Genomic DNA, 60,948 nt, shown 5'->3' with positions numbered 1-60,948 from the left:
AGAGCCTTACTTTAATAGTCGAGAAAGCTAACATGGATTAGAATGTAAATTTTAACTCACTCTAATGAGTTGTGAACTCTATATATAATACCCACACTATGTTGTATTCATATCACCATGCATGATCGGAATTTGAATATCCTACATGAGTGAGTGATGTTCCAACTTGGAGATCAGTTCCACATCAAACGTACTATTAAACTATCAAAAGAGACATTTCATGACTTTTTTTTCTAAGATCGTTCATGTACACACTCACCACATTGACTTGCAGGACCAGGTTTAATACACAATTAAATTCTGAAATTCATTATATGCATAATAAATTTAATATATTTTATGATGTACGCAGCAAATTTATAATTATACTAAGATCAGGCAAATAATACACAAATATAACCTCCAATCAAATAAACTTATATTTTTTTTCTTAATTAAGTTTTTAGTCCTTAGTATAAGTTTGAGTATTTTCAATTGAGTCTTCATTAAAAAATTTCATTCTTTTTCTATTAGCTATCATTTTTATATTTTTCAAATGAGTTATTTTTGTTTGATTTTGTTTTTTTTATCAACAATAAAAAATAAATAAATATGAACTACTTTAGGGATGATCCAACCTTTTTACAAAACAACTCTATATAAAAGAAAGACCCCATAACTCACCAATTGTTTTGATTTTTGTTTTAGTATTTAATTTATAAAATGAAATGATGTCGATTTTTGTTTTTAGAACTTCATTTTTCTTCTTGTCAAAGTTCATGGTGTTTTGCTTAAGAATGCAAAATCAACCAGTCATGTTAACTCGATTAACACCGAAAATTCAATCCAAATAAAAATACTTTCAAATTTATGAGAGACTTCAAACTTAATTAAATTTTTTTTTTTATATAGAGAGACACGTAAGTAATGACAATGCAAAGTAAACACTCTTGTCACTAGAGTTAGAGTCAATTAAAAAAATGTTAAATAGAACAATTTTTTAATAGAAATTTAATTAAAAATATCCAAATTTATAAAAAAGTTAAAACTTAATTAAACCTTATTTTCTAAACACTTACCTTATTTATGATTAATATTTACTATTTTTCCTTCAAAATGCAGTTTATCTTTATCATTGTGAAATTTTAAGCATAATTTTGTTGAATTTTTTCTATGAATCAATTGACCCAAATACTTTAAATGAAAAAAAAAAACTTGAAAACTATTTATTACAAAAGTTCACAATTCCAAAATAACTATGTAAAATTTTAACAGAACTATCTATGTTTGAATTATTGTTTTTACGATATGGTTAGCATCTGCACTTATAAATCGATCTTGTTGGTTGAATTCTAGTAGAAAAAATTATTTTTATTTGCATGACTTAGAGAATATATATATATATATATATATTATATAATCATTAATGTTTGGGGAAGAGGTTACTGCTGCTGGTGAAGTTTATTATGGGGCTCTGTAAATCATCAAGACCTTTATTGTGAAATTTTAGTTAAGAAATTGGTTGAATTTTTAAATATGCATAGAAATCAAGTTTCTCTTTTGAAAAACATTAACACACCTGAAAGTTAGGTATTCACCGATCTCAGAAATCCTCCACTAACATTATATTGATTATATCAATGCTTAAAAAACCCAAGTAAAATAAAACCTCTAGTAATTTTTTTTTCTTTCAATATTGCATGTTTAATTTTATTTTATCTGGCCTTTTGATACTTGTTTTCTTCTAATGAAATCAATGATTTAAAACATAACAGATAACACTTCACAATCAATGCTTAAGAAAGGTTACCCACTCTATCATTGTGAAATTAATCAATACATATATATGATCCTGAATGGTTGACCTTACTGTGATGCATGTTTGTTGATGATAATTGAAGATCAGACGGTGTAGAAGGAAAGGATCATAGTATATCTAAGTTATTATAGTTCCTTCCTAATAATACAAGAAAAGTAGGACCACCCCACTAATAATAGCCACCAAGCAATGCACACCCGATTCTGGATCCCATAGAAGAAAGGATTTCATGTCCTTTTGTGTCGGTTTCTTCGTTCACCCATCTTTCCAACCATGAACAAGAAACCCTCAAGAAACCTCCTCACTCACCCCAAAACCAAACCTTCTTAATTAGCCCTAGCCACAACAACAACAAACCAACACCACCTCAAAACACCACCTTAACAACAACAAACACAATCCTAAATTCCTGTTTTTGTTCTTCTTTTTCTAAATCCGATCCAACGTGACCCGTGTTATGGGAAACTGCGTGTTCAAAGGGTTTCACCAGAACATGTCCGAAGACATGATGGTGAAGGTGGTGACCTCAAACGGCGGCATCATGGAACTCTTCTCTCCCATAACTGTGGAGTGCATAACCAACGAGTTTCCCGGCCACGGCATCTTCCGGAGCCGCCGCGACATCTTCGCCGAACCGCTACCCAAAACGGAAGAGCTCCACGGCGGCGAAGTCTACTACCTCCTCCCTCTCAACCCTTCTTCTTCCATAAAGACCATGACAAGACAATTATCCGACGTGGCCTTAACTCCATACCGAATGTCCACGTGCGACAAAAGCAACGGTAACAACAACAATGCGTACGCGGAACCAGAAGTGGTTCCCAGGTACAACAGTGGTGGAGTTTGGAAGGTGAAATTGGTGATAAGCCCAGAGAAGCTGTCGGAGATTTTGTCGCAAGAGTCGCGGACGGAGGCGTTGATAGAGAGCGTGAGGACGGTGGCGAAGTGCGGCAACGGCGTTCCGTCGTCGGTGGCGAACTCCGATCAGTGGAGTCTGGCTAGCAGTTGGAAAGGTTCTATGTCGGAGGAATAACAAGCTATGATTAATTATTTGATTTTTTTTTCCTTTTTGGGTTTTTTGTTAGTGTATAACAAGTTTGATTATTATCTTTTGTTTGTTTGTGAACGTGTTAAATATTTCATTTTAGGTGTCGTACGTGTGTATATATATGCATATGTGAAGTGAGATTTGTTTATTTATTTTGTTACATCGTTTTCAAATAATAGAAGATTAGAGAAATATATTTCACATCTTTTTTGTGTTAATATATTAAGGATATATGCTACTATATTGAAATGGAAAAATTAGTACAAGAAATGAAATGGCATAATTAGGAATATCTCTATTCTTTTTCATTAGAGAAGGAGACAAATGCTACTTAATCTTCATCATCGTGTATTTAAATTTGTATCACGAGGTTTCACAAATGTGACGTAATTTGGAAAGTTGTGAAATATTTATATATTGTTGTGTGATATGAGATGACATGATTAGATTGATGAATAGAAGATTAAAGATTCCCGACTGTTTGTAAAATTGGACTGATGAGGAATCTCGTCAAATGGTTGAATTGTCAAAAAAAGAATCGTAAAAGGTATCATTGTTCCTTCTTAAAGTTTATAAATCAAAACTTTTCATAATGGTTTAACGTTTAGATTTTCAAAAAGAACATTTCAGAATAAATTTTAAATCATAATAAGTCATACTTCGAGGTGTTATTGAATTAAAAATATGGGGAAAAATTAATTCCAGATTATAAAGTTTGAAATTCTCATTTTGTAGTATAGTTTTTGTACCATCATGGGTTTAGGCCAGATACATGGAGAAAGGGGGAGCATTACTCTATATAAAGGAAAAGAAAACAATTTACAAGATACAATCAACACAATGAGTACTTTGTTGGTTATTAATTCAGATTTTTTTATTATTAATTCAGATTTTATTACCCTTAAACTATTTTACCGTTAGTTTATAGCTTACAGTAATTGTAATTATTATATATATGATTGAGTAAATCAAAATGAATAAGATTAGTTTTGCAATTTTGTGCAATTACGTTCAATCAGTTGCTACAACCTTTTGCCTTCTCTTATTTCCTTCCATTAGTTCCTACAACTGGTATCAAGAGCTAGTCTGTTATCATGAACTCTACCAAATTATCAGTCCCTATCCTTAATGGAAAAAATTACAATCGGTGGTGTGTGCAAATGATAATTTTGTTTGATTATCATGAGTTATGGGATGTCGTTGAGAGTGGAGTGTCTGCATTAGGTGATAATGCAACTGAGGCGCAACGAGTAGCTTATCGTGATCAGAAGAAGAAGGACAATAAGACTTTGTATCTCATCCATCAAGGGATGAATGACGAGACGTTTGAGCAGATAGAAGGAGCAACAACTGCCAGTGAGGTTTGGATCATTTTGTCAACCAATTATAAAGGTGATGACAAGATCAAGAGGGTGCGTCTTCAAACCCTAAGACGCCAATATGAATTGCTGCAAATGGAAACCACTGAGACTATTGATGTCTATATAAATAAAGTTATTGCCTTGACAAATAAGATGAAGACCAATGGTGAAACACATTCAGAGCAGGCAAAGGTGGAGAAGATTTTGATATCTTTAACTCCCAGATTTGAACATGTTGTTGCCGCAATTGAAGAAGCCAATGACATTTCAAAAATGACAGTAAGGTTATTGTCTGGTTCTCTACGAGCGCATGAGCAGCGGATGAATGACAATAAGATTGAAAAACCAATTGAACAAGCTTTACAAGCACAAGTCTCAATTGGTGAACATGGTAGCTATTTCAGCAAAGGTCGTGGTGGCCAAAATCATGGAGGCGCTTGGCACGGGGAACGTGATCGCGCAGGACGATGAGGTATTTATGCAAATGAGTGCAGATCAAAAGGTGATAATCATGCTGCCAATTGTGCTAAAGAAGAAAGTAATCACGAACAATATGAAGAGGATCATGCAGTACTAATGGCAGCCACATCAAATGAAACTCCAAACAATCAAACTTGGTATTTGGATACATGTTGCACAAATCACATGTGTGGTAAGAAGGAGTTGTTTGCAGATTTGGATGACTCATTTCGCACAAAAGTAAAATTCGGTGATGACAGGTTCGTTCCGGTGACTGGAAAAGGGCGAATTCTTATCACATTGAAGAATGGTGATCACAGGTACATCTATGATGTTTTCTATGTACCTGATATGAAAAGTAATTTGTTGAGTATGGGGCAGCTGGCCGAGAAGGGTTATGTGATGCACATAGTTGAAAATAAATTATCAATTTTTGATAAAAAAGGTAGTTTGATTCTTAAATCTTTTTTATCAAAAAACCGCATGTTTCCAGTAGATATTCATATGGGTGATTTCAAGTGCTTGAATGCAATAGTGAATAATGAATCGTGGTTATGGCATTTACGCTTTGGACATTTAAATTTTTAGAGTTTGGAAAATCTTTCTAAAAGAAATTTAGTGAATGGTTTACCCCATATTCATCACCCTGATCAATTGCGTGAGGCTTGCATTTTTGGTAAGAATCACAGGATACCATTTGTTAAGGAGCCTTGGCGTGCAAAATTTCCTTTGGAGCTTGTTCATACAGATGTTTGTGGCCCGATGAACAACATATCATCAGTTGGAGGTAATAAGTATTTTTTAACCTTTATTGATGATTTTTCAAGGAAAACCTGGATTTATGTATTGAAAAGCAAGGATGAGGTATTTCACAGCTTTAAAATATTTAAAGCATTTGTTGAAAGAGAGAGTGACCAACAAATTAAGATGGTGCGTAGTGATGGAGGAGGTGAGTACACGTCTAATGAATTCAAGAGGCACTGTGAAGAACTTGGGTTGCAACATAACATAACTTGCCCCTACACACCTCAACACAACGGAGTTGCTGGGAGAAAGAATAGAACAATCATGGACATGGCGAGGAGCATGCTTAAAGCGAAAGGTATGCCAAATTATTTTTGGGCTGAGGCCGTAACATGTGCGGTATATTTGATAAACAGATCACCCACTCGGAGTGTTCCTAACACAACTTCGATTGAGGCATGGAGTGGATTCAAACCCAATGTGCAACACTTGAAGGTATTTGGGTCAATTACTTTTGCTCATGTTCCCAAGGCAGGAAGATCGAAATTGGATGATAAGGCAGTGAAGACCATTTTCATTGGATATAAGCATGGGGATACAAACTGTACAATCCAATGACAAAGAAGGTGATTATCAGTCGTGATGTTACATTTGCCGAAGATGAGGAATGGCAATGGAATGCAGCAGCTGAAATGGATTCGAAAAAATGATATATTTACGTTTTGAACGATGATGTGGAAGATGGAGTCACTCTTGAAGCACCTGCAGTTCAACCTGAAGTTGCAGTTCAACCTGAAGTTGTAATTCAACCCGAAGTTGCAACTCCAATTGCAACTATGATGGAGCGACCAAGAAGGCAGCAACGACAACCTGTACATCTTCAAGATTGCGAAGTAAATCTTGATGATGAAGTTGATGACAATGGAGATTTGGTTCATTTTGCTTTTCTTGCAGAATCAGAACTTGTGAGACTTGCCGATGCCATTCAACACCCCAAATGGCAAAAGGCTATGAATGAAGAATTGATGACGATTGAGAAAAACAATATCATGACTCAAATTGGGAAGGTTGTTCCAAATCAGAATTAAGGGAGGATGTTGGTTATTAATTTAGTTTTTTTTTATTAATTCAGCTTCCAGTAATTGTAATTATTATATATATGATTGAGTGAATCAAAATGAATAAGATTAGTTTTGCAATTTTGTGCAATTACGTTCAATCGGTTGCTACAACATTTTACCTTCTTTTATTTCGTTCCATTAGTTCCTACATACTTTTAATTAATTATTATATATGTTATGACAATTATAATTAAAGTTAGAACTAAGTGGAGAGGATTCGAGTTCCCTAAAGAATGTTTAAAGAAACTTTAACCATTACACTAATCAAGTTTTGTGGTCATATTATGATTTTTTTTTTAAAATAAAAACTTCCATGTTAGGTATCACTATGCAACTTAAGATCTCAGCTAGGCTGACACCTCAAGTTACAACAATCATTTACCATCACATGAAAAAAAAATATTATTGAACAAAAGAAAAAAAAGAAAGAAAATACAAAAATACGAGGGGACTAGACCAAAACTCATATGTTAACAAAAACGATACACATGTAGACTATACCTATTCATAAAGAATTCTAAGAATATACAAGGTGGAAGCCTATTAAGCCAAAGAAAAGGCTCTCTATGAAAAAATCCTAAATTAGCCAACTTATCAGCACACGCATTTCCTTCACGAAAAATATGAGTAACCGTAAACCTAATTTTCCCACATTAATTAAGACAAGCATTCCATCGATTACGAAGCATCCAAGGAACAGTTGTCCTAGCAGTAAACGCAGCACAAACCAAAGCAGAATCACATTCCAACCAGACATTAGTAAGACCCATCTTTTGAGCTTCCTCCATAGCATGTATAACCCCATAAAACTCAGCAACCAGAGCAGTCTGAACTTCAAGAAATGCAGAAAAAGCTCCAATAAATTCCCCCATACTCCCACGAAAAATACCTCCGCAAGTAGCAAGACCAGGATACCCCTAGCAGCCCCATCAGTGTTAATTTTAACCCAGCCTGGTGAAGGAAACTCCCATCTAACAGGAAGAGGACGTAAAACTTTACCAGTACGAGTGTTAATACCAAAAAACTTGAGCACATTGAAATCGAACATATCATTCTTCATTGAAGCTTTAGACGAATTACCCACTAGACAAGTTAAATCTTTAATAACCAAAATAGCCCTAGAAACCTCAATCTTATCCTGAAAACGAGCATAATTCCTCATACGCCATATCATCCAAATAGAAAAAGTTATCACAACTAGCTTAATCAATTTAACCAACGGACTACCATCACTCTTAATAAAAGAAAGAAGATCATCCTTATTAGAGAAATGATAAGTAGGAAAAATGTGTTGAACCCAACTCCAAATACGCAAAGCATTAGCACATTCAAAAAATAAATGTTGAATAGATTCCTCGTGCTTTTCACAAAGCGTACACATAGAACAAATATGTAAACCTTTATTTTGAATATGCTGATCTGTAGGAAGCCGCCCATGAAAAAATTTCCAAAGGACAAGAGTTTTGGAAGGCGGAATATATGAAGACCAAATAAATTTACCCCAACCACAGGAAACCCCTGGATCCAAGAAAAAAGTCCTAGCTAATTTAAGAGTGAGACGACCAGACTCATCTAGAATCCAATTAGGAATATCCTGTACTGCCCTAACCATGATATGACTAAAAAGATGAGGCATATGCTGTAAAGACAACGGAATATTCCAATCACCACCTGTCCAAAACTGAGAGACTGTATCCGAACCACTAGCACCATCAGATAATCCTACAATATTTGCTAAAGAAATAGTAGTACACCATTTATCATTCCATAAATTAATAAGAGAACCTGTACTAACAGTCCAAGAAGTATAATCAAGTATAGTAGAATAAAACTGCTTAATTTCAGGCCAAAGAGATGACGATCTATAAACCATTCGAAACTCGTATTTTGATTTAAGGACCCTGGCTTTCAAGAGCAAAGACCAAGGTTTGTTGCTATAAGCAAAGTTCCAGGCAAGCTTAAGAAGATATGCATTATTTTCATGGTGAAGGTTAATAATTTTCAAACCTCCATTCTAAAGGGGAGAACAAATCGTATCCCAATTAACAGTAGCTATACCTTTTTTCAAAATATCACCAGTCCAAATAAAATTTCGACACCACTGCTCAACTTGCTTAAGAAGAGAAACAGACCATTTATACAAATTAAAACTATAAGCTAGAAGACCCGTAATCACCGTATTGACCAACTGAACCCGACCCATCATGCTAAGAGATTTACCTTTCCAAGAAGCTAACTTCAATTTGACTTTATCAGCCAAAGGTTGAAGAAAACGACCCCTTGGAGCACCAACAAAGATAGACACTCCTAAATAAGTTAAAGGCAAACAACCATGACTACATGAAAGAATACGTTGAATTTTGGTGATAAACATTGTAGAATTATCCATGGTGAAAAAACTACTCTTAGAATTATTAACATATTGGCCAGAGAAATCACCATATGTTTTAAGAAAATTACTCAAATTTCTAAGAGACTTATTATCCGCTCTACAAAAAATAAAAATGTCATCCGCATATAAAATATGAGAGGGAGTGAGAAAACCTTGTGGACTAGCCATATGTTGAATCTTCTTATCTTTCACAAGCTTTGAGAGACTTCTACTAAGAACTTCCTCTGCAAGACAAAAAAGTATAGGAGACAAAGGATCATCTTGTCTAACACCTCTACTACAAGGAAAAAAAACCCACCAAACTACCATTTATTCTGATAGAAAGCATAGCTAAACGGAGAATAGTACTAATCCAACCGACAAACGAGAGGTGAAAACCAAAGCGTGACAAAACTAATAGTAAAAACTTCCAACTTAGAGTGTCAAAGGCTTTGTGAATATCAACTTTGTAAGCCACATTGCCTCCGTGAACCTTTTTAGAAAGCAAGTTAATAGCTTCAGAGGCAATACTAATACAATCTTGAATCTGTCTGTCCTGCACAAACCCATACTGATTAGGAGAAATAATTCTGGCAGCCACAAGAGCAAGCCGATCTGCCAAAATCTTGGAAATAATCTTAAATTTAAAATTAGCAACAACAATCGGCCTGTAATCTCTAATAGATTCAGCACCCAACTTGGCACGACTTCTGCCACGTCATAATTGTTCGCACAGACAAGCTTAATAATATTCAATTCAAGTTTGATTATTAATTTCCTCATTTTCTTTATCTATGTATTTATTCATTCATAACACTCTTAGAACATTCATTTTCTTTATCTATGTATTTATTCATTCAATTCAAACATGATCCATACACAATTATCCAATTTTTTGTTCCTTCAAACTAACACTCTTAGAAAATTATGTATCAAATTAATTTTGAACATTACATAACTTACTACCCAATATATAAACAATAAAATAAAATAAAATAAAAAAAATTATGACGTGGCAAAAGTCGTGTCAAGTTGGCACGACTTCAGTATTTGGCACGACTTCAATATGACAGGGAAGAAATCGTGCCAAGTTGGCACGACTTCAGTATGACAGGGCAGAAGTCGTGCCAAGTTGGCACGACTTTAGCATGACATGGTAGAAGTCGTGCCTAATTGGGACGACTTCTGCATATGAAGTCGTGCCGAATTGGCACGACTTGCCTAAATTTGTAATTTTTTAAACGGACCCTATTTTGGTAAAAAAAAAAAAAAACCCATCATGGTCAAAAAAAACCTTAAAAAAAATCTTGTAAACTTTAATCTCATTCTAAAACCATCTCATACTTATAAAGTTTGTTTGACAAAAATTATGAGGAGATAAAATAACATTCATTTTTTTTTTTGGAAAATAATACTTTAAACAAGAGAAATAATATTTTTAATATGAAACTATGTTAAATAATTTGTTTTTCTATAGGAAATCATGATTTTGTGATTTGGTCCAAATCATTGTTATGAGTTATGTCATTGATGTTTTGCTTTGTTTATTTTTTATTTTAAAATATTCAGAATTAATTTAGTTAATTAAATGTTATTTTGATAATAAGCATTCTATTTTACTTACTATGTCAATTGAAACAATTAAATAATTAAAGAAATTAAAAGAAAAGAAAACTTTAATTTGATGTCATGTTAATAAATTGGAAAATTATAATTTTAGTTTAATATATAAATTTTGTTACAAACGAGAAAATAAATATGGTCACACATTTTTAAATTAGGAGTAGGAGCGGGAATTCATTATTTTTATTAGAAAAAAGTTATTAAATAAAATTAATATAAAAAACACTAAATAAATAGGTACGACTAAATTAATATTATTTTAAAACACACAAAAAAATATTGTTATTTAAAATAGTTTCAATTATTAATAAATAATTTTTAATTTAATATTTAATTAGTTACCAAGATTTTAATTACAAATTATTTTAGATTCTAAAATTAAAATTGATAGTTAAAACCTTAATATTTAATTAATTATTTATTTAAAATTTAATTTATAAATTTTATTAATAATAAAAAATATTTTTAGTAAGTCTCTAAAATTTATTTCTATTTAATGATTTATGATAAAGGTAATACAAATAATTTTATTTTATATTAGTAAATATTAAAATGAAAATATTGATTAAATAACTTAATTAATATTATTAGTAACATTATTATTAATAATAATATCATAAATAAATAATTATAAAAACAATTTAATATATATATATATATATTTAATATTGTAATAATAATATGAAAAAAATATATAACTGTTATTTTTAATAAGATAAGTTATTTAGTTAATTTAAAATAAATAAAAATTATTCAATTATTTATTTTATTAAAATAATTAATTAAATAAGTTTTATGATTTTTTGGATATTTTTTATCATTTTGTAGGTAGTTTATTTATATAGGTAATTTAGCTTAGTTTTAAAAACGGTTACTCACAAATAAAATAGTAAGCATTTGTGTACACCAAATAGAAAATATTATTAATTATTATTAACGCTATTAAATATTTTAATTATCATTAATATCGATAATAACATTAATAATAATATTATTATAATAATAATAATTAATAAAATTAATAATATTATTAATATTATTAAAAATATAATAGTAAAAATATTAATAACATTAATAATATTATTAATAACACTATTAATAATATTATTAATTTTAATAACATTATTAATAATAATAATAATTAATGTTAACCATAACATTATTAATAACATTAATAATTAATGTAATTAATAATAATATCATAATAAAAATTACTAAAATATTAATTAATGTTATTAATAATAAGAATAACATAAATGATAAGTTCACAAAAAGTTTTTTAAGTGTAGTGAGAGATTATATATATATATATATATTAACTAAATTAGAAATCATTTTAGAAATTAAAAAAAAATTAAATTAGTTTTTATTATTGTTAAATGATTTTTAAATTCTTATTTAATTAGTTATAAAAAATTTTGGTACTAAATTTAGAATCTAAATAATTGGTAGTTAAAATCTTGGTAGCTAATTAAATACCAATTTAAAAATTATTTAACAATAATATAAACTAATTTTGTTAGTCTCTAAAATGGTCTCTAATTTAGTCACTATAACAACTAATTAATTTTGGTCTCTAGAATTGATTTTTGTTTCATAATTTTCTTGTATAGTACAATTGAGTAACTCTTTTAATTTTGGTATTTTTCTTCATTTATCTAATTTATATTTAAAGTCTAATAATAAATTAAATGGAAAAAATAAATATTGACTACTCATTGAAAGATATAAATGTCTTAAAAAGGAAAAGTTAAATTTATATAAATAATTCTTCTTCCCCATGTATCACCTTAAAAATTACAGTTAAAAACATTTAAAAGTTACAATTAAAAATTATAATATGACTTTGTACACTAGTTGAGTAAATTTAACAAATGTAATAATAGATTAACACATTTTTCATAATTACAACTCTCTCAGTATTATTATTATTATTTTAATATTTTTTATATTTTTTAATTCTATATATATATATATATATTTCTAAATTCATCATATTAAAATTTGTATAAACTCCATATGTTGTCAAAGTATAATTTTCCTTCTTTAACCAATTTCACTGGTAAATAAATTCTAATAAGAAAATGATGTTTTAACAACCATTCAAGTTCTATACAATTCTCAGTAATATATATGTTATTATATATATTATTTTAAAAATAATATATATAATAAAATGTAAATTTGAAATAAAATTATATAAAAAGTATTAAAATAATAGTATTGAAAATTGTAATGTGGTTGTATATGGATTGTGAATATATTATTACCCATTTCAATAATATATTTAAAAATTATTTAATTTTGATACATATAGTTTTGAAGTGTTTTGTAACTAGTGTGAATCAATATATAGAGGTTTTAATAAAAAAATATATTTTGATATTTTCACTACAAGAAAATTATGAAATAAAAATCAATTTTAGAGATCAAAATTAATTAGTTGTAAATTAGAGATCATTTTAGAAATTAAAAAAAATACTTTCTATTATTATTAAATGGTTTCTAGATTGGTATTTAATTAACTACCAAGGTTTTTTTACCAAATTTAGAAACAAAAAATTTTGTTAGTCTCTAAAATGATATATAATTTAGTTAGTATAGCAACTTATTAATTTCTAAAATTGGTTTATATTTCTAAAAGAAATTATGAAATTGGTTTAGAGATACAACTATTTAATAGATTTTTATTACTATAATAATAATAATAAAGTTTTTAAATTTATTTATATTTATTATTTTATTATTTAATAAGAAATGTTTTTTTTTCTTTATACTTCAACAGTAAAAAAACAGTCATTCAACATCATTTTTTAAAATAAAATATTATATTATAATAAATTAATAAGTTTTGATATGAAGTGAATGAAATGAAACTGGTGTCAAAGATATCAGTATTCTATTAATAAAGAGAATTGTAAAATAGTTGAAAAGTGAGATATGAACATGACTGAATAAGGAGTTGATGCGTTGGTTCAGTATTTGAATCCCTGTCTTGAGCAATTAGACCTTCGCATTCAAAATAACCTTCAATCATGGCTACCATAACTCGTGTTTTTCTCTGGTTTTCCAGCATCATTATCCTTAACCTCGTTCATACCTTGGCTCAATCTCGTAACTATATCATCCACATGGACGCATCAGCCATGCCAAAAGCCTTTTCCACCCAACACTCTTGGCATTTGTCCACTCTTTCTTCTGTGTTAGATAATGCACATACCTCCAATCATAATAATCTTAACATCGCCTCTTCTAAACTCATTTACACCTACACCAACGCCATGAATGGTTTTAGTGCAAATTTGTCCCCTAAGGAATTTGAAGCTCTCAAAATCTCCCCGGGTTACGTTTCCTCCACACCAGATCTGTTAGCCAAGATTGACACATCACACTCACCAAAATTCCTTGGACTCAATCGCAACACAGGAGCTTGGCCTGCTGCGAAATTTGGTGAAGATGTCATTGTTGGTGTAGTGGACACTGGAATTTGGCCAGAAAGTGAAAGCTTCAGAGACGAGGGCATGAGTGAAGTTCCTTCACGATGGAAAGGCCAGTGTGAAAGTAGCATCAAATGCAACAAAAAACTCATTGGAGCAAGGTTCTTTAACAGAGGGATGTTGGCAAAGCACCCCAACAGCGCCATAAGTGTTTTGAACTCAACACGTGACACTTTGGGTCATGGAACTCACACATCGAGCACTGCAGCTGGGAGAATAGTCGAAGGTGCATCGTACTTTGGCTATGCTTCTGGATCAGCCACAGGAATGGCTTCAAGTGCGAGAGTGGCCATGTACAAAGCCCTATGGAGAGAAGGAACTTCCATGTCTGATGTAATAGCTGCAATTGATTGTGCAATATCTGATGGGGTAGATGTTCTTTCCTTGTCATTTGGCTTTGATAATGTACCTTTGTACGACGACCCTGTTGCTGTAGCCACATTTGCAGCAATGCAGAAAAACATTTTTGTGTCCACGTCAGCAGGGAACGATGGGCCAATCCTTGGACGACTTCACAATGGAATACCATGGGTCATAACTGTGGCTTCTGGCACTATGGACCGTGACTTTCACGGGACCCTTACTCTTGGCAATGGAGTCCAGATAAGTGGCATGTCTCTTTATCATGGAAACTTCTCCTCTAGGCATGTTCCAATTGTTTTCATGGGGTTGTGCGACAAAGTGAAGGAACTCGCCAAAGTAAGGAGCAAGATTGTGGTGTGTGAAGATAATGGAACTATCATCGATTTTCAATTGTCTAACATGGACAAAGCAAAAGTTACCGCGGCAGTGGTCATAACAAATTACTATGAGAGTTTGTTTCTCTTAGATAATAGGTTTGGAACTATTTTTATTTCCCCAAGAAATGGTGAAATTGTCAAAGCTTACATTGAGAGAAATAACTCTAATGCAAAAGCAAGCATGTCTTTTAAGAAGACAGTTTTGGGTACTAAACCAGCACCCAGTGTGGATTTTTACAGTTCTAGAGGGCCATCAAGCAGTTGTCCATCTGTGTTGAAACCGGACATCACTGCTCCTGGTACATTAATCTTAGCTGCATGGCCACAAAATGTTCCAGTGGTTGAGTCCCGAAGTATTTTCAATAACTTCAATTTGATAAGTGGCACATCCATGGCATGCCCTCATGTGGCTGGTGTGGCAGCATTGTTAAGAGGAGCACACCCTGATTGGAGTGTTGCATCCATTAGGTCAGCCATCATGACAACATCTTACAGGCTTGATAACACCTTTGGAAGCATTAAAGACATTGGTGACCACAACGAACCTGCCTCTCCTTTGGCATCTGGATCTGGTCATATCAACCCTAACAAAGCCCTTAATCCTGGACTTGTTTACGATGTTGGAGTTCAAGATTATGTGAATCTCCTTTGCGCTCTTGGCTACACTCAAAGGGAAATTGTACCGGTCGGCACCGGACGACCGCAGTATACTCATGGTAAAATCATCACAAAACCCTGCGTCTTATACGACTCTTCGTCCTTCCATGACCTCTAGCCGGACGACCGAATGGTTTATGTCGATTAAATCTAATTTAATCCAGAACGTGGTTACACGTGTAGAAAAGAGCAGTTATGACAACCATTGACGAAGTAAAAACACGTTCTCTAGACCACTCCCCTGGTTTTCAGGAAACCACCAGGCACGATCCAAAGACCACTAAGCATGTCTCTAACCATCAACTGATTGGCCCACATGGCCAAGGCCCAGGTCAACCCACTAAAGGGACTTCTGAAAAGGGGGAAAAGGTACGTTTTCCATACTATCAGAGAATTCTCACTTGAGCACCATCGCTGACTTGAGCGTCGGAGTGCAATCGCAGGTACCCCCGCCGGCCGACCGAAGCACGCGAAGAGAAAGAAGACTTGAAGAATAGGACAACCAAGAGTGAAGAAGACACCTTGTATCGACGTGGATCAACATTACTCAGTCCCCAATATCCATACAGGTACAATTGGCGCCCACCGTGGGGCCCGAGTAATCATTATTCCCAGACCCAAGGATCCCAACGCTTGAAGATGGACTCAACGGCAAACAACAACAATGATATCTCCGAAGAGCATAGGACCATACTCCAAACCCTCCAGATTCAGATGCAGGAGTTACTCCAAAAAGGAGTCATCGATCAACTTCGCCAGGATGAAGAAAGGAAAAGACGAGAAGAAGAGCGTCAACAACACGCAGAGGAGATAGCACAATTGAAAGAACAGAACAAGAGATTGTTGGATAGACTTGAGCAATCTGAACGCGAAGGGCATTCACGTGCACCTTCTCCATCACCGTTCCAATCAGGAACAAGAACAATAGCCCAGGCTATACCTCACACGTCACTCGTTCAACACACCCGTCAGAGTGCAAAGCCAGTAACCCCAAACGAGGTAGCAAACCCGAAAGGCCATCCGTTCACTGATGACATCATAGCCACTCCTCTCCCTGACAAGTGGAGGGGCCTAACGATAAACCTTTATGACGGTTCCACAGACCCAGACGAACATCTGAATATATTTAGAACTCAAATGACCCTTTACACAACCGACCGAACGGTATGGTGTAAAGTCTTCCCCACCTCTCTCAGGGAAGGCCCCCTTGGATGGTTTTCGGACCTTCCACCCAATTCCATTGCAAGCTTCGACGCTTTGGAATTGAAGTTCACCACGCAATACGCCACAAGTAGACCTCATCGGACATCCTCCATGTCTCTTCTAAATGTCAAACAAGAAAGGGGAGAATCATTGAGAACATTCATGAACAGATTTAGCAAAGTGTGTATGAACATTCGTAATCTTAATCCAGAAATAGCCATGCATCATTTGGTCTCGGCCATACTACCAGGAAGGTTCACTGAAAGCCTTATCAAACGACCTCCGTGCAATATGGATGAATTAAGAACAAGAGCAACAAAGTTCATGCAGATAGAAGAACATATTGACTACCATCGAAAAACTTATGCTGAGAACACGGACAATAGCAAAGGAATTCGTCCCCCCACAATACCGACCGACCGAGAACGACATCGCCCCAATAGGGGACCCCGTTTCCACAACTACACTCCCTTGATTGTACCAAGGGGTAAGGTTCTCGACGAAGCACTGCAGATTGAATTGATTCCGACATTGAGGCCATCACAAACCCCTCCCAATGCCGACACCAGTAAACGTTGCCAATACCATCGTAACTATGGCCACACGACCGAAGGATGCCAAGCACTGAAAGATAAAATTGAAGAGCTCGTCCAGGTCGGTCATCTGCGCAAGTTCGTGAAAACCACCATCACTGCACCCAGGTCACCCCAGCGTGATCATGATCCCCGCGAACGTTCGGGACGAAGAGACGACCGGACCCGTGACAACCACTATCGTTCAAGTAGAAGAAAAAGAAGCGAAAGTCCGATCAGACGAACGAGGCCTAAAAGCGAAAGCCCTGAACGTAGAAGTCGAACTAAACAAAAAGTTCGCACAGTCATCAATACAATCGCTGGACCGGTGTCGCTCGGTCAGCCCCCTCAAGAAATTAATTACATTGCAGGCGGCTTTGCGGGTGGAGGATGCTCTAATTCGGCAAGGAAAAAACATTTGAGAGCAATTCAATCCGTTCATTCGACTCCCACACAACGCCGACCGCATATACCACCAATCACTTTCACTGACGAAGACTTCACAGCAATCGATCCATCTCAAGATGACCCCATGGTAATAACCGTGGAGATAGATAAATTTGCAATTGCAAAAGTTTTGGTAGATCAGGGTAGCTCGGTCGACATCCTATATTGGGAAACGTTTAAGAAGATGAAGATTCCAGAAGCAGAGATACAACCCTACAACGAGCAGATAGTTGGTTTCTCAGGGGAAAGAGTGGATACGAAAGGATTTATCGATCTATACACCACGTTCGGGGATGATTACCTCAGCAAGACCATCAACATACGATATCTACTCGTTAATGCCAATACATCGTACAATATTTTGCTCGGTCGACCATCTATCAACAGATTGAAAGCCATTGTCTCAACTCCTCATTTAGCTATGAAGTTCCCCTCGGTCAATGGAGACATAGCAACCGTACATATAGACCAGAAGACAACACGAGAATGTTATGTAGCTAGCCTGAAGGTGGAGCCGACCCGAAGGCTTTATACCACGTCAGCCGAACGGACCACAGAGCGAAGAGGTCGGTCAACAGAAAGACGCTCCAGAGGAAGAGAATCTAGAAGACACTTGGTCGCTTTAGTCGATCTAGATCCTCGACTGGATGATCCCCGAATGGAAGCAGGAGAAGATCTTCAACCCATATTCCTTCGGGACAAAGACCGGAAAACATACATGGGAACATCCCTCAAACCAGACGACCGAGAGACGATCGGTAAAACATTAACAAAGAACTCTGATCTTTTCGCCTGGACGGCTGCAGACATGCCAGGGGTAAAATCAGATGTGATTACCCATCGATTGTCTGTTTATACAGAGGCCAGGCCGATCGCTCAAAAGAAAAGGAAACTAGGTGAAGAACGGCGGAAAGCCGCACGAGAAGAAACCGACAAGCTAATTCAAGCTGGTTTTATTCAAAAGGCCCACTATACGACATGGCTAGCCAATGTAGTGATGGTAAAAAAGACGAATGGAAAATGGAGAATGTGCGTAGACTACACAGACCTTAACAAAGCGTGCCCAAAGGACTCGTATCCTCTACCTACTATCGACCGGCTGGTCGACGGTGCAGCCGGTCATCAAATCCTAAGTTTCCTTGATGCTTATTCAGGTTACAATCAAATACAAATGTACCACCGTGATCGAGAAAAAACCGCGTTTAGAACAGATTCTGATAATTTCTTCTATGAAGTCATGCCGTTCGGCCTCAAGAATGCAGGAGCCACATACCAACGACTCATGGATCACGTATTCCACGACATGATCGGTCGGAATGTAGAAGTATACGTTGACGACATCGTCGTCAAATCAGACTCTTGCGAACAACATGTTTCTGACTTAAAAGAGGTTTTTCAAGCCTTGCGTCAATACCGCATGCGTTTAAACCCGGAGAAGTGCGCGTTCGGCGTAGAAGGGGGGAAGTTTTTAGGCTTCATGCTCACACATCGGGGTATAGAGGCTAATCCAGAAAAATGCAAGGCAATCACCGAAATGCGAAGTCCCAACGGACTCAAAGAGATCCAGAGACTAGTCGGCCGTCTCACTTCGTTGTCTCGATTCGTACCTAAGCTTGCCGAACGAACGAGACCCATCATAAAACTTCTGAAGAAGACAAGTAAATTTGAATGGACAGATGAATGTGAACAAAATTTCCAACAGTTAAAAGCATTTCTGGCATCTCCACCGGTCATCCAGAAACCGAACGCACGGGAACCCATTGTGGTCTACCTCGTCGTCTCCAATGAAGCGGTGAGTTCCGCTCTGGTACAAGAAATTAAAGCGGAAGAACGACCGGTATATTTTGTAAGTCGAGTCTTACATGACGCAGAAACCCGGTACCAAATGGTCGAAAAAGTTGCCTTCGCTTTGGTCATCACCGCACGACGGATGCGGATGTATTTCCAAAATCACAAGGTCATTGTTAGGACTAACTATCCCATTATGAAGATTCTCACCAAACCTGACCTCGCCGGACGAATGATAGGTTGGGCAGTCGAACTGTCAGAATTCCACATCGAATACCAACCCAGGGGAGCCATCAAGTCCCAAGCCCTCGCCGACTTCACAGCAGAACTCACTCCCTATCTGACCGAACGGACTCCCCGATGGACACTATACGTAGATGGGTCATCTAACAGTCGTTCGTCCGGAGCAGGAGTTGTACTTGAAGGACCAGGGGAGATTGTTGTCGAACAAGCCATGAAATTTGAATTTAAAACTTCCAATAATCAAGCCGAATACGAAGCTATAATCGCAGGTTTGCATCTGGCGATTGAATTGGAGGTAACAAATATAACTTGTAAAAGCGACTCCCGTCTAGTCGTCGGACAGCTTACAGGGGAGTATGAGGTAAGAGAAACATTACTCCAACAGTATTTTCATTTCGTAAAAAATCTTCTAAACAGGTTCAAAGAAATCTCCTTCCAACACGTACGGAGGGAAAATAATACTAGGGCGGACGCTCTATCGAGATTGGCTACCCTAAAAAAGAAAGGCGCCCACCGGTCGGCCATACACGTGACCCTGGCTAAACCAAGTGTTGGTACCGAAGAATGCATGGCGACTGACACCCAACCTAACTGGATGACTCCAATAAAACAGTATCTTACCGATGGTGTATGCGATCCACATTTGGAGAAAACGATGAAGTTACAAGCCGCCCGATACATACTGATTGGCGAAGATCTTTACAGGAGAGGGTATTCCCGTCCCCTCCTAAAATGCCTTGGTCCAGAACAAGTCACTTATGTAATGACCGAGTTACACGAAGGGATATGCGGAACCCATTCAGGAGCGCGGACTATGTCCGCCAAAATTCTGAGAGCAGGATACTACTGGCCGACCTTACAAGGAGACTGCACTGAATACGTTCAAAAGTGCGTGAAATGTCAAGAGTTCGGCACCCTATTGCACCAAAAACCAGAGCATTTGCACTACATCCTATCCCCTTGGCCGTTCGTGAAATGGGGAATGGATATTATCGGACCTTTCACACCCGGAAAAGGGCAATGCAAGTTCTTACTGGTGGGTATAGATTACTTTACCAAATGGATTGAGGCTGAACCACTAACAGCCATCACCGCCCGGAACGTACAAAGCTTTGTGTGGAAAAACATTGTCTGCAGGTTCGGCCTACCTCAGATCATTATCACAGACAACGGTCGACAGTTCACCGACCGTGGGCTAGCTGAATTCTATGAGAAACTTCACATCAAACATATAACGAGTTCGGTCGAACACCCTCAAACCAACGGTCAGGCGGAAGCCGCCAACAAAGTTATTCTCAATGAGTTAAAGAAGAGACTTGGCCCGTCCAAGGGAAATTGGACTGAAGAATTGTTAGAGGTTCTGTGGGCTTATCGTTGTACTCCCCAGTCAACAACTCAAGAAACACCTTATAGCCTGACGTACGGCACAGAAGCCATGATTCCGGTCGAAATCGGCGAGCCTTCACTACGCCGACAAACGTTAGACCTAGACTTAAACAAGGAAAGTCTACTAGTCGGCCTCGACCTCATCAATGAATTAAGGGACAAATGCAAGATAAGGGAAGAAGCATGCAAGATACGAGCAGCACGAAGGTACAACTCCAAAGTGAAGCCACGAAGCTATCAGAAAGGAGATCTAGTTTGGCGCATGCGCAGCGACGCCCGGAAGGACGGAGGAAAGTTTTCAAGCAATTGGGAAGGTCCGTTCCGCATCTCCGACACAGCAACAGGAGGAGCTTATTACTTAGAATATTTGTCAGGAAAATCTGCACCGAGAACGTGGAATGCCACGCATCTCAAATTCTATTACAGTTGATGAATAAACTTAGTGCACTCTTTCCTCGCTCGGTAGTTTTATCCCTAAGGAGGGTTTTCTACCGAGAAGGTTTTAACGAGGCACTTTAAATCACCAATCTTGGTCAGAAATTCAATTAATTCACCGTTCATTCGGTCGGAATACATAACGAAAGTTATCCGAATTATAACTTAAACGTTATTCACCAACCTTGGTCAGAAATCAAAATTATTTATGCCTCGTTCGGCATCAGAATTATTCAGAATTATTTATGCCCCGTCCGGCATCAGAATTATCTTATTACTTTAATGTAATCAGAATTATTTATGCCTCGTCCGGCATCAGAATTATCTTATTACTTTAAGGTAATCCGAATTATTTATGCCTCGTCCGGCATCAGAATTATCTTATTACTTTCAGGTAATCCGAATTATTTATGCCTCGTCCGGCATTCGAATTATCTATTAATTCATTAACCGGTCGTTCGGCCAGAATATATAACGAATTATAACTTCAACGTTATTCACCAACCTTGGTCAGAAATCGAAATTATTTATGCCTCGTTAACCGTTCGTTCGGCCAGAATATATAACGAATTATAACTTGAACGTTATTCACCAACCTTGGTCAGAAATCGAAATTATTTATGCCTCGTTCGGCATCAGAATTATTCAGAATTATTTATGCCCCGTCCGGCATCAGAATTATCTTATTACTTTAATGTAATCAGAATTATTTATGCCTCGTCCGGCATCAGAATTATCTTATTACTTTAAGGTAATGCGAATTATTTATGCCTCGTCCGGCATCAGAATTATCTTATTACTTTAAGGTAATCTGAATTATTTATGCCTCGTCCGGCATCAGAATTATCTTATTACTTTAAGGTAATGCGAATTATTTATGCCTCGTCCGGCATCAGAATTATCTTATTACTTTAAGGTAATCCGAATTATTTATGCCTCGTCCGGCATCAGAATTATATCATTACAATTATTCACCAACCTTGGTCAGAAATTCAATCAATTTATTAATTAACCGTTCATTCGGTCGAGATTATATAACTACGGCTCTCCGAATCATATACTTCTTCAAACCCGGATCTATGCTCACAACAATCTCTGCAACATAAACACGAAAGTAAGAAACAGATACGCTATTAGCCGAACGACCGCAAGAAGAAGGTGCTCACCTTTTAGTTCCGTCTACTGCTTGGACGACCCATAAAGAGCTATCAGTTCCCGCGTAGGGAGCCTACACGGTAGTTGATTCACGACCATCAAAATTTCTTGGTCGATGGGAGACAAAGATTCCCAAAGCCGATGGTCAAGAGAGGTGGGATTCTCCGTCCAATAGAATGGAAATTTTGTGCTTCCAGCGGCATTATAGAATAGATTTTGTGCACCGGACGACCCCAGGGTACTCATGGTAAAATTATCACAAAAACCCCTGCGTCTCATACGACTCTTCGTCCTTCCATGACCTCGAGCCTGGGGGGCAAGTGTACCGGTCAGCACTGGACGACCCCAGGGTACTCATGGTAAAATTATCACAAAAACCCCTGCGTCTCATACGACTCTTCGTCCTTCCATGACCTCGAGCCTGGGGGGCAAGTGTACCGGTCGGCACCGGACGACCGCAGTATACTCATGGTAAAATCATCACAAAACCCTGCGTCTTATACGACTCTTCGTCCTTCCATGACCTCTAGCCGGACGACCGAATGGTTTATGTCGATTAAATCTAATTTAATCCAGAACGTGGTTACACGTGTAGAAAAGAGCAGTTATGACAACCATTGACGAAGTAAAAACACGTTCTCTAGACCACTCCCCTGGTTTTCAGGAAACCACCAGGCACGATCCAAAGACCACTAAGCATGTCTCTAACCATCAACTGATTGGCCCACATGGCCAAGGCCCAGGTCAACCCACTAAAGGGACTTCTGAAAAGGGGGAAAAGGTACGTTTTCCATACTATCAGAGAATTCTCACTTGAGCACCATCGCTGACTTGAGCGTCGGAGTGCAATCGCAGGTACCCCCGCCGGCCGACCGAAGCACGCGAAGAGAAAGAAGACTTGAAGAATAGGACAACCAAGAGTGAAGAAGACACCTTGTATCGACGTGGATCAACATTACTCAGTCCCCAATATCCATACAGGTACAGAAATCACTGTCATCACAGGAACCTATTACAATGATTGTTCCAGACCTTCTCTGGACCTCAACTACCCTTCTTTTATTGCTTTCTTCAGTAGCAACAGTTCAAGGACAGTACAAGAATTTCAGAGAACAGTGACGAATGTTGGAGAGGGACCTGCAAGCTATGCTGCCAACTTTACATCCTTGGAAGGGTACAGAGTTAGTGTCACCCCTGAATTGCTAGTGTTCAAGGAGAAGTACGAGAAGTTGAGCTACACATTGAGAATTGAAGGTCCAAGAACGAAGAAGGAAGAGAAGGAAGTTGATTTTGGGCATCTCACTTGGACGAACGGGAAATATGTGGTTAGAAGTCCCATTGTGGTCACAATTCTCAGATTCCATATGTAGACCTTTACATATATGCTCATATGTATGAATCAAGTGAAAAAAATGTATATTCACTAGAAATTTATCTATATAAAATAATCATCATTTCTCACTTGAGTAATATGATTTTCTATGACTTCACAAATAAGATTGATTCTTTTATACTCCTATTTTTATAGTTATATATTCTTTTTCTTCTTTTTGTTTTTCATATAATTTTTTTTATATATGCATACCGTTAAAAGATGTGAAAAAATCGCCCTTGTTCAGTATATATGAAAATAATTCTAATAGTGTAGACTGTAATTTTTTACTTACCTTACCTCTTGTTTATCCCTATACACTGGTTCAGTACCTGTTGTGACAAAATTTCCAATGTACTCGTGCAGATAGTTGCTAAGAAAGTATTCTGCAGTAGGTCACCAAGCCTATAGTTTGAAAATTATTTATTGGTTATATCAATATTTTTTTATTGAAAGAGTGAGGAAAGATAAGTTTATATATTAATCCATAATACAAATTTGAATTGTAAAATATAATTTAGAATACATATTTATATTTTGGATTATACATTTAAAACATAAAAAACTGTGTTTAACATTTCAGATTGTATCACGAGATTTTCAAATTGCACAATCCAAAACTAGAACTCAATAAAAAAAAAACAAAAACAAAAGAATAAATTTGTAATATTTAAATTAATGAAGGTGCAAATTAAGATCACGGGGGTGTAGAAAGAAATTACTTTTAAATTAAGATATGGTTCATGGACTTGAGCCCAATTCTTAAAAGTACAGATGTTGATAGAAAAAGAATTTCTTTTTTAATCTCATACTTTTCTTCCGCATCCTACACAATAAAATCTCACTTTGGTTATTTAATAGTACAATTTAGAATTTAAAAACTTATACCAGATTATACAATTCGAAACATTAATTTAGATGGCAATCTTAATTTTTGAATTGTGTAATTCATATGTCAATCTTCATAAAAAAAATGTTTTCAAATTTTGAAAAACACTTCCATATCTAGAACATGCTCTTGAAGTAGAACTCAAATATATTCTTCGAAAAATAGTTTTGTCTTTTACCCACCTTATGGAAATGCACGAGTAATCCAAAAATTCTTAATACATCCTCATAACATTTTTCAGACAGCGTAAGGGTTTTTAAAAGATATTTTTTACCATTCCTATGAAACAAAAATATGTTGTCAACAACTTTGATGGTGTCAAAAGCAATTACAAGTGCATAAAGGAGGCCCATTGTTAAACACTAAAAGTCCATATCTGGTTTAGGCCTCTGTCTCTTGCACCCCCATAAATTTTAACTGCACCAATACTTCAATAAGTCCCAAGCAAACGAATAAAAAAACCTCAATCCAAATCGCACTCCCATTCCAAAACCCTAAACCCCTCAAAATCGCAACGCACCTTAGTAATGATTCATTCTCCCTTCAAAAACACCCCAATCGAAAACCTAAAACCCTTCAAATCCCTTTCTACAAAACACAATCGGCGGACCTTTGCTTCTTTGGCTAAACACACAAATCACAACTCTTCCTTTGTAATCTAGAACCCTCAAACACAAACGCTCTTCCTTCGCAATCCATAACCCTCAAAAGCAACACTCTTCATTCACAGTCCAGAACCCTAACTTCCAAACGCAACGCTCTTGCTTCTCCGCAAACGCCAATCCAGAAACCCACCTTTCAAATGCTAAATTTTTTTAAAAAATCATGTCAAAAAGTCGGATCCACACACTATTTGTTTAATATTTAACCAACCATGTCAGCCAGTTGTGTTCTGGTGCAAGGATAATCTAATTGTCAAAATATTAGTGACAAAGTGAGTGCTCAATACAAAAGAAAATTATTTTCCTTCAAAATCTGGCAGAAATCATTATCATTTATATCTATTTTTTCATTATATATTTTTAATTCATATATATATATATATATATATATATATCAATTTAAAATAAAAATGTACGATATCAATATTTTTTATGAATAAAAAATAATTAAATTAAATAAAATATTTGATAGATGTTTTAATCCTTATAAAAAATGTAAAAAATAAGGAATCAAATTAAAAAATAAACTACAGTGTAGCAATACAATGTACACCTATTAATATATTTTATTTTCTATATAATTTCGCTAGTAGAATCTACCTCATACCCCACACAAAAAATCCAACTACATTAGAAAATCATGAAATAGAAACCAATTTTTAGACACCAAAATAATTAGTTGCAATAGTAACTAAATTAGAGACCATTTTAGAAACTAAATAAAAAATTGGTTTCTAAATTAGTTTCTATTATTGTTAAATAGTTTCTAAATTTGTATCTAATTAGCAATCAAGGTTTTAACTACCAATTATATAGTTTCTAAATTTGGTCTCTAAAACCTTGGTTGCTAATTAGATACCAATTTAGAAACTATTTAACAATAATAGAAACTAATTTAGAAACCAAATTTTTATTTAATTTTTAAATAGTCTCTAACTTAGTTACTATTGTAACTAATTATTTTGATTGGTTTCTATCTAAAATTTGATTTCTATTTCATGAATAAAAATTCATTGTTATCATGTATTGCCTAATAAAAAAAAACCCTGAACTTTAATCACGAAACTACAATCTGAATTTAACATTGCACAACATAATCATAAGTAGCTAAGCACTTAAGAAAGAGATCTGACACCACCATTAAAGCTTTCAAACAATCACTAAAAACTAGAACTTAAAAGTATCTATAATATTTTAAAGTTTAAAAATATTTATTATGTACTAATTCTTTAAAAAAAAACAAAATAGTTTACTATTAACATGTTTATAATTGTAATTGAAATTTTGTTAAAAAAAAGTTATCAAACCCAAGTACCATGAGTATATTATATATACAATCTCTCACTACAACATTTTTTTCAACTTATCATTTCTGTTATTCTTATTATTAATAACTATTTATGTTATTCTTAGAATTATTAATATAAATAATAAATATAATATATTAATGAATAAATTTGTAATATTTAAATTAATGAAGGTGCAAATTAAGATCACAGGGTGTAGAAAGAAATTACTTTTAAATTAAGATATGGTTCATGGACTTGAGCCCAATTCTTAACAAGTACAGATGTTGATAGAAAAATAATTTCTCTTTTAATCTCATACTTTTCTTCCGCATCCTACACAATAAAATCTCACTTTGGTTATTTAATAGTACAATTTAGAATTTAAAAACTTATACCAGATTATACAATTCGAAACATTAATTTAGATGTCAATCTTAATTTTTGAATCATAAAAAAAAATGTTTATCTAGAACATGTTCTTGAAGTAGAACTCGAATATATTTTTCGAAAAATAGTTTTGTCTTCTACCCACCTTATGAAAATGCACGAGTAAATCATGAGAGTGCAAAACTAAATAACAGATAGAAATTGATCAAATTTGAGATATTTGTTGAAAAAAGGAAGTCACACTACTTAGTAAAAAAAACTAAATGGTAATTTTTCTTGGTGGATTAAGCAAATTATATATCTAAACCTGAGACATAGGCTGAAGAAAAAAGGTAGTAAAAAAGTGAACTCAATGATTAAGGGGAATGATTTTTTACTTATCTATAAATATTGTTTTAGGGGAATGATTTTTTATTTTTTAATATTATAAACATAATTTGCATAGTTTTGGTGTTTACTATTTATTTAAGACACGTGACTTTCAATTATTTAACCCTTTTTATATTTTAAAAACTCTTCGTTTGTTAATTAATCATTTTTGTTACGTTAACAATATTTTATAGTCTCAATTATTTTAAAACGATTATCTTTTTGCATTTTTTTTCAAGTGGCCATATTAATTTCCCATCGCTTTTCATTTTATATTAATTTTTACTCATTTGACTCACGTCTTATAATGCGTGATTGGTTTCATTGGAAAAAAAAGGCGAATAGATTTATATGTTTTTGAGCATACTCTCATACTTATATTCATTATTTTTCACATTTAACATGTAAATTTCATTGGAGAAACTACAAGAAATGTTGAAAGTATGGATGCTTTTAGTATGATTTTGTTAGAATATTTACACTAAATATGTGACTGAATTCGGTCCAATTTGAATGCAATTTCATATCCTAACTAAATCGTATGATTTTTTTTTAATCTTTTGACTTAGCTCGTTTTGCAGTTTCGAATTATTTTTAATACAAATTTTAACATTATTTTAATATAACAACTAAAATAATCAACACAACATAAAATGTAATATTAATTAAGTCATGATCATATTTTGAAATTAGCATTTACATAAAAATAAAATAACTAGTAGAACAACAGTCATTTTTAAAAAAATTACTAGAGCAAGAAAAAATGTAAATAACCATTAATATATATATATACATATATATAATTAAGTTTTCCAACAATATAACTTTCAGTGTTTCTAAATACCTTTTACAATAAAATATAAAAAACAATAGAAATAAATTTGAATTCGTTTATTATTGAATTTTATTTTTTATCAGAAAAATATTTTTTTATCAATTTAAAATAAATTGGACGACACCACCTTAATAAACAATCAGTAAAAACTAGAACATTAAAGTATCTATGTTTTTTTTAAGTTTAAAAATATTTATTAAGTACTAATTCTTTTATAAAAAAAAACAAAATATTTTAGTATTACCATTAGGGGTGGCAAAGCGGGCCAGTCCGCCCCGCGCTTGACCCGCAAAAATGCGGGCCGGGTTGGCCCACCCCGCAAAGTTATTGCGGGTTAGAATTCCCAACCCGCTCCGCATAAGAGCTGCCCTGCGGGTTTGCGGGCCAGCCCGCGTTTTTTTTAAATTAAATATTTTTTTTACATTTTGTTCTTAAAAAATTGTCAAATTAAACCTATATATTTGTTACTATCAAACCCAATTATTTTTTCTTTTCAAATATAGTCAAACATCAACAAAATTAAACATTAAGATAAATATCAAATATCACTATTCTTCCACTTCCAAAACATTAAAAATACCTAATTCAAAAACATTAAACATTAACTCAAAAACATTAAACAAAAACATTATTAACATTCTTCCATTTCAATAACATTGGATGCCGCCTTAAGAACTTTCATCCATTTTTTCATAATTACAATCTTCCCCGTCATCTACACACATTAAAATAATGATAAATTTTTTTTCTTGCAAGTTAGTGGGTCAGCCCGCCCCGCCCCGCTGCTGGCCCGCGGGCTAATGCGGGTTAGCGGGTTGAAAAGATTAGCCCACCTCGCGTTTTTTACCAGCGGGTCGCGGGCCGGCCCGCATGGCCCACCCCGCTTTGCCATCCCTAATTACCATGTTTATAATTGTAATTAAAATTTTATTAAAACAAGAAATTGAACCCAAGTCCATCAGCACATATATAATCTGCCACAACACCTAACTTTTTTTCAACTTATCATTTATGTTATTCTTATTATCATATTATTATTATTATTAGTTAAATTCTCTAATAATACATAGAAGATCTGCTATATTTTGTGTACTCTGTCCCAACCAACAAAACACAGTTAACTTTGAGCAGAAAACAAGAGATCATACACACGCCCTTCGAGATGAATGAGAGAGGAACACCTTTCTTCTTCTCCAACTTCCCCTTTGATCTTAAAGAGTCTGATTTGTGGAAAATTTTTCCAAGATGGGGAAGGGTGAGTGATGTTTTCATCTCTAGAAGATTAAATATAAAGAAGCAAAGGTTTGGATTTGTTAGATTTCTGGGAGTACAGAATGTTAGGGAGCTGGAATATCATCTGAATACAATACGGATTGGGAGCTGGAAATTGAATGCTAATAGACCTAAATACATCATAGCAACAGAAACAAGAAAGGAGTGGAATGCAAAGCTAAAAGAGAAGGCATTAGAGCCAGAGAAAGAAATTAAAAAAGTGTGGCGGGCAAAGGGAACAAATACGTATGCAAACACTGTTAAGAATGGTAATGGGAACAGAGCACAATCGCAGAACAGGGGAAGTTTACATGCTATTCACTTTTAAAGCAGAAGAAACTCCCAGAGAATGGTTAAATACCTGTCATATTGGAAGAGTATCGAATCTGAGCAAAATCTCAAGTTCGAACGAAAGTTTTATTCTGGGCGGTCTTGGCTTTATAAAGGTTAAATTTCTGGGGGGGTTCCATGTGTTACTGAAGGGAGAAAATGAAATGACGATAAAAGACGCCATAGAGGAGAACAAAGAATGGTTTGAAGAAATATTTGACACAATTATTCCTTGGAATGAGCAATTTGTAGCGGTAGACAAACTGGTACGGGTGAGATGGAGAGGTTTACCTTTGGAACTATGGAATTATGATTGTTTCAAGCACATAGCTGCGTTATTGGGAACCCTCGTTGAGATTGATGAAGCAACTCTAGCATTGGAAGAGATGGAGTACGCAAGGTTCAGAATTAGAGTATCAGTGGGGTGCGAGGCGAAAATTACTAGCTATATGAATATCAATGATGTTTTGTACCAGGTTTCGGTGGAGGAAGAATACACAGTTCCAGATTATAAACTTTGTCAATGCCATTGGAGCGAAGAATTTGAAGATCTCGAAACAGAGGTTGACTCAATAGAGTCTAATGATTCAGTGCGATCGGGGAGCAAGGATTTCGAAGAGGTATAAGAAAGGTCGCCGAGGAGACTTCGATGGTGGATGCGAGTAAGGCGTTGCCTCTGACGGCACAAGGCTGCCGGAATTTGGGACCTAGCGCACCAGTAACATGTTGCAAACCCATCCTGGCTAGACCCGTAGGCTCTGTCTCTACGCCTATTCTCAGATCAATCCTAGGTAGTGAAAACCTAGGGTCTGAAGCCCCAACGGCTCTTACTAGGGCTGGCGTGGAAATTTTGTGTGGGCCTTCAGAAATGGCCCAGTGTGTGGTGAACAAGGTAACTTGTGAAAAGGAGGAAGGGAGGTGTAGTAATAAAAAACAAATTGAGGCTTTATCGAAACATGGCCCATATGCCCATAGGGTGGCGCTGCTATGGAATGGATTGCTTGGAAGCCTAGTTAATTCAGAAACTTTTTTCAACCTTCACAATTCAGAACAGAATGAACAACCAGGGGCTGCCATCGACGCCGCACATCAGGAGGTTACCTGCAATGGAAAGATCAACGTGCGTCCCAATAATTTGCTCGAGGTTACGCACGGAACAACGAGACCTAGTGCGCCGACGTCGGCGGTGGCGGTGAAGGGGGGGATGCAAGGTTCTCTGAAGTCAATCTCGAGGGTGGAGGACTCGCTATGTGGGTCAGAAACAGGGGAAGCATACCATTCTTCTCTCAAACAGAATTCAAATGAAACTAAGCACTACGAACCCCAATTTTCTACCTGGATCGTGTTTAAGCAGAATAAGGGACACTTATGCTCCGTTCGATAAATCAATAAATAACGGGGATCAATTGGCCGCAGATGATATGGTCCATCAAACAAAACAAGGCTTTGAACCAGTCACAATTAATTCATCCTCAACTGCGGATAGAAGAATTTTCTGGATGGGGGAGTCAACCAAAAACAGTAAGAGGGAAGAACGCAAGAATGTAAGGTCAGCTCTATCTCATATTAGTAATTTTGTTTCTGATATGGCAATAAATAACTGTAATCGTTTGTTCTGGTTAAAACATGGAAGTCTAGAAACGATTCGTGTATGGGAATTGGGTAAACAGTTAGGGGCTACATGTGGGGTTGAAGGAAATGTCATGGTTAGCCTAAAAGAATTAGAAAAAAGGGACAGGAGTATGAAACTCCAAAGGGATGTGAGGGAGGTTACGGGTTATCAATGAGAATTCTTACGTTAAATGTGAGAGGGTTTGGGAGTCCTGTGAAATAGAGGTATATCAAGGATTTGATCAGAAAGGAAGATGTTAGAATGCTTTGCTTGCAAGAAGTAAGATTGTCATTTTTTAATTTAAATAATTGTTGTCAGTTATGGGGTGATAATGACATTGATTATTTTTATAGCAATCCAACTAACGGGTCAAGGGGTATTCTTATGATTTGGCATAAAAAGTTTTTTCAATGTTCCAATCACATCATCAACAGGCGGTTCATAGTGTTCTTGGGGTTCTTTAAGGAGAAAAATATTCCTGTTGTTATTGTAAACATATACTCTTCTTGCAATCTGCAAGAGAAAAGGCAAATGTGGGCCAATTTATTAGAGATTAGACAAAGGGATCCGTGTAAATCTTGGTAATGGTAATGGTTCCAATGAAAGGGAGCGTAGGGGGATAAATAGTTCCAATGGTAATGGTTATAAGAAAGAATTACAAGAGTTTAAGAATTTCATTGATAATATACCCTGTATTGGAAGAAAATATACTTAGTATAGACCTAATGGTAAAGCTAAGAGCAGGCTTGATAAATTTTTAATTTCCTTTGAATGGTTACAACACTGGCCAGGAAGTAAGCAATATGTTTTAGATAGACAAATATCTGACCATTGTGCTTTAATACTAAAATCAAATGTGGTGGATTGGGGCCCAAAACCTTTTAGGTTTCTTGACATATGGCAGGAAGATAAGGAGTTTGAAAATTTTATTAAAAGTAAACGGGAAAGTTATTTGGTCTAGGGCAACGAAATCTTAGTGTTAAAAGAGAAACTGAAGATGTTAAAGAGTGATCTGAAAGGATGGAATAAAGATGTATTCGGGCATGTTGACAAAATCAAACTTGAAATCTTGAGGAATATACAAGAGTTAGATATGAGAAATGATGTAGATGGCTGAGACGAAAATAAGATCAAGGAAAGAAGAGAACTTTTGAGCCAACTACAGGACATAAATGAGAGGAACGAATCTTTATTACAACAAAAGTCAAGAGCACTATGGATTAAAAAGGGGAATTCCAACTCAAAATTTTTCCATGCTTCCATCAAATGGAGGAGGATGAGAAATGAGATAAAAGGAGCACACTGTAATCTTTCTGGTATTTGGGTGGAAGAACCAAATAAGGTAAAGGAGGTGGTTAGAGAGTTTTACAAGAATAAGATGTCGGCCATTGAAGATATTGGAGTTAGGTTGGACAATGTGGAATTTAAGGAAATTTCTGAATCTGATAATAGACTTTTGATAGAACCGTTCGAGGAAAAGGAAATAAAGGAAGCCATTTGGAATTGTGATAGTCATAAAAGCCCTGGACCTGACGGAGTAACTTTTAGTTTTATTAAAAAGAACTGGTGTCTACTAGAAAAGGATGTGTTGGGAGCAGTAAAATTTTTTCACAAAGAGGGGAAGATTCCGAAAGGTTGTAACGCCTCATTCTTAACGTTGATCCCGAAGTCTGAGAACCCTCAATCCCTTGAAGAATATAGACCTATTTCACTTGTCGGTTGTTTGTATAAGATTTTGACAAAGGTGTTGTCTAATAGGATTAAAAAAGTAATTGAGAAGGTAATTGATGGTTCACAGTCAGCTTTTTTGTCCAATAGAGGTTTGTTAGATAATGTTCTTGTTGTGAATGAGGTTGTTGATGACTTGAAAAGAAGAAAGAAAAGGGGGGTGATTGTGAAACTTGATTTTGAGAAGGCATACGATTCTGTAAGTTGGGAGTTCTTACTTTATATGATGGGAAGACTAGGGTTTTGTGGAAAATGGGTGCAGTGGATTAGAGCTTGCTTTGAATCGGCTACAGTCTCGATTTTGGTAAATGGTAGTCCGACAAAAGAATTTAAACCAACTAGAGGTCTTAGACAAGGAGATCCGATGGCACCGTTTTTGTTTCTAATGGTAGCACAAGGTTTATCTGGGCTTGTAAAACAAGCGACAAGAAAAAACTTGTTATAATAGGGGATAAAAATGTGGAGGTGGATCTACTCCAATTTGCAGACGATACCCTCTTCTTATGTGAACCAAACGTGCAAAATATTAGGTGTATTAAGGCTATTTTAAGATGTTTTGAATTAAGCTCGGGCCTCAGGGTAAACTTCTTTAAGAGTAAGTTAGGCGCAATTGGAGTAGATAGTTACGAGGTGAAATTATATTCAGAAATACTCCATTGTAGCATAATGGAGATACCTTTCTCATACTTATGTTTAACTATAGGAGGTAACCCATCTAGGTGTTCTTTTTTGGAGCCTGTGGTATCAAAGATAAGGAAGAAACTTTTTGTATGGAAGGGGAGGAATCTGTCATTTGCAGGAAGAGTGTGCCTTATAAAATCAGTTATCAACGCTATACCACTATTCTACCTATCATTTTTTAAAGCACCAATTGGAGTGTGCAAAGAGATTACAAATTTACAGAGGAAGTTTTTGTGGGGGTGGGGTACGGAAGGGAGGAAAATTGCTTGGACTAGTTGGGATAATATTTGTAAAGAGAAAAAGGTAGGAGGTCTTGGTATTAGGCGTATTGAGCACTTCAATAAGGCACTTTTGGCCAAATGGATATGGAGACTGGGTTCTACAGAATATGGTCTTTGGAAGGAGGTCTTAGAATCTAAGTATGGTTTGAGGTGGTTGTCAAATTCATATGTACCGAAACAAAATAGATTTACGTCTAAATGGTGGTTAGATTTATTCAAAGCTAGTATTTCAGACCAAGGAGTTAATTGGTTCAATCAGAATATGGTCTAGAAAGTTGGATCAGGGGCGAAGATCAAATTCTGGGAAGATGAATGGCTAACCAATGGTCAACTCAGAGTAAGATATGAAAGAATATACAATAACTCTGAGCTTAAAGACAAGACTATAGATAATTTTGGTATTTGGAATGCAGTTGGGTGGGAGTGGAAATTTAGTTGGAGAAGAGATTGGTTTAAATGGGAAAAAACTATGGTAGAGGAGTTCATGTCAATAATATCACAGGTGTTACTACAACCTGATAAAGAGGACTCAAGGTTATGGAATGATCCTCCATCTTACACTTTTTCGGTAAAATCCGCTTATAATAAGTTAGCTAACCACGGGTGTGGGGGGGTTTCTATGTTTGGTTCTCTTTGGAATTTAAAGGTTATGCCATCGGCCATGTTTTTTGTGTGGAGGGCTTTCTCGAATAGGTTAGCAACAAAACAGAATCTGCACAAAAGGGGTGTGATATTAGGAGATACTTTATGTGCATTATGTGGAACCGAAGAGGAGACTACTGCACACATCCTTCTTTCATGTAGGGAATCAAGTAAGGTTTGGAACATGTGCTTTAGTTGGTTGGGAATTAGTTCTGTGAATCACAAAGAATTGATTTTTCATTTTGAACAATTCTCTTGTATGTGCTCTAACAAAGAGGGCAATGAGTTATGGAAAAGTCTTTGGGTCTCCATAGTATGGAGCATTTGGAAGCATAGAAACAGGGTTATCTTTAAACAAGCAAAGGTAGACGCAGAGGAGATTTTCACTATGGCGTAAGTACAATCTTGGGCTTGGTTGAAACACAAAGAAAAGAAAGTTACATTTTCCTTCTCTGATTGGATCTTATCACCATTAACCTGTGTTAACATGGTAACTAGGTAAGGGTTTAAAAGTGTTTCTATTTTTTCATATACATGTATTTTACAGAAGCTATCTTAACCCTATTCATATTCTGAATGACTGGTTTGGGTGAGGTAATAAATATGTTATAATTCTTTCAAGAGCAAGGTTCTGGTTTTGTTTTGCTTGTTTAAGCCAGTTTGAGAGGTGGGAAAGGTTGTGTTGATGGTGCAGGTATAGCCGAAGGGGAGCAGAGTATTAATATTATAAAAGAAGATGGAAGTGTGAAAAGATGGTGGTCCGAAGTTGCTGATGTTTGATGAAGGAGTTAATATGTTTAGAGGTTAGTGTTGGGGAGCATGTAAAAGATGGTCACTGCGTACAAGGGGCAAATGGCCAGTGGTGCAGGATTTGAAAGAAGAGAATCTGTATTGAAGAGAATTTTTATTGTGGATCTACGTTTTTTGGTTTGATGGGTATCTTTATGGGATCCAAAGATGTTGTGGAATGGTGCCTAGGAAGTGGTTAACGGTTGGGTGCTGTTTGACGATGCTTAGTAGAATCGTGATGCAGGTTTCTATAACAGATAGGATATAATGGTTAAGGATGGATCAAGGCTACTGTGCTGTCATAGGGAGGTGCTTCACCTATGATGAATTGGATTTGGAAAAGAGTACCACTGGAAAATTTTGCAGCTGCCTTTTCAAGAATAGGAAATCCTCCTTTAAGTTGAAGTAAAGGAATGATTTACTGGTGGAAGAATTTGTCTTGCAGTTTTTTGTTTTTGGTTTATGAACAAATATTATGTTTATGTTTGAGCAAATGAAAGCTTCCCTGTACTTTTATTTCTATGGTTTGTATCTGTGTAACTGAGAGTTGTAAAAGGGTTGAGATACCCCTAAAGTGTCTCTTTTTATTCATTAATTCATTGCTGAAAAAAAAAGAGTTAAATTCTCTATTAAGTTAGATTACAATTTTTTCGCTAAATTATTGGGAATGTGTTTCTCAAGTTTTTTTTTAAACCTTAAAAAAAGTTTTTCAAAACCATGTTAAATACCATAAATTTAAGAACTTCCATAAAATATCGTAAGTTTCAAAATCTCCATAAAATACTGAGTTTCAAAATTTTTATAAAATGACTTGTTGTTTGAAATAACATTTAATCCCATTTTTCACCATCTTTAACGATCCTCCTGACTCCTCTATTACATCGTAGACACATTGCTCTCTGGCCTAGGCTCAATGGTCGCCGACGACAGTCTCAGTAAAGAATCACAATTAAGCCACACTTATGTCTATTATATCTAAGGAGAAGAAACACTAAATAAGGACTATCTTCTTTTTACTCCAATATTGTTTCTTCTATCACCTTACTGTCCCAACTTGAGTCACAAGCTACTGTTACCTAACTCAACAACAACTGGTGTTTATATATCCTAAATAATTGCATTATCTGTCAGATATGGACTTCAAAGTCATATGTGTTATTGGCTAGGAATTAACTTTATTACTTATCACTTTCAAAGTGAATTAATTATTATACATTTTAAAATTATACCTAAAACTAAATTTTTTTGAAGTATGAGCTTGTAAAAACAAACTAGGAATTATATAAACCAATTACCATCAATCATAAGGAATATGCAAATACGGTTGAAATACTTATTATCCAAGATTAGTTGTTGAAATACTTATTATCCAAGGTTATTTTGCTGAGTTTTTAAAATAAAAATTTGAAACTTTAGAAAACTTATTTGTAATGTAAAGTTACACTTTCAAAATTTTAGAGAATTTAGTTATAAAATATATTAAAATTATATAGTTTTTAATTATTTATTTATAAATTAATTTAATTATATATATTTATTGAAATTTGAAAAATTTGGACTATTTTATTGAGGTTCTATAATAAATCTCTGGAATTTAACGAAGATTAAAAAAAAGCTGTTACTTTGAGGTTGTAGAATAAACCTTTGGAACTTACTGAAAGTCTAAAAAAAAACCTTGATTATTTTGTTTGCTAAGGTTATAGAATAAACCTTTGAAATTTAACGAAAACCTTTAAAACTTAACAAATGTTAAAAAGATTTTCATTAATTTGTTGAGGTTATATAAACCTTTGAAACTTAGTGAAAGTTAAAAAAGCCTTCATTATTTTGTTAAAGTTTTAAAATAAACCTTTGGAATTTAATGAAGGTTAAAAAACCTTCGTTATCTTATTGAGGTTTTAGAATAAACCTTTGAAATTTAACGAAGGTTAAAAAAACCTTTATTATGTTTTTGAGGTTTTAGAATAAACCTTTGAAATTTAATGAATAAAAAAACCTTCGTTATTTTGTTGAGATTTTAAAATAAACATTTAGATTTTAACAAAGATTAAAAACCTATGTTATTTAACGAATATTAAAAAGAATCCTCTGCTATTTTGCTGAGATTCTAGTATAACCTTTAGAATTTAACAAATGTTAAAAAAAATCTCTGTTATTTTACTCAAGTTTAAGTATAATATTTGAAATTTAACAAAGGTTAAAAAAACCTCGGACCAATTCCTATATTATATTAACATATGCTAAATAACCTCTATTTAAACTTTTTTTTTTTGATTTCTTTATTCTTATTATCATATTATTATTAATAACATTAATTACCATTTCTATTATCTATATTATTTTATTATTAATAATATTAATAATATTTATAATGTTATTAATATTATTAATAACAATGTTATTAATAATATAATTAATGTTATTAATAATATAATTAATGTTATTAACAATATAATTAATAATTTTATTAATGTTATTAATAATGTTATTAATAATGTCATTAATAATTTTTTTAATCTCATTAATATTTTTTTTTAAGTCATTAATAATTTTGTTAATGTTATTAATAATTTTATTATTAATAATAATATTATTATAATAAGCATAATAAAAATAGTAATAATGTTATTATTATTAATAATATTATTATAATAAGAATAAAAGAAATGATAATAATAATATTAAACATATTAAAAATATTTGATAATATTAATAATAACTAATAATACTAATTTATAATATATTATTATTACTATTATTTAATTACTTATAAAGATAATTCTTTTATTTGGTGTACACAAAACTTTACCGTTTTATCTTTGAGTAACTTTTTTTTAAACTAAAATAATTATCAACATAATTATCATCAATATTATTATTACTATCTTAATTGATATAATTATGTTGATTATAGTTAAATTATCAATAGATTTATAGATAAATATAGATTAGGCTAAATTAATGACGAATATTATTAATAAATATTGGTTGAAGTTCAATTAATTTTTTTATTGTGTATATTTGTTTGCAAAATATATATATTTTTCAATAAAATCAAATTACCAACGAATATGTATTTGTCAAAAAATATTGATCGATAAATTAAAAAATTCTTGTAGTGTAAACGTAATTACATAATAAGTAATGAATATGTTAAAATTTATATTAATAAATAAATATTTCCGTATATTATGTAAAAATAATAGTAATTTAATTATAACTAATCTTAAAATTTACTTTTTAAAATTATTTTATAAGAATTCTAAACATATGTTTTATAGATTATCTTATAACTTAGACTTTTAGACTTTGAGAATAAATTATTATAATAAAAAATATTATTGTTAATTAATTATTTTAAAATAATTTTAATAAAAATTAGTTTTAAATATTACTCATTATAATTTCAGGTAAAAACTATGATTTAATGACACATAAAAAGCCACTAGAATAAAATAAAATTATTTTTCAAGTCGTTTTATTGTTTTGCTATGATTTTTTTTTTTAAGAAAAATATGTTATAATGATTACAGATACTATTAATTTTATAAATAGGAGATGAAAATATAATAGAAATTTTTTCAAACAAAAATATACCCGTGTTGTAAATCTTAAACTCTTATTTGTAAGTTAATAAACTACATTCCTAATGAGTGTTTGTTTATTAGTTATGCTAAGTTTTTCTTCTTAATTTTATTCATAATTCGAGTAGTGATTTAGATAAGGAAAATTGTTGCTATACTTTAAATTATTTTTTTCTATTCACTTATGAGTGATCATTTCTTATAGAAATTTACAATTAACACTCATCATTCAAACTAACTATACGAAAATGCTTAAGCATCTCTTTAATTTTTTATTAACTATAAATATTATAAAATCATAAAATATATTTTAATAAATGAAATAATTAATGTAAAATAATATATAAAATGTATTTCATAAAAAGAAAAAAGTGAATTTCTAAAAAAAAATATAGAAATATGGTAATACTGGATACACTTAACGATAAATCTGAAAAATAAAACATAAAATTATGAACCGTGTTAATATGTATCTCTATATTTTAATATAAAAATTGTGCACCATTTAAGAAATTTAGATAACCACTTAATTTTATAAACGTATATGCATCATTATATAAAGAAATGTACTCATTTCACTATATTTTAATTTACTTCTTAATTAATTTGTAACATCATATAAATATATTAACATTTTAAATACAGTTTTATAATCATATAACAATTAAAATAGTCACATATAAATAACTTTTCACCATTTCGTTATTTACTTCTTTATACCAACTGAAATGCTTTCCTATTAAATTATATTTGACTGAAAAATAATAAATATGAAATTTACTAATAATTTAATTGTTGTGTGTGCAAGTTTTTTTCTTATTAATTATTTGAGTTAAGTCTCATAATTAAAAATATAAATAATAAATAAAATATACACAGTAGACTACTCATTCAAATATTAAATATTTTACAATGAATAGATAAAATTATTAATATCATTTCTTACTCTTATAGTACAATTGACTACTAGTTTAATTTGGTATTCATCTTCATTTATTTAATTTCTATTTAAAGTCTAATAAAAAATTAAATAGAAAAAATAAATACAGTTGATTACTCATTAAAAGATATAGATGTCTTAAAAAAGAAAAGTTAAATTTATATAAATAATTCTTCTTCTCTATATATCACCTTAAAAATTACAGTTAAAAACATTTAAAAATTACAATTAAAAACACTTTTAATATGAATTGTACGCATGATACCAATTTCACTGGTCAGTAAAGCAAATTGACCAATTAATTCCAAGAATATATTTAAAAATTATTTAATTTTAATACATATAGTTTTTAAGGGTGTTGTAATTAGAGTGAATCAAGTCAAGCTAGGTTTTAATAAAGAAAAATATATTTTGATATTCTTTCAGAGTTTCAACTATTTAATAAATATTTATTACTATAATAATAACAATAAAGTTTTTAAATTTCTTTATATTTATTATTGTTTTTATTATCACTATATCAATAAGAAAAAAAGCTTTTTATTAAGTAGATGAAATTGGTATCAAGATATGATTATCTTATTAATAAAGAGGATTGTTAAATAGTTCTTAGTGAGATAAGGAGTTGATGTGTTGGTTCAGTATTTGAATCCCTGTCTTGGACAATTAGTCCTTCACATTCTTCAATCATGGCTACCATAACTCATGTTTTTCTCTGGTTTTCCAGCATCATTATCCTTAACCTCGTTCATACCTTGGCTCAGTCTCATAACTATATCATCCACATGGACGCATCAGCCATGCCCAAAGCATTTTCCACCCAACACGCTTGGCATTTGTCAACTCTTTCCTCTGCATTAGATAGTGCAGAAACCTCCAATCATAATAATCTTGACACTGCATATTCTAAACTCATTTACACCTACACCAACGCCATGAATGGTTTTAGTGCAAATTTGTCCCCAAAGGAATATGAAGCTCTCAAAATCTCCCCGGGTTACGTTTCTTCCACACTAGATCTGCCAACCAAGCTTGACACAACACACTCACCAGGATTCCTTGGCCTCAATCCCAGCACAGGAGCTTGGCCGGCTGCGAAATTTGGTGAAGATGTCATTGTTGGTTTGGTGGACTCTGGACTATGGCCAGAAAGTGAAAGCTTCAGAGACGAGGGAATGAGTGGAGTTCCTTCACGATGGAAAGGCCAGTGTGAAAGTAGCATCAAATGCAACAACAAACTCATTGGAGCTCGATTCTTTAAGAAAGGGTTTTCTTCCCAGCATGCACAATTGTTCACAATTGTGAACTCAACGAGGGACACGGAGGGTCATGGGACGCACACATCTTCCACCGCAGTTGGGAGTCAAGTTGAGAATGCATCATTCTTTGGATATGCCAATGGATCAGCGAAAGGAGTAGCTTCAAAGGCCAGATTAGCCATGTACAAGGTCGTGTGGAATGATAGGATTTACACATCTGATGCAATAGCAGCAATTGATACTGCAATATCAGATGGGGTTGATGTTCTTTCCTTATCACTTGGCTTTGACGATGCAACCTTGTCCAATGACCCTGTTGCTATTGCAACATTCGCAGCCATGGATAGAGGCATTTTTGTGGCCACATCAGCGGGGAATGCGGGTCCTGGTCGTGGAACTGTACACAACGGAATACCATGGGTCACAAACGTGGCTGCTGGCACTTTGGATCGTGAATATCACGGGACTCTTACTCTTGCCAATGGTGTCAACATCTCTGGCTTGTCACTGTATCTAGGAAACCTCTCAGCAAACCAAGTTCCCATTGTTTTTATGGGCTCATGTGACGATTTTGCGAAACTGGGCAATGCACGTAGCAAGATTGTGGTGTGTGAGGATATGAGTGGAAATATTGACAATCTAGCGTCTACTATAGACTTTGCAAATGTTTCGGCAGCAGTGTTCATCTCAAACGTCACCGACCTTACATTTTTTTTACATCGTAGTTTTGCAGGCATCGTTATAAATCCGAGAAATGGAGAAATTTTGAAAGCTTACCTCAAGAGTAACTCTGATGCAAAAGCAAGCATGTCTTTTAAGATAACAGCTTTAGGTATTACACCGGCACCGAGTGTGGATGTTTACAGCTCTAGAGGACCATCACATAGTTGTCCATTTGTGTTGAAACCTGACATCACTGCTCCTGGTACATCAATCTTAGCTGCATGGCCTCAAAATCTTCCGGTGGCACAAACCCTTCACAATAGCTTCAATTTGTTAACTGGAACATCCATGGCAACCCCTCATGTGGCAGGTGTGGGAGCATTGTTAAAAGGAGCACATCCTGATTGGAGCCCTGCAGCTATTAGGTCAGCCATTATGACAACATCGGATATATTCGACAATACTAAGAATCTCATTAGAGACATTGGTGAGGGAGAGAAACCAGCTTCTCCTTTAGCCATGGGAGCTGGTCATATCAACCCCAACAAAGCCCTAGACCCTGGGCTTGTTTACGATGTGGGAGCTCAGGATTATGTCAATCTTCTCTGCGCAATGAACTTCACTCAAGAGAACATCAAAGCCATCACAAGATCCTCTTCCTACAATTGTTCCAAACCTTCCTTGGATCTTAACTACCCTTCTTTCATTGCTTTCTTCAACGATTCTTCTAAGGAGTCAACGCTAACTTGGGAATTTGTTAGAACAGTGACCTATTTTGGGGAGGGACAAACAAGCTATACCGCTAGCATTACACCAATCAAAGGGTTTAATGTGAGCATCATCCCAAACAAGTTGGTGTTCAAGGAGAAGAACGAGAAGCAAAGTTACAAGTTAAGAATTGAAGGTCCAAAGATTGAAGGTTTTGGGTACATCACTTGGACTGACGTGAAACATGTGGTCAGAAGTCCTATTGTGGTCACCAATCAAGCATCTTCAAAATAATTTCCATATACATCAATTTTGTAATCAAGAAATGCTTCCATGTGTTTGAAGTCAAAAATATACAATAACAAAGCTTCATAAATCATCATCATTCCTCTTAATCTCTATCACAATTCAAAGGGGTAAAACACTCTGAATGCTTCTTTATTAATTTATTCTTTTAGTTAATTAAAAAAAAAATCCTCATAATCTTTATGTTCCTAAAATATTGATGCATTTTATGCAAACACAATTGTGTTTATCTTATCTCATTAAGATTTATGCTTTTACGATATCTTGTAAAAATTTCCAATTACATGTGAATTTCCAATACTTGGGTTTTTAATCATTATTTCAATGGATACTAATTTTATGCAATTTTTTTCTGAAGGAATTTATGTACAAATTTTAAAATTCATATAATGTTTCTCACAGATTTCCCTACAACAGTCACAAGAGCTTTCTCAGCAAACAAGTTTTCATATGAAAGTGGCGTGCCTGCTAAATATGTTTTATGAATTTTCATGCAAGAAATTAGCAAATAAATTTGTACTCAAAGTCATTCAATAATTCTACAGATAATTTTCCTGCAAGTAATTTTTCAGTGAATTTTTAAGCTTCCAAGAAAATTTTCGACAGATTTTAAATTTACACGTAATTTTTCTTCGATATTTAAATTTTCATGAATTTTAAATCTATAGAGATCGAATGATATTTTTTTTCTAGTAAATTAAAAGTATCAATATATTTTAATTTAGAAATTAATTAAAACCATGGAATCTGCATTATCTAATAATTACAATTCATGGTATTGTATGTAACATTTTTCTTTCCAAAATTACGGGAAATCCTTCATCAGGTTTTATTTATCTCTCAAATAAATTAAATTAGTCTGAAATAAAGTCTTGAAAACTGGTATAATGTCCATTAAAAATGAAACGGAGGGATTGATAGGGGAAAGATACTTGCGATTTTATATAATCTTGGACTGTCTCTGGGCTTGTATTGGGCCTGATAATACTAGTAGGCTAGTATACACGTGTTAATAAAATGAGGCAAATTCTTCCTGTACCATATCAATTTTAACCTCCACTATATCAATTTTTTAAATTTCCATACACTTATTCCAAATTAAAAAATTCAAAATAATAATTATAATTGAGAAATAAAAAAATATATTCTGGAAAAGAAATTCTGAACACAAAACTAAAAACACATTCTGAATAAAAAATTTCAAAATTCAAAAATATGTTCCGAAAATTGAAATCCAAAATATTTCAGATAAAAGTTTCAAAAATAATTTTTTCCATTTTTGTGTAAGGTTATTTTCATCATTTAGAAAGGGTATTTTTGTTATTTTCTACCGTTTATGGGGTGCATGCTGAAATTGATATGGTGGAGGGAGAAATTGCCATAAAATGAAGCCATTATGTATTGAAAATACACATAAAAATTTAAACATTTAAATATTTTGGTTTAAGGTTCAACGATACACAATAGTATTTAATGTTTTTAGAAGAAAATTAAATGAGGAAAGAGATGGGGTAATGGGAAATTAGAAAGATGAGTATTATCCTAAAGTAAAGAGGAAAATGCTTCCTGCACCAATGTTTTTGAATCTGCACACAATGCTTTATGTAAAATTACAAAAATATTCGTTTTAGTTTTTAAATAGTTGTGGGAGTGTAAGGCAAAATGTATTATTCCGGATTTGGATTTGTTGTTTATTTTCAAATTTAGATTTTCAAAATATTTTTCTAGATTTCTGTATTTGAATTTTTGAAACATATTTTTAAATTTTTTATTTTTAGAAAAAAAATTAATTTTTTTTAATTTTTAGAACATTTTTTAATTTTTTTTAATTTTTTGTCTTGAATATATTTTAAAATTTTGTTTATTTGGAATTTATTTTCAAAGCACAAAAACTCTGTTCCAATTTTTTTTATAATGTATTTTTCAATTTCAGATTCTAATTCCAGAATAGAAGACAATTTCTAAAATTATTTGGGTGCAGCTTCAAAATTATCAGGTGCACGAAGCAATTTCCAAATAAATATGGCAGTTTCTTCCTGCATCCCATAAGGTTGTGCAAAGACAAAAATTTTCCTATATAAACTATACATTTTTTTTATTCTGGATTATGAAATCCGGTAAATTTTCGGATTGGCGCATCCAGTAATCTCCCGGATTGATGCTTCCGATAGTACATGAATGATAATGTTAATCTAAAATAAAAAAATGCAAAACATTCATAATTGAAAAAACCATTCTGGATCCGCCAATCCGTAATTCAAAATATGCATTCCAGAGTCAGAAATCCATAATTGAAAAAAATCATTCCAGATCCACCAATCCGTAATAGAAATTAGGTTTCCAAATTTAACAATCTGAAAATTAATAATTTATGCAAATTTTGCTTCCGGAACACCCCTCATCCAGAATGCAACATGATTCACTTCTGGATTGATGAATCCGTAGCACACTCCCAGATCCCAAAATTGTGGGAGTCAGTTTCGGAATTTACAAAATTGTGGGGGTGCAGGAAGAAAAATGTAGGGTGCAGGAAGAAAAAATATGAGGTTTAATGCATGCAATTGGGTTGTACAAAATAATGGACTCAACTTTTTTTTATTAAAAAATTTGAAGAATAATAAGAGGGCTATTACTTTCTGCAGCCCTCAAATTTCAACCTAAATCCATCAAGTGTGTGAAATATCAATTTGCCCTTATGGTTTTTAACTTAACCTTATTTTGTTTTATCTCTTCTCCTTTCTCTGACGCAACTGTTCTCTGTTCCGTGCTTGTCAACACTGCAACAGCTGCTTGGTCTAGACGTGATCCACTGGTACAAAACTAAAATTTCAAAAATTGTGAGGGTGTAAGTAGAAATTGATGGGGATGTAGGAAGCAATAACCTTATTAGAGGCTGGCTGGAGTATAAGAGTAGAGAGTAATACAGATTGATGGAATTTATAAAATCAGGAATATAAAACAATAAAATTTAATATCGAATAATAAATTTTTGAAAGACAATTAGATGAAATACCTCGAGTAACCGTCTGTCTAAAAAAATATCTAAAAAGATACCCGTAAATATTTTTATTCTTTTTTAATGTTAAATAAAGTTATTTAAAAACAATTCTTTACAATATAAACTCATAAAAAATAATTTTAAAGTATAACTTAAATAAAATTGTGCTATAAAATATTAATGTGGAAATAAATTAAGAAATATTTAAATAAATTTCAACAAGAATATTCATTTAAAAAAAAAAGGGCGAACAGTCGGTACATACAAAAAAGTATATATTTTGTTTTTAGTACAATAAGAAAAATAAAATACAATAAATTTAGTTCTGTGTTAGTTTTTCTTTGTATTAATATACAATTAATTTTGAAAGAAGTCTTTTACCTTTATTTTTTATTTTGTAAATTTAAACTTTTTTAAGATTAACTGCATATTAACTTTATTTAACACGCGAAGTAATTATTATAGACTAAACATACTCAGTCACTTCAATTATTAACGAAAGTCAAATAAAACTAAACGAATTCAGATTTTTGTACTAAAACTGTTTTTCTTCTAATTATACTAAAAAAATATGTCAATATTTATTGGGCTGAACAAACTATTTGTCATAAAAAAAATCTTTTAAAAACAACTTCAATGTTATGGTCCAAATTAAAATTTAAAAATATATAAATCAAATTCTAAATAATTATTCAATGGTTTATATTTATAACTAATAACTTATTTTGTTTACTTGATTTAAAAAATTAAATAACAATGATATAAAAAAATAATACTAAATTAAAGTCAATTCATGCCTTGTCAATAAGACATGTATTCTTAAGATGTCCATATTCATTACTCACATGTATTCGTTAAGAATATTCATTATTACAAATTTTACTTGCCAATATTTGATAGGATGATTTTTGTTGTCGTCTCTTGTCATTAGTGCTTAACTTATTCATGTATATTTATTTGTTGTATATTTTCTGATAAAAAAATATTTAAGGGTCTTTAAGTGCTTTAAGTTTTCTTTAATATATTTATTTGTTGTCTATTAAAAAAAACCTTATTCATGTATATCAAATAAAAAGAAAGCACGCTTATACTTGTAATGGTGTTATATATAGTAATTAGGTTATAAACTGAACTTACTCATTTGATTATGAGAATCAATGAAAAATATACAGTTTATTTTATTCTCCTTTTAACTTTAACTGTAGTCTTGTAAAGTATTTTTTTTAGCTCTCTAACAATGATAAAAGTTTTTGAGATAGGTTGCGAAGCTTTTATGTAAATAATATCATTGTCAATGCATCGACTGAAGAAATCACGTTACAGATTTAACAAGAAAAAGAAAAAGAAGTTCATCGAACACATGCATTTGAGTCCACTGAAATACTTTTAAATACTTTGTATTAGATCACCCTTTTATTTGATTTTCGAATATATTACATTCTTTTACGAATGAAAGGAAAAAAAAAATATGCTTGAGTCCACTCAAATATGCAAATGTAAAGTAGCTAAAAAAATATTTCTTTAACTAAATATTAAAATATTAAGAAAGAAAACTTTAAATCTAACTCAATTTTGTAAAATTAACATATAAATGTGAGATTTATATTCACTTATATACTATTAAATCTTATTATCTCTACACTTTTTTCATGTTTAGATTCCTAACTCGTACGTGATACTATATATTTATAGGTAATTATTAGCGGTCCGATAGTAAGCGACACGATATGTTCAACAAACTTTCGTTAGAATAAGTTCTAAATGATACTAATAACGTATTAAGAAGTGATCTTCAACACTAACTTGTCCTTACAAAACCAGTTTATAAAGTGAGGTTTGTATCCACTTATATACTATTAAGTGTCTTTATTTCTAGTGGAGGTAAGATTTCTAAGACTAAATGTTAAGAAACAATATGCTTGAGGTTATTTATTTGCTTCCAAAGAAAATGATGATATGATTCTGATTAGCGTGAAGTTGAAAGATCCATCAACTTTCATCTGATTGAGAGCTTTAGGTTGTGGCTTTGTGAATAGGTATACAAATGGCCCAGCTTGGCTTCTCTTATTCAATGGCAAGAGAAAATGACAGAAATAAATATGCATGGCAACTTGAATATTATTATTTCCATATTCCATGTGACGAAAATCTTTCAGGTTAGAAGAAAAGCATGCAAAAGACACCTCAGTAACGAGCATTTGTTATATTTTCTTCTTGAAAGCTGAGGAAAAATAAACAAAACCAGATTATTAGTTAATGTTTCTGAAAAGAGAAACAAAAGCAAAGATTGACATATTTTTAAATATTCTGCAATGCTTTTGTAAAGTACCCAGCAGACTAACAAAGCTGCAAGTTATGGATACTGGATCTTAAAGCAGATCTGGGCGTAAAAAAACTATATAATTGATGATCCAAATTATATATTGTGTAAAAGAAGTTGGCTTCTTCTTCAATCTGATTCTGATTGATCAAATCAGTGTTGTGATTCTCTTGGGACCTGATCGGTTACTTGGAAAATCATGTGTAAGCCTATCGAATATATTAAACAGATCATGATTGCCCTTGCAACAAGATATTTAAGAACTATTTTCGTAGGATATTCCATCTCTCTTTCTCTCTTGTAAACCGATAAAGTGTAACACAGAAGATGCAGAGAAAGTTTATGTGTAATGATCATTGCCTTGCATGGGAAGATCTACGATTAATTATTTTCCATTAAGATCGGATTCCTAGTTTTTCAAACATGTACGTGTGTCCGTAACGTATCCTTAGATAACGTCTTTCTGCCTTTTATTTTAAAAACAATATCAATGGAACTCACAGATATAAATAAATTATACGGGGTTAACCTCATATTTTGAAAGGAAAATACTACTTGACACGCAAATAAGATGTATATTAGTTATTATTTGAAAAAGAGAGAGAATGATAATATATATTGATCGATTAGTATATAGTAGTTAAGCATGATATGCTTTATATGTTGCAGGGACCATTCATGAAAATGAGAATTTCATATTTAATCTTTACAGTTTATGAAAATTTGTTAGACTAGTGATAGTAATGATAATGTAAGGGAAACTCAATGAACATAAAGAAAACCTGTGACAGAAAAGAAAAAATAATTTTAAATTTTTTTTATCTCCATTCCATGATTTTAAAGATATAGTAGTAATTACTATCTTTTAAAAATATCATCAGAAATGGTTCGTATTTATATTTTTTTTATTAAAAAACATTTTAAAAAAAAGAAAGAAAAAGGAAGCCATCGTTTTAATATATATTTAATTATAACAATAAATTATGAATTTGTTGATGAATAATCGGTTAGCAAAGGGTAATTGATTACAAAAAACTCATTTATTCTAGACGTGCTTAGAAAACATTTTGAAAGTTTTCCTTAAGTAATTATATATATTTCATAAAACGCATCACTAAGTAAGTCCTATACAGAATTTTTTGTTTTAACAACTAAGCAGTTGATGTGAATGAAACTAAATACGGTTCTTTTAACAAGATTTTAAATTCGTTCTGGAGGAAACAATTATGATTAGGAGAAAATATTCAATTAACACTATAACAAAATAAGTAATTTACGACTTTCTTGGTAAAGAACAACTTCATAATCTTTTACAAATTTTTGGTGTTTTTAACGACGATTCAGGTGGAACCGTCATTAATTTGGATACAAAGTGAAAATAAAGAGAGTTCTTTATAGAACCGTTGTTAATTATGTGTATTCCAGTCAAAAAGTAGAATCTCAACTAGCCTAATCTCTTTTTCCGTAACTCATTTTCGAGCTCAACTCCACACCACTGCACTCTCTTTTCCCCTCACTCATTTTCACTAACACTCCTTACCCACGACCACCGTCAGCTACAATCCCATTCTCTCCATCTCACTTAATCTTCTCCTCTCACTTCACCTTCCTCACTCTCACTTATCTTCTTTCTCTCACTTTGCCTCCCGTCGCCCCTGCGTCCCGTCGCCCCTGCGCCACGTCGTGCGACTAACCCTAAGGTTGCGTCGCCTCCCTCCTTTCCTCCTTCCCTCCACTGAAACCGCGCAATGTCACTGCATCGAAGGAAGGACATTGCTGTTGCGTCGCACTGTTGGTCTTCCACGGTGCTAGTTCTGCTCCGTCGTGTCACTGCTCACCCACGCCACTTTTCCCACCAGATTAGTGTTTGAATATTCTTTATTTTAATATTCTTGACTTTTTTTTAATAAATTTATGAATGCAACGTACGTGTTGATTCTGAGTCCAAGGGTGTCCGATCCTCGACAATTTGGATTTTATTTTATAATGAATTAGATGATATTTGTTTACATTGAATGCATTGCATGCATCTATGTATTCATTAGTTAGTAGTTTAGGGTTTGTGTGAACTTCATTTAGTGAATATTTGATGGAAGAGTCCTGACATTGAAGAAAAGAGTGATAGATTTGGAGTTGACAAAAATTAGCATGAAAAAGTTTCAAACGATCATAATTTTTGATAGAGAAGTTGGATGAAACCGTGTAAAAAGTGAAAGTTGCTAGAAACGAGGTAACGAATCACATGGCAGTCTCTAAGGGGATTAGGATCCACCAAAATTTCTAAAATCCATCGTTTACTATTATTTATTTTTTTTAAAAGTATTATTTAGGTATTTTTCAGATATTTTGAGGTTTTAGTTCTCATACTTATACTTGTCGGAAAATTCTAAAATTTTACATGATGTTTTCTAGTATAAATTAAAGATTTATCAAACATTTATGATTATATTATATTCACAAATTGATTACTCTTACATTACATAATGTTATGTGTATGTTATAACATGAAATCTTATTATTTCAGTATTTATTCTGGATATAACATGTTAGGAGAAGTGGTACAAATGCAAAGAAACTCACTTGGATGCACCTTAAGGTAAACTATGTAGAACACTTTAGAATGACATATTGTATAAGGGTTGAGATATTCCTAAAATACTCAATTTAATTTAATTAATTTTTTTTAATAAAAAAAACCATAACATTGTAAATAAATGATTTGTATATTAATAAATAATAAATAAGGGCTATAGCCTCAATTTAACCAATCAATTAATAATTCAATTTAAATATTCACTTAACTTTTGAATGGTGAGCAATTGACCTATATTTACAATAAATTTAAGTTAAGCAAGAAAAGAACATGCCTTTATGATGCCTAACATGTAAATTATGGGAGGTCTCCATGTAGTAAAGCACATCCTTTGCTGCAACAAACACGAAACTAGGGGGAAAGGGAAAATGTAAAACCTCACCTAGCATCTGGTGGGATATCACTGCCAATGGAGGCTTTAGCCTTTGAAAAATTTGAGAGGTCCCCATTACAGAATAAGACTCGAAGAATATTATAGGTATCAAATTGTGGTGTCTATGATTATGGTTTATTTGAAAAGATTCTCAAAAAACCCTTCACGTTTTTCATGTCTTATATGCATCAAATTGTTGTGCTGCACCTAAACATAGAATTTTAATACGTCAAACAGTATAAATTCTGGTTGATTGTTTCTCTGTCTCTCGAATTATTATGTAAAAAAAAAAAAGGGGAATGCACTTATGGTCAAAATACTCATGCTGGTGGGTAATTAATTCCCCTAACACCTTGCTTTTATTCATGATGCTACTTAGGGTCTCACTTTTGCTGTGTTAAACTTTTGACATATTTGAAAGTTTTGACGCATTTGAATAAAGAAGTAAGAAAAAGGAAAAGGGAAAGGTTGGGTTTAACTGCAAAAGGGGCATACAAAATAATGTTATTGTTAATAGGAATATATTAATTGACTTACATGCATGCATGGAAAGCTTTTTTTGTTTTGTACGTATTTATTTAATTTGTAATAATACTGCAGCCTTTTGCATGAAGGGACACTTGGTGTATTATAAGTTACGGAATTGGTTTGTCGTGTATATGTTTCCTGGGACACTCCATCGATTTGAAATGCAATTATCTTACATTATATAATTTTAATTATTGTGTTGTGTGTGACCATATTAACATTTAATTGTAGCTTTCATTCAATTATTGAACTTTGCCTTATGTTCGCAGTTCTATTAATGAAGCAGATTTAGAGACAGATATATATAAAACTTTAACTTTACAATATTAAATTAATGAAACTGTAAACAACTCCAAATAATTGGTTTAGTGATACATATGCATGTGCATGATATGCAAATATGTACATGATTATGCTTTTATTTGTTGATTAATTAAGCAAAAAGAATTACTTGGTTTCTATTATTAAAATATCACTGTGAATCCATTCGGGGTGTAGATATCATTACTGCCTTTAAGGGGAGTTTTAAGAACAATAATAATAATATGATTGTTAATTTGTTTTTTAACCTAATTATATTTAATTTGTTGGCACATGATTTTTATAACATGGTTAATATGACATGATCTGGCAATTGTCTACTCTTTGTTTGGTGTAAAATGTGGGGTACTGTGCTATGGGTGATTGACAAGAGGAAATTTATTTTGTTCCCTCAACCAATATTGTTCTGGGAATGGTTGCGTTGTGGACTCTGTCTTATCAATCACAGATTGAAACTACTTTTCCAGTTTTTTCATACCATTCTGAATTAAAGTTTTGTGCTAAGAATGAGATTTTTTATGAAAGAAAACAAAATAAAATTAGAAAAAAGCATTTAAGAAATGTTCTAATTCTTAGACAGAATATAATAATTTTATCAAAGATATTTTAACCCTTATAAAAAAAAGTTAACTGTGTATTACATAATAATGAGATTAATTTTCCATAATTATTTGAAAACTATTTTAGGTTATAAGGATACAAGGAAATGTATGAAAATGAACAAAATAAGTAAAATAGTGAAAATGAGTAAAAAAATAGTGAAAATATCTCATTCAAATGACTGAAATGAGTAATAATAAAAGCTAGTTTCGTAAAGAAAAGTCAATCAACCAATTTCTTTTATTCAAATGAAAGCATGAATAATTTTAAAATGAAAATTGGAATGTAAAATCATTTAAAATAAGGGAGAATATTCAGATGATTAGGTAAATCGAAGAAAAATATATGATGCACATTACAAGAAAATCATGAAATATAAATCAATTTTGGAGACAAAAAAAAATTAGTCGTGATGGATAGTTTGCTTTATTGCTTTTGTGAAGAGAAAGAGGAGACTATAAGTCATTTCTTCTTTGAATGCAGAATAACTTGACTTGTGTGAAACCGTTGTTATGCTTTGGTAGGGTTGAAGTCGGCAGATCATCTTGAGTCTGCTTCACATTTCTTACATTTTAACTTGTTCTTTGTTAATTTAGCTTTTGGAAATATCATAATTGTTTTGGCAAGTGAGATTTGGTGTCATCGGAATAAGCATATTTTTAAGGTTGTATTGATTGATCAATTTGAAATTTTCTTTTATGCTCAGTTGAAAGTTCTTGGGTTAGACATGTTTTTTTTATGTTGTTTGTGAGAAGTTGTTGTTTTTATTTAGAATATTGTGAATTATTAACTAAGGTGTGAAGTTGATCTCGTGAACTGATTTTTATTTATTTATTTATTTATTACTCACTCACTCTTGTTTTGATAAAAAAATTTATCGTTCCAGATCTTGGTATATATCCTACTTTTCTACAGTTTGTGTCTGGTCTGTCACCAATTATTTTTATAAAGTGATTATAATTTGAAATTTGATATTTTGTAATATTGAAAAAGTCTTTCTACGTAGATTGTTACTATTATAATTGCAATAAAAAATTGATGTAAAAAGTTAAAGTATTTCTACCTCAATCATATAAAAAAAGAATTTAAATGTTGACATCTTTTTCAACTTTTAAAATTGCTGATAAGACCTTCTAGGCTGTTTGGGAAAGATGCAAGATAACACCGTAATAAATGTTAAAGTTTATATCTAACAAAAGTTTACTAATTCATTCACTTAAGAATGTATTTCATGTTATATACGACAACATACTCTTAATTTTGAAAAATCGATGTAAGTTTAATTTTCTTCTTAAACACAAATATAACTTACAGCTAGTTAAGCTTTTAGAAACTATTTAAAGCACTGACAGAGTAAAAGATTGATTAAACTTTAAATCTAAATAGTCTTTTACTCATCTCTTTTAGATTCAACACAAGTGTTCTTGGACTTGTTACTTCCAACAGTTACTTAGATATCAATTATGCACAAGCTTCTTCAAGGTCATCCTCAAGCATTCTTCGAATCAAAGTCCCTCCCATTATTTTCACTCAAGAAAGATTATTGAACAAGATTAATCGACAACTTTTTCTCAATAAAATAGACATAGTAAAATAAGATATTTAATTCTTGTGATTTTACATATAGAATACTGTGTAGACCTGTCATCAAATTTATGACTGGGTATTCTTCATATTTATTTTTCACAATTTCATTTTTAGTGATATTTTTTTTATTAATATTGTATATATTATTATAGATGATAGATATATTATTATTGATGATAGATATTGAATATTGTTTGATATACTTATCAAATTACCATATCATAGTTTAATATATAAATAAAGTTTACATCATCATATTATTATTTTATAAAATATTATCTCTTTATATAGGGATTTTTAAATATATACTTCATCAAACAAAAATATCAAAAGGTTTAAATGGATAACTTCATCATCTTTATTTTGGAGTCTTATAACCTGCAACACATCATTAACTCACATGCAACAAATAATCATCGCAAATTTAATAAAAAAAAACAATATCGACAAGAAATCAGGGTAAGATAGTGATTCTTAAAATCTTGGATAAAATTTTATATTTGAATCATTCAATCACAATCATATGAATTATCACACTTTATTTATTCTAAATTTACTAAACATTCAAATGCCTATAAATATCTCATGTTTTATATCCTTCATGCCATAAATCCACTAACATTTATATATCACTCACATATGAAATCCATTAATATTCACATTTGACTCTACTTCTAGAAGACCCGTGCATTGATTCAAATTCAGAAATTTGCATTTGTCATACTATTCCACAAAAGAATATTAGTACCAAATCACCTCATATCACAAGGTTAATTCATATAACTTGTTAGACTATATTATTTTTCAAATTGCACACAAAGTCATACAAATCTCTTTTAACTATCACCACCTAAATATTTTCATTTATATGATTCCAATATATTAGTATAGTCAAATTATCTCATTCTAAATGAATCCATAATCAATGCACATCATAACCAATTTGAACATGTTATTTTCCTTTTTGGAAATACTATGTCTCGATCACATTCCACCACTTCAAGAAATTCTTGATTTTCCAAATGAAAATTATCGACGAATTTGTGTCTGTTAGTTATTTTTTAATTACCGACAATTTTTACTGACATATAAAATTACCAACGGATATGAAAATTAAAAAAATATTACATTCATCATATTCTTCGATAAATTTCGTCGGTAATTGAGCGCTTATTAATTTTTGTCGGTAATATCCATCGGTAATTGGGCACCAATATTATCCGTCGGTGAAATTCATTGGTAAATTTCATAATATTTATATAATAATAATAATACTTAAGATAATAATAGTAATAACAACTGAACACGAATGCCTCTGAATCAATGGGAAGTTCACGCCAAATTGGGAAGGACCGTTTGAAATAAGGGAATTACTACAAATTGTCCCTAATTAGGATTTTGGTTGAGAAGGTTTTAATGAGACAATATTAAATGAAAGTTTCACTAGTGCAGAAACATAAAACAAATGCGACTATTTCGAATTTATAAATGCGGCTTTATAGCCGCATTTGATCAACACGCACTTGTAAATCAAGAAATATAAATGCGGCTATATAGCCGCATTTATAAATACCATTTACAAGTGCGGTTATTTGTTTTAACCGCACTTGTATATGCCAAATCATTAAAAAAAAAATTAAAACATCGTCAATCTTGTGTGAAGGCAACGTTGATGAAGAGTCACGGGAGCGCCAACAACGGTGGCGGCAGCAGAAGCGACGGCGGACAGGGAAGCAGCAACAAAGTAAACCAAAAAATTCACAAGAAACCACGAAGACAATGAAAGAGTACTGAGCAATGCGAGAAACCAAACAATGTAAGAAAAACGAATGTCAGCCAACGAAACAGTGCTTCGAGACCACCAATGCAAGGAAAAAAACATATATAAGAAAAACGAAAAACATTTATGCATATATTTGTGAAGATGAAGAGGAAGAAAGAGAGTTCAAGAAACTTACATTGCACAAATGGAATGCAGATGTAGCAGAAGGAGACGAACTCAGAGTGCGAACGCGAAATGAAGACAAAGACGAGAAATAAAGTTTGAAATTGTGTGTGGCGCGCTTCAAAATTTAGGGTAAAAAAGGATTTACGAATGCGGCTAAAGGTAAAACCGCATTCGTAAATCAAAGAATTTTGATTTACGAATGCGGTTATTTGAATAGCCGCATTCGTAAATCAAGCGCTTTGATTTACAAGTGTGGTTATACAAATAGCCGCATTTGTAAATCAAAATAATTTCAAAAATGCCACCGCGTTTTTTACGAAAGCGGGTAGCGCAAAAGCCACACTAAATAAAGCGTATCCTTTTCTTCTTTTTGCACTAGTGTTTCCTTCATAACATTTCTATAGCTCCCGATCACATTGTCGGTCAAGGTTGACTCCAACATAGAATCCCTACCGATAATTTCACTCTCGATTAAGGCCGATTTCACCAATGGGATCCATATTGAGAGCAACCAAAAACTTAACGCGCTTGAAAAAGATGGACTTAGCCAATGGTAGTTTTTGTTCCCCTCAGGATGCATGACCATCGTAATTCCTACACAAAGCACAAGTAAAAAAACATTAAAGTTAAAACTTAAATCGTCGAGATGAAAAAGAACAAATCGTCAACATCTACAAATGGATGTGGGGTCAAGTATCCCCTTAAGATACGTCGGGTAGGAATCATCCGAGGAAGCTTATCTATTATCGACAATACCTCAATAACCTCTGCAGTCATCAATGACCTTGGCTAGATGTTGAATTGGACTAGGTTCTTAGTCCAATAAAACGGGAATCGGGAGGTCTCATCATAATAGAATTGTGAGCAACCCCCGTCCTAATCACTACAAGAAATTGTCGTTAAAGTTCTTATCCAATGTGGTAAAAGGGGTGAGAAGACATGTCCTTGACTGCCCAATTAGAGACAACCATTCTGCCTAGTCTCCCGACCTAGTACTATAAAAATACAAAAATGATTGAGATGTTGGCCTCAAGCTCAATGCAAAGCAAATCAAGCAGAAAACTTGCATTGCCGACCAACTATTCAAATGTAGCTAGGTTGGAGCAACGCTCAAAATTTGAAGAACCTCCATGATGAAATCGTCTAATAAGAACTTGATATGAACACTCGTTATTAAACAAGAATCGAAAAAGAAAAAATTCTTCAAACGAAACTTCTCACTTAAGACACACCGTGTCTGACACCCTGCAATTTGAAGAGATACGATACCATCTAGAATGTTGTCCTCCAGTATGTCTATGGTTTCGGTGAACAACTAAAGCATTGACGTGTGTCAGTATTTTCATAAGTTTTTCCGAAACCAGTTCTCCACCCAGTAATAATCAACCTCTTGAATGAAACCTTATATAAACCCCTCTCGCCTATCGATTCCCGAATGAAGGCCACACTCCCGACCCCACCATCATCCCCACCTATGCACATCTGGCTAACCCAAGACAACATGCTTGTGTTCTTGGTGTCACTAAAGTTAAAAGTAAAGCTATCTAAAATTACCCTGGTACCCTTTTGTCGAAACCACCCAACGCGGCAAAAAATGAACAACTTTCATATAAAGAAGACATGGTTACCTTTAGATTTACTCTTTGACCGACACACTCTCAAAGCACTCGCACAAGGATGAAATATTGTGAATGGTGGAACCCACGACACATTCTTTATAGACACCAAGTATAGCAAAGACAAACCGCCACAACCCTACCCCAATTGTTGGATCCCCCCGTGATCAAGAGCAAAGATCGCACGATCTTACAAATTCCTTCATACATCACATCCCACTACCCAAAAATTCTAGACCCTTCACACAACTCATACTCGGCCAGTTAGGTTGTTGAATTCCCCAACATGAAACCTCACTCGGCCAGTCGAAGTAGAACATTAGACTCTTCACTCCTCTCAAACATAGGGGCAAGGATGACCTCAGTTACCTGTAAATAAGATAAAAAATGAATATTTATTTTAAACTCTTCATTCTCCTCAAGCCTCGGGATTAGTGTATGATTGAGAATTTGAGAATTGAGAGACCACATGCTTACTTGACTTCTCAATGTCTCGACATATAGAAGATTGAGAGATCTAACCATGGGTAAAACCTAACAACGCCACTTACAGAGAATCACACCATAAAAACCCCACAAATTCTAATTAAGAAGCAATTAGACTTGATTGGGCCTAACCTATCGTTCATACAACCAATCGCACAAAACCACCACTATAAATAGGTGAACATCTTAGCGCACAAGGTAATGAAATTCATACCCTAAATTAATGCACTTACTCAAATCAAAACTAACTTGAACGTCAAAGTATAATTATAAGCACTCTCATCACAAAGATCGAGAAATCGAAAAAATCAAAGGACTAAGAAGATCGAGAAACCAAAAAGACTAAGAACATAAAGATATGAAGAGACAAAAAAACAAAGAGAAACTCATTCCGACATAATACATAAACAAAACATAATATATAATACATGCTACTTTATTTAAAAAAATATATTATAATTGTTATTGTTGCCTCTATTTTTTATTATTATTCCAAAATTATATAATTGTAATTTTTCTTATTTATTATATATATTATTATCATTTTAAATCCTTCTATTTTTGTTAAATTAAATTTATATAATAGTAGATATAGAAAATGTAGATATTTTTTTAATTCCAATCCTCAATGATGTAGAATTCTCAATAGAGTTGATGATGTATAAATTTGTATGTTAACTCCAACAAATCTAAATTATAACTACTTTTTTATCCAGTAATTTTACACCTCAGAAGTTAATTAAGAAGTTTAACTAGTGACTAGAACATTTATTTTACTAAACATGTTGATTTTAAAGAATCTCTTAAATTAATTGGTAAAATAAGGTTTTAGTTAACATTACCGAATACACTTCATATTGACATCTCACCTTGAGTACGACCTTCCCAACCATAAAACAAGCACCAATATGAAATGTTGCTTCCCATGCAAAATAGCTAGGTAAACCTAGCTACCACCACCCCTTCCCCTACTTTCCAACTAGATTTCTCAATTCCCTATAAACGCCACATCACACTTTTCAATTAACTCCGTTTCTCTTAGCACAAAAATCCATCCATAATAGGAATCTTCTTCATCTTAAAAACATGTTTTTTTTTCTTAATATTCAATAAAAACATCATCCATATGTTTTCTCAAAGATTACTTCTTAAAAATATCTTACTATTTTATCAATAATAAATAAAACAAATAAAATATTTAAAAAATGTTTCAACCGGTTATAAAAAAACTATATGTCTCCAAGTCAAGTCTAAACAATGTCCATTAAGCCAAAAGTATACAATATTATATTTAGAATATACGTGTGTTTGGAATTTTTTTAAATATTCTAATTTATTTTATTTTTTATTATTTATAACATATTATGGTAGTCTGATAATGGCGGGTGACCTGATAAGTTCAACAAATACTCATTAGGATATACTCGAAATAATTCTGATACCATATTACGAAGTAGACTTTAAATTTAACTCAATCCCATAAAATCGATCCCATAAAACCGGATCATGAGATAAGGTTTACATCCACTTATATACTATAAAATGTCATAATCTCTAATCGGGATCTCCAAATTTTTTTTTGAAAGAAAGCCATTTTCTCTTGATTACACTGCGTGAAAGTGTTATTTTCTCTTTACCATTTTGCACTAACATTTCTAGAAGGTGTATGACTAAACAGAGAAAAACTATTTTGTTTCGAAAAATAACTGAAATTAACTGAACTACCGCAGAGGAAAATGTTTTCAGATTAAAACCAGACAGTAACGAGGAATTGAGATAAAAAGATAATTTTTTGAGATGTTAAGGATTAATTATTAAATTGAGAGAAGACTATAGCTAGATTGGTGCAGTATAAAGATCTGGAAGAAGCTCTAACAAACTCACTATCTCTCTCTCATTCTTTCCCTGTCATTTGGGCACTGTGTCACATTACTAACTACCCTAACAGCAAAGGTTTCAATTTGTCAATTGGGGTAATAATTTTTTTGTGAGTCGAAAGTGCAATTAGTGCTGGCGGCAGACTCGTATATTCTTCAACAAAATCATATTCCAAATAGCCACTTAGGATCACACATATCATCACCACTGTAACAACTTGTTGCTGTTTTTGTCGTCTAGTTTCTACTTCTAGGTTGTCGGAGATCAATGATGCTCCCTTTTCAGTTTTCCAATTAACTAAAAAGTTTAATTATATATACTTTCACACCTTTTCCCAAAACTGATTTCAATCTCTCTAAAACTCAACCAGATAAACCTAAATATAATAAAAATTGCACGCCGTACGATTCTCACATTAGATATTAATTATATTCATGGTATGGTTGATTCCAGA

The 60,948-nt window shown here is 32.9% G+C and overlaps 6 protein-coding genes across 6 annotated transcripts; all 6 read left to right on the top strand.

Annotated features, from left to right (window-relative positions):
* The first annotated feature begins 1,962 nt into the window (after nucleotides 1-1,962).
* LOC137819261 (uncharacterized) lies at nucleotides 1,963-3,049 on the top strand. Its single transcript, XM_068623056.1, has one exon. It carries the CDS (start codon nucleotides 2,256-2,258, stop codon nucleotides 2,829-2,831), a length of 576 nt encoding a protein of 191 aa, XP_068479157.1. The 5' UTR covers nucleotides 1,963-2,255; the 3' UTR covers nucleotides 2,832-3,049.
* Nucleotides 3,050-4,006: 957 nt separating this feature from the next.
* Nucleotides 4,007-6,428, top strand: LOC137818052 (uncharacterized). Its single transcript, XM_068621274.1, has 4 exons — nucleotides 4,007-4,393; nucleotides 4,526-4,598; nucleotides 4,740-4,986; nucleotides 6,365-6,428. The coding sequence occupies exons 1-4, from the start codon at nucleotides 4,007-4,009 to the stop codon at nucleotides 6,426-6,428; spliced, it is 771 nt and encodes a 256-aa protein (XP_068477375.1).
* Nucleotides 6,429-13,560: 7,132 nt separating this feature from the next.
* LOC137818051 (subtilisin-like protease SBT1.9) lies at nucleotides 13,561-15,537 on the top strand. Its single transcript, XM_068621270.1, has one exon. It carries the CDS (start codon nucleotides 13,561-13,563, stop codon nucleotides 15,535-15,537), a length of 1,977 nt encoding a protein of 658 aa, XP_068477371.1.
* A 521-nt stretch (nucleotides 15,538-16,058) lies between these two features.
* On the top strand, nucleotides 16,059-21,488 carry LOC137818050 (uncharacterized). Its single transcript, XM_068621269.1, has one exon. It carries the CDS (start codon nucleotides 16,059-16,061, stop codon nucleotides 21,486-21,488), a length of 5,430 nt encoding a protein of 1,809 aa, XP_068477370.1.
* A 1,888-nt stretch (nucleotides 21,489-23,376) lies between these two features.
* LOC137818049 (subtilisin-like protease SBT3) lies at nucleotides 23,377-24,018 on the top strand. Its single transcript, XM_068621268.1, has 2 exons — nucleotides 23,377-23,429; nucleotides 23,679-24,018. The coding sequence occupies exons 1-2, from the start codon at nucleotides 23,377-23,379 to the stop codon at nucleotides 24,016-24,018; spliced, it is 393 nt and encodes a 130-aa protein (XP_068477369.1).
* A 16,909-nt stretch (nucleotides 24,019-40,927) lies between these two features.
* Nucleotides 40,928-43,321, top strand: LOC137818801 (subtilisin-like protease SBT3). The gene has a single exon (XM_068622413.1). The coding sequence runs from the start codon at nucleotides 41,000-41,002 to the stop codon at nucleotides 43,232-43,234; it is 2,235 nt and encodes a 744-aa protein (XP_068478514.1). The 5' UTR covers nucleotides 40,928-40,999; the 3' UTR covers nucleotides 43,235-43,321.
* Nucleotides 43,322-60,948: the final 17,627 nt, after the last annotated feature.

The sequence above is a fragment of the Phaseolus vulgaris genome, chromosome 10, assembly GCF_000499845.2.
Source record: "Phaseolus vulgaris cultivar G19833 chromosome 10, P. vulgaris v2.0, whole genome shotgun sequence".
NCBI classification, from domain to species: domain Eukaryota; kingdom Viridiplantae; phylum Streptophyta; class Magnoliopsida; order Fabales; family Fabaceae; genus Phaseolus; species Phaseolus vulgaris.
The sequence above is the reverse complement of the archived record's forward strand: the minus strand, read 5'-3'. Positions and strand labels throughout refer to the sequence as shown.

Excerpts from the sequence above, each read along its gene's own strand:
- LOC137818049 (XM_068621268.1), top strand. The coding sequence starts at position 23,377 with ATGGCCAAGGCCCAGGTCAACCCACTAAAGGGACTTCTGAAAAGGGGG. Across the intron at positions 23,430-23,678 it reads CTTCTGAAAAGGGGGAAAAG|ACCTTCTCTGGACCTCAACT; the intron begins GTACGTTTTCCA and ends TGATTGTTCCAG.
- LOC137818050 (XM_068621269.1), top strand. The coding sequence starts at position 16,059 with ATGGACTCAACGGCAAACAACAACAATGATATCTCCGAAGAGCATAGG.
- LOC137818801 (XM_068622413.1), top strand. The coding sequence starts at position 41,000 with ATGGCTACCATAACTCATGTTTTTCTCTGGTTTTCCAGCATCATTATC.
- LOC137818051 (XM_068621270.1), top strand. The coding sequence starts at position 13,561 with ATGGCTACCATAACTCGTGTTTTTCTCTGGTTTTCCAGCATCATTATC.
- LOC137818052 (XM_068621274.1), top strand. The coding sequence starts at position 4,007 with ATGATAATTTTGTTTGATTATCATGAGTTATGGGATGTCGTTGAGAGT. Across the intron at positions 4,599-4,739 it reads AGTCTCAATTGGTGAACATG|AAGAAAGTAATCACGAACAA; the intron begins GTAGCTATTTCA and ends ATTGTGCTAAAG. Across the intron at positions 4,987-6,364 it reads TTGAAGAATGGTGATCACAG|AATCAGAACTTGTGAGACTT; the intron begins GTACATCTATGA and ends CTTTTCTTGCAG.
- LOC137819261 (XM_068623056.1), top strand. The coding sequence starts at position 2,256 with ATGGGAAACTGCGTGTTCAAAGGGTTTCACCAGAACATGTCCGAAGAC.